Genomic DNA, 72,089 nt, shown 5'->3' with positions numbered 1-72,089 from the left:
ATACTAAGGTGGTCACATACTTGGGTGGGGCCTCTTTCGTACATAAGAGATCAAGGTATAGGGATGTTATTCTCCTCGAAGAATATACTAAAGATATCACAACACCACTTCGGTATAAAAGGTAACTAAGAGGCCACCTCTTTGGACCACCTCCGACAACGGATAAGACTGCTAATTCATTGTCTCAGATTAAAGAGGAACAATTATCCCTAACTCTTCTTTTAGTTCTATCTCCGTCCTTTAGATAGTGTTGTCTTTGTCTATTTGGCAGCCTGTCGGCACGACTTCAGAGAGTTACCATCCTCAATTAGTCGACCCAGATGAAATTGACAAGGATTATAATCTTCCGACCATCACTCCTTCATACCCTCATCATCCCTTCGGTCTTTCCAATGATGTGAAAAGTGATGTTGCCCGTGATAGTGTTATTTCGGATGTACGACTTGGTGGGAAGGTCTTGGAATTTGTCATGGTGACCAACAATACATATGTAATTCTACATATCTCTACCAGCCAACCAAAGAAGGTTATGATACCTGAGGCCCTTATGAGAACTAGCTACCCCTATGGAAACTCCATGAGTGTTCATGTCAAATTTGTCACCGATGTTGTAGGTCTTGGCCTTAGGCAATTATTTGGGGAATCTCTCCCTCATGATGGGCTTCCTGAACATACTCACTCCTCCAACCATGAGTCATACTATGTTGTAAGTACTAGTGGAGTGTCTGCCTCTACTCATAATACTTCCAAGGTCGTTTAAATGGAGGATCCAATTTAGGTTTTCAGGTGGATTTTCGAAAACTCAAAGGTTTTGTCTCCAAACTCGCCAGCTAGTCCAATTGATAATTACAATGAAATGTTCGGACAACTAGAATTCAAACTAGATGACATTGATCTCCTTCAAGATGTTAGGGACAATCCCCTTGTTCTATTTGAAATTTAGGGGTTGTTGTTGAATCTAAGAAAACCTAATGTCCCATGCCCTATTGTTGACATTGTGTTAGATCTCGAACCCTTACTCGATCAAGTTGTACAAGTCTTGAGACAGAAGTAAGATTTCCTTAATAATATCAAACTAAGAATGGCCGTTTTTCACGACCATCATCGTCTGGTTTTTGATTCTCTTACTCTTGTTGCTGGGTTGGAATAAAAAATTAAGACCAAGTTGAAATTGTTCGTTTTAGATTATGACATCTCTCTTGAACCCAACAGATGAACTGACTACGATTGAAATTAGAGGCGACGTAGGGAGAGAGGGCCAAATTGGTAACCCCTGACCTAAGTTCTGTCGAACAAGAGTTGGACGAAGCTTCCAACACTAGTTTGTAACGTTTCTAAGTTGCTAAACACATAGAGGCTGAAGTAGCCAAATTAAAAGCTTTGGACCGAGAGATCGACCGGAAACTCAACCGTACCAAAGATTGCTTTAAGGAGTTGAGAGACAAAATTAATTATGTAATTCAAACTCTAAGTTGAACTTTGTATACATAACAACCATTTCCTTTTAGCCTTGTATTACCTACCCTTTTTGGCATTTTGTAATTTCGCCATTTTGTAATGTCTCCATTTCAGCCAAGTTAATGACATTACAAGTGCTATTTTCCTTTTGTGATATTTATTTCTTGAAGCACATGCCTATACTGATTTAGATATTTTCCATTCTTTTGTAGTGTTTGATTATCAGAATTTAACTTTTCTATTTCTTACAAGTTGTTGGAAAACACTTGATTGACTCTGAAATGTCCTTCCCAATTGAGTGACCATTTTCCCAAAGTTGTATCCTTCTTGTGGAGAGGAAGTATAACCTTCCAAACATAATCTCCAATAGATAAGACTTAAGGGCTGACCTTTTTATTATAAGTTTCAGATAATCTTCATGGATGATCATACTCCAAAAATGGTCAGATGGGATTTTTTTGCCTTTAGATTCTTACCGACTGCAAGCATATCTCTGCAGGTAGAACTGCATTATGGCCAAGCATGAGTCAAAAGTGTGTAACATTAGTGGCCTCTTTAGACGAAGTTCTAAAATCCCAAAGTTCTTGATTTAGAGTTGTATGCCAACTCCTTGGTTTCTTGCCTATTTGATTTTTTATCAAGTTCACAATGACTTTGTTCGCAACCTCGACTTGGCATTAGCTTGAGCATAGTAGGGAGTCGACATCAAGAATTTAATCCTTGTCTCTACAACAAATTTCACTACCTTTCACCCGACAAAGACTAAACCTTGGTCAGTTGTTATGGTTTTAGGAGTCCCATATCTACACATGATATGACTTTTTATGAAGTCGATCACCGTATCTTGGCCGACATTGGTTAAAAATACCGCCTCGACCCATTTTGTAAAGTTATCAATGCCCACGAGGACATATCTATGGCTTTTAGAGAACGTCGGCTTGAATCTTCTATTATGTCTAACGTCCATCCTCGAAATGGCCATGGCTTGATAATCAAATGTAATTCGCTGGCAGGACATGTTGTATCCCTCCATGCTCTTGGCATTCTTGATATCCTCAAGTGAACCCCATGCAATATTTCAACATAGTGAGCTAGTATACTACCTGTTGACATAACAACTACTTCATTTTATAGACTGCTTTGTGAGCACCACAAGATCCCCTGTAACTGTCAGAGATTGCCAAGTAGGCTTCATTTTCACTAATACATTTGAGCAACACCTCTTGTGGAGTCTTTTTCAACAACTTGTTTCCAATTATGATATACCTTAACACCCTGTATTTTGTTTTTCAATCTATCATTCATGTAGTATTTCTAAGGAACTCAACAATCTCTCTTCGCTAATCATCACTTATTATGTTGTTGATGGCATAAGTTTCAAAAATTTCACAAAATTTTGGTAAACCCTCTGCCCCCACTAGTTTTGGCGTTGACAACTCTGGTCGGATGAGACTGGTTGATACCAGTTTGTATTTTACTTCAATCAAGTTCTTTAGTTTTTTCTTAGCCACCTTGTAACCTGAAGCTACTTGGGCCAAATTGTTGGCCTCTTAGTTGCGTATTCCCGACACGTGTTCAATATCTACTATTTCGAATCATTTAAAAATTAAATTTTCCTTGACAAAGTATATTAAAAAATTGTCTTTAATACATTGGTATTCCTTTGTTAATTTCTTGATTACCAATTCAGAGTCACCTTTGATCTCGAGTCTGGTTGCCCCAAAGTCTAATAGTATGGTAAGACCTGTAATAAAGGTTTCATATTCAGTCTCGTTGTTGGAACAATAACCATAGATTATGAACTTATATTTAGTAGGGATTCCTTTTGGGGACATGATGAAAATCCACATGCCAGTTCCTTTAGAATGGGTGGAACCATCAAAATATAGTTTCCATGTCGGGAACTCGACATAGTTTTGTGTTATTTCCATTATTGTATGATCTATTATGAAATCAGCAACAATTTGGCCTTTCATGGCCTTTGCAAACTTGACGTTTTCTTGCATTTGAAGCCACCATGATGATAGAATAAACATCCCTTGATGAAAACTTGATTAGGGCTTGAGTGATCTTGAAGATAACTTGGAGATTGGGTGATGTGGCATGGAAATGAACACATGTACCACCTTTGAATCAACATGAAGAAAACTTGCATTTCCTTTGACCAAAAGACCTTTGCCTTGCCTTGATTTGGAGCATGATCACCTACATGAGTAACAAGAACAACCAAGTACCATGTCTCAATGAAGTTAGGGTTAGTTGTTAAGTAAAACAACATGAGACCTTAATGTTAGAATACAAATTACAAAGTGGCCATGCTTGTGATCCTATGACCAAATGCAATGGTGATGCATGATACAATTTGATGTATGCAAATGAATTAGGAAAAAGAGGAGGGTAAATTTTGGGGTATGACAGTTATACACCCCTTTCTTGGTTTTGATACCATTTCCTGTTTTTTCTCCCATACCATGTGAGACCCAGTGCTTTGGTAAGATCCTTGTCATGTGAGTCTTGGTGCTTTGACAAGTTCCTGCTTTCCTTACTTACCATGTCATTCCCAGTGCTTTGGTAAGCCTTTTATTTTCCTTTGGTTTAAACACCACCCTTTTTTTCTCTTTGGTTTAAACACCATTCCCTTACCATGTCAGTCCCCGTGCTTTGATAAGCCTTTTCTTTTCCTTTGGTTTAAACACCACCCTTTTGTTTCTCTTTGGTTTAAACACCATTCCTTTACCATTTCAGTCCCCGTGCTTTGGTAATCCTTTTCTCTTTGGTTTAAACACCACCCTCAATGATCATCTTTTTCAGTCTTTGTCTTCTGAACTACAGAGCTCATATTTACTTATTGCACTATAAGGATATGTAGGCACGAGGATGCGAATCATTGGCGAGCACTTTCTCCGATTTCACTTTCTTACCCTTCTTTTCTTTTTCCTCTCCGGTTACACGAACTATGAGGCTCTGACTTTCTCATTGCACAATGAGAATACATAGGCATGAGGGTCACAATCCTCCTCGAGCACACTTTTCCTAACCCTTTTTCTATTTTGCATGTACATGAAGATAACAACACTCATCCAAGCAAGAGCATTCAAAACGGCTCCCATGGGGATACCATGGATGTGAGGGGTGCTAATACATTCCTTTTGTATAACCGACTTCCTTACCTGTTTCTCTGTTCCCCTTGGGATTTATCGATATTTTCCCTTCCCTTTTTTGGGATAAGTAAAGTTCGGTGGCGACTCTATTATATCTTCGAGTATGTGATGTGTTCGGTGCATATTTTGCATAGCTTCACCTACAATTAAAGGAGGATCCCATTGGGTACAATGGATGTGAGGGGTGCCTAACACCTTCCCTTCACTTAACTGACTCCCGAACCCTAACGGCTCACCTTAACTTTAGGTTTTATCATTATTTTCCAGTTCCTTAGGAACAAATAGAGGATGATGGTGACTCTGTAAATTTTCCAGCCGTGACAACTAGCGACTATGTTGAAGACATCTGCTTCCCTAAAGAGAGTCCATCCTAACCTTTAATTTTAGGGTTTTGTGTGTTTTCTTTCTCTATTTATTTGTTTATTTATTTATTTATTTATTTATTTATTTATTTATTTATTTTATCTCCTTCTCAGTTATTTATTTTCTTTTCCTTTCTTTATTTTATGCTTTTTATTATTTTAGTTTATATTATTACCCGATCATATCATTGGTTGGGATTAATAATATGTGAGAAGCTGAAAACCCAGGCTTGAGAAAAACCCTAAGTTAAGAAGTAGAGCTGAAATGTTTTCTATGAGATGCCACATATCAAAGATACATGGAAGCTACACTCAGAATAGACCCTCAAATATATCTCATTAGTATGGCTAGTCCTTAATATGTTGATTATTTGGATGTGGTCCATGACTCTGAGAACCATTATCTAGAACCAATTCCATTCATGGTGACCTTATGTTATCAACCCCCAAGGGTTGTTACTAGGATCCTGCCTAGATGAGACTAATCCCGAAGGATTACCATAGGAAAGCTTGTTCCTTCTCATGGTAAAACAAGGGTATGGTCCATAACTCTAGGGCTATCATCTTAAAATTTAGATCCTACAAGTAATGGGATTGGGTAGTCTAAAACCTAGAACTAGCTTATCATAAGGAGACTCCCTTAACTAGGTCATGCTTGCATATTACCTTACTTATCCCTAAACCCGTTTTGGTTTCCCATATCGATCATTATCCTTATCGATAAGGATCTTCTTAAACAAGGTGTCCTTATATTCGACATTATCCTTAAATCCATATGTGAGTATATCCATCACTATCCTAAACCCATAGAGGTTTTCTTGTGTCGTCACAATCCCTAAACCTATAAGGGTTCCTTTTGTTTGTCATAATTGTAGCGGTGTATTCGTCACTTTATGATTTATTGATTAAATCAAAAGCAAAGCATACAAAGAATCGAGTCGCCACCGCACTTTTATTTATCCAAAGGAATGGCTAAAAAGCGAACAAAAGCCTAAGAAGTTTTATACATAGAAAACTAATGAAAAGATCAGAGATCTGGGTAAGGGGTTAATTACGCAATGGGAAGGTGTTAGGCACCCAAAACGTCCTAGGTACTCCTAGGGAGCCCTTTTCACAACTTGTTGTATGAATGTTATTTGTTTATGAAATATTTATTGTGCAAACAGGATTGAAGGGATGAGAAAAGAATATATAAGTTATTATTTTTGTGTTTGAACGGATGAACCCGTTGCCTACGTACCTTTCCATGGAAGGTAAGGATCAAAACGCCGTAGTTCGGCTAAAAGATTTCCAAAAGTAAGTGAGTGAATTGATTTTAAACAAAAGCCCTAAGGTCTTTCATTATCCACGGGAGAAAACTCAACCTATATCGGCAACAAGTCCACCATGTGAGAATAGCTTTGACATACTAGAGGGGTTAACCCTGTTTTCAGTATGGAAGTCTTACGATTCGATCACTAAGGTCAAAAGGCGAGATTCACATAAACCACTAAGATAATTGAGATCTATGGCTAATGTATGAAAACTTGATTAAAAAATGGACTTGGGCCACAAAAGCAATTGAGTGAGTGAGATTAACCAGTTTGGAGTATTCACAAAAATGAAGTCAAAGTATGATCAGAATTCAATTCAAAAGAAGTATTATGAAAATGATGTTTGAAAATCAGAGGCTTAGGGCCTAGGTTTCTAGTTTGAAAAACAGATGAAAATGTTTGCACAATAGTTTTATGGTTTTGGGTTAACATGCAAATGGAGGTTTAAAGAAACAAACAGGCGGGAGGGTGAGGAAGTAAAACTTCTTAGGTGTTCACCTCTTGAGATCATATGTAGATGATTCAAGTGATTCCTTTGGAATAGGCAACACAAAGCAATAAGCAAATAGAACAAGATGGATACCAGATGCCAATCTATGGACTTATACTAGTCTCACAAAAACAAAGAAACAAGGATACCAGATGCCAATCAATGGACTTATACTAGTCTCCTACCATATCACAGGAAACAACTGCCAATCAATGGACTTATGCTTGACTCCTCAATGGACAAAACAAAATGTTACAAAGTAATGAACAATGTTTATGAAATGATATACAAGTAATGATGATAAATGCGCAAAGGCACACTCAAGCAAATATGTACAGATGGACAAGTAAGCAAACACACAAGTCAATTAGCACACACTATACACAATCAATAGGCTCAAGCAGGGTTAGGCTTTACAGCCAACTGGAATGGGGTGTTTTGAGCTCTTAACCCTAACATTGAGAGTTAGGATGAAGCAGATGAAATGGAGATGAGGGGTGTGCCTCATAGCTCTTATCCCTGGTCAGGGAGAGCTTTGATCAATGGAAAGTGTGGGAGTTCAGAAAGTAGGAACTCTTCTCCACAAATGATTGACTCTATAAGATCTTGGGTTCTTATTCACAATGCATCAACACATGGTGTGAGCAAGGTGAATGACACACTGAGTAGTAGGAGATGGATTACACATCTCTTTTATCTGCCAATTGCCTCTTAAGAGGACTTTACCTGCTTGGCACAAAATTAAACAAGCACAAACATTGCCTCTTAAGGAGGGCTTCAGACAGGTGCCTGTCAAAGTAACATGACAGGTCTTCCAGACTACATGAAGATTAGGGATTATACCTAAGTGGTTAAGCAACCAAGCAAAGCAAAGTTCAAATGAACTTAAAGCAACTTAGGTACCTGTGGAAACAGTTAAACAAATCAGTACAATACTCAAACAAACAGACAACAGTCAATAAGCAACAGACAATCCCAATGTACAAAATGTGAAGCCATAAGGCAAACTCAATTGAGTTAGCATCAACCTACAAAACACAAATGTTAGCAATCAATTACAAACATCAATATTCACATGATGAAGCATCATCAACTATGGAACTTGGATGCTTAAACCTGAAATCAAAGCTCACATGTAAGCAACAAACCACTAGGTCAAAGCCTAGGGTCAAAGATGAAGAAAAAATCCAAAACAGGGACTGAAATTCAACACATTGCAACTTCAAACACATATTGACATATCCTAAAAAGGCTCACATCAAAATCATTAAGCAAAAGCATTTCATGATCAAGTGAAGTCAAAGACAATTTCAAAGCTCATATGTGATCATCATGAATGAAAAATTCAAATCAAAACAGAAATGATTCAAATAAATCTGGAAATATTCATGAACATTCAAGACATCTAACATGATTGACATACAAAAAATCAGAAGCATCAAAGATCATTTGGCATGGAAATTAAATTGCACAAGGTTGGACAATCAAAGGTATGACACAAATTGTCACACCAAGTTAACACAAGCATAAAACAGAAATGGTAATTGAGAAAAATTTCAAACTAAAACCAAAATGTCCATCAATGTGTCTAGAATCAACATGCAAAATGTCAAGTTCATTGGTCAAAAAACAAGCTTTTAACAACAAGATAAGCAAGGCAAGGTCACAAATGGATACATGATCACATAACCTAGCACCAAATAAAATCCAGCCATGCACAATTTTGGAAATCGTGATCATTAAAAAATAGACAAACCAAGGAACAATTAGCAAAAAGTTGGAGATGAATTGATGCATTTTTCAATTTATTATGATTTTTCTAAGTTGATGGAAAAAATAAAAATCAAAAGAAAGCATGGTATGTAGAAAATGGAGGTAAGGCATAAAAAATGAAACAAATTTGAATAAGATCCTTCGCTGGGAATCGAACTCGGTGTGAGTTCAAAAGTGGCGGGCGTTTGACATGAAACGCACCGTTTCATTAAACGGCGTGGCATGTCAACGCTGATGTGGCTCGGTCAGCACAAATGTGAGCCAATGAATAAGCCAACAATGCAAATGCGTGGACCAATCCCAGCCAAACCCTAAGCCAGCGTGTAAATAACCAGGAAACCGTCGCTATACATGAAAAACCGTGGCCAATGCATGAACTTCCTCTTCTTCATGAGGAAGAAGATGAACAGTAGCAATCTTCATGCGTTTTTCCAGAAAATTTTCCAGAAATATGAAATGCATACACCAAACTAATCCTCATGCAACATAGGTCATGGATCAAGCAAAAGCTAAGCATAATTCTTCATATCAAGAGAGAATCGAGCAAGAGAAAGTTCATGCATAAAACTTGAATCAACCATAACTCAGTCAATAGCGCATCAAATCACATGATTCTTTCACCAAAATTACCAGGAGAACAAGATCTACAATAATATATACATGGATTTCAAAATTAAAAGGTTCGAATTATGACCTCTTGAAGAGCAGAACCTTTGAATTCACACGATCCACAGCTTTGAAGTATCCAAATCCACTCTACAATGCTTGAAATGGAGTTTGATGAAGCAATTGAAGCTTAAATGATGCTGGATCTAGCTCAAAACAGAAACTCCATTTTTAACTTCATGAACTTCCACCACTTGATTCTTGCACGAATTCACCAATTCAACACTTGATCTGCACAGAATCAAAGCTAGGCAACAAGTATATGAAGTAAAATTGCAAGGTTCTTTGGAAAAAATTTGAAATATGAATGAGAGAAAAATTTTGAGTGAGAGAGAATTTTGGATCTTGAAATGTGAAAAAATGATTAACCTCCTTCAATTCTGTTAGGATTAGAGTATATATATGCCTTCTTAATCAACTTGCTAATCCATAATTAATTTGGTTAAGTGAAATAAGGTGTTTTGCAAAATTCTCAAAACGCATGGTGCATGGGCTAATTGCACGTGAACAGTGCCATCTCCTTGATCATTCTCACTTAAAATCATCTTTTAAACCCAATGGCAATGGTAAAAAGTCCATACAATGCACCATTTTTGAATTTTGCAATTTCCCTCCAAAAAAGACATGGAATAGCAAGTGATCATGTGATGAGATTTTATGTAATGTTATGCATGATTTGGAAATTAGAGGTCAAGAGGAGAATATTGCAAAAAGAACCACTCATTTTGGAGCTTTGAATCAAAAGATATGGCCATTTGAAGTCCCATGCATACTTGGCAATGATTGGATCATATCTCCTCAACCACACATCATATGCTCATGATCTTGGACATTTTGGAAATAGGAGAGAAAGATATACAACTTTCATGTTTAACAAAATTTCATTTGAAGCTTTTTTTATGATGTAAAATTGAGTTGAAGTTGGTCCAAAACCCTTCCATTTTTGGAAATTTCAAATTATGGGTCACTTTCTATTTTGGGAAATTTTTGACTGGACCTCAAATTCTTCAATGTGAGTGTTTAAAATGTCAAATGAGACTTGTTTGAACATGAATGAAGTATTTCCAATCATTTCCCACCTCCAAACCCACAGTTGACTTTGCAGTTGACTTTCTAGGTCTTCAGTTGACTTGGAAATGTTCTGATGAAATTCAAGCCTCTACCATTTGGGATTTTGCTTCAAAAATGACATCATAACTCATATGAACTCTTGTGACTGATTGTGGGGTCCAAATCTCAAGAATGACCACCATCTATTACTCAATGAATGCCTTTAATTGCCTTGACCTGTTATTGCTTCATCTGCAAGACAAAGGTTAGATGACATATTTTTGTACTTTTGGCTAGAGATTAAAAGAAAAGCAATGACATACAAATGCAAGTAGTGCTTGGTGATCAAGAATCACTCTCAAAAAGATAACCCACCCACAGGGAAGGAAGCAAGGTGTCCAATGATCCTTGAGGCAATGCAATGATATGATATGATGCCATGAGGGATCTTAGGGACAAAATTGGGGTCTTACAATAATCCCTAAACCTGTAAGAATTTCCTTTTGTCTATCACAATCCTTAAACATGTAAGGGTTTCCATATGTCTGTCTTTATCCTAACCTTGCATTACATGCGTCTCCATGAAAAAAAACTTATAGCATACCTAAGAAATGAAGGACAAATATTTTTGCATACCCATGCATTTGCACACATACGCATACATTTGCATACCCTTTCCACTTTCGACCTTCCTCCAACTATCTAGCTAGCAAACTTCTTGATACTCACAAATGAACTTTCCATATGTCCCAAGAAATTATGGATGGACTCAAGAGGGGCGAGTACCATTGAAGAGAGAGGGAAACCATTTTCCATGGAAGCCACATGCCTATCTAATGCTTCAAATACAACAACCCTGGATGATGCCTCCATAACTAAATTTATAGTCGTATCCTCACATGCTTCATTAATTACGACAAAGGAAGCTTGGAAGGAAATAATATCACATACTAATGTCTATCAGAAGTGACCTAGTGGAAATACAACCACATGACCCCCCCTCCTCATCCATACCCTACAAGTCATGATGAGAATGCCCAATGTGAGCACAAAGTATAAGACATACAGTCGAATTTTGAAGAGGAGTCCCATTGGTGAACGGTCACCCTTTATCTTTACAAGTGCAAGAACTTCAAGAAGTATCTCCTATAGTCAGTGGATCAACAAGGGAGCTCACCCCTAGGATCAATAGACTTTATCATTTCCAGTTGTAATTTATTCTTTTGCTAAATATTATTTGTATTTAAAAGTTATACTCTTTGAGAAATAATTTTAATAAAACAAGCATGCATATTTTTGGAATCAATCCATTCATTTTCCTCATTCTTATGTCATCATAAAAATCATAAAATAAAATAAAAATCAATCAATGCCTTTTTGTTTCGTTTTTCACCTACTAACAAACTTAGGAGGAGAGTGATGTAAATAAAATAACTGAATTTGCTGACGTATGCTTTTAATAGTAAGACATGGCTGATGATGTAAGGAATTGTTCCACTTCCCAAACACTAGAGAAATAAGTAGATAATTCGTAGTCAACCCCCTCGAGCCAGAAGTCGGTGTTTCTTTTTCAATTTATAAAAACCCTTAATATTAACAAGGGGCGGGGTAGTTTTGCAATTAAATCAATGATGCATTCTAATCTAAAGAGAATTATTCCATCTAATCACAAGGATAATAGGTTCAAGCACATCTTCTTCCTCGCATACATCACCCAACATCGAGGAAGCTGAGAAAATACAAAGATCACGATAGCTAACATAGCAGTCGCAACTTTTGAAATCAAAATTAAATATCACAAGAGTTATTGAAAAATAAAGAGGCCCGCTAAGTAAAAAAGAAAACCTAAAAATTTGACTTAGGCAAAAGTTAGGGCATCATGTTTCAAAAAGAGTCCGCTAAGTCAAAAATTGAAAAGGAGATGACTTAGGAAAAAGTTAGGGCATCTCGATGGACCACAAACTCAAAAGAATTAGTCCAGGCAAAAATAGGGATTAAAAAGCAAAAAAAAAAAAGAAACAAGTTTGTAAGTGAAAGTAGGTGACTGCCACCTCAATAATTTCATGAGTGCTTAAAATATTACATCTACCACCATCATTATCTATCCAAATTCTCTTGCAGACTAAATCCATTTATTTAATTAATTGGATTTAGGAATGAAGATCATCAAGAAGAATGTGTAGGTCTTAATCAAAATTTGAGCCTTATAACCCTTTTGTTTCCTAAACTGTGAACCAGACGACATTATAACCTTTAAAAGTCCTAATTAATTCTAGGTTCACTATGAAAGCATACTCGTAAAAATCGTTGTTAAACTGACTCCAAATGTTTATTACTAGCCATCTTGTTCTATCACATCTTCATTTGTACCAACCTCGTGACCAGGTATCATATGTATACACCATAGTAACTAATTCATCCATCATTATGCTCCAATAATGGTCAAATGGGATCTCACTTTGTATTTTAATTCTTACTGATTGTAAGTGTATCTCAGTAGGCAACACTTCATCATGTTCAAATGTTAGTCGAAAAGGTGTAGAGTTAGTTACCTCCTTATGGGACGTTCGAAAATCCCAAAGTGGTTTATATGAAGTCTTATGTCAATTATTTGGTTTGTGGTCTACATGTTTTTTTATTAGGTTGATTATATTTTTTTGGCAGCTTCGACTTAACCCTTTGCTTAGGTGTAAGGAAGAGGTCAGAAATTTGATTCCTGATTCTAAGAAAAACTCAACCATCTTTCAACCAGTGAAGAATGACCCTTGGTATGTGGTTATGGTCTCAAGAACCCCAAACCTTCATATGATGTGACTTTGTATAAAACTGATCACAACATCTTGGTTGACATTCACTAAAGGCACTAATTCGACCCATTTGGTAAAATATTCGATGCCTACCAAAATATGCTTATGAATTTTAGATGATGTAGGTCTAATCTCACCTCTAAAATCTAATGCACATCCTCTAAATGCCCAAGTTTTGACAATCGAGTGTAGCTCACTAGCAGGGACATGCTGGATCCCTGCATGCTTCTGGATTTCTTGGAACCCTTTGGAAAATTCTATGAAGTCCTTCAACATTGTAGGCCAGTATACCCCTTGTCGAAAAAACAATCGATTCATCTTATGGCCAACTTGATAAGTGTAACATGATCCACTATGAGCACTGAATATTGCCAAGTAAGTTTCGCATTCGCTAAGACACTTAAGTAAAACACCTTATAGCATATTTTTAAACAACTCGTTTCCAACGATGACATAACTTAAAGCGTTGTATTTGATATTTTGATATGTTGTTGATGTTAGTTTTTTAGGAACTTTATAACAGATTTTTCCAATCATCATTTGACAAATTGTCAATGGCAAAATTTTCATTTTTTTTTGGATTTAGGTCTCCCAACTCTTCTACTCCCACCAATTTTTACCCTGACAAGTCTTGGGAAAGTACACTAGTTGAGATCAATTTATCTTTGAATTAGATTAGCTCCTCAAATTTTTCTTTGGAGACTTTGTATCTTGAAGTTATCTAGGCCAAGTCATTGGCCTCCTGATTCTCAATCTCCGGTACATGTTTAATGGCGACTATGTTGAATCTTCTCAACAATGAATTTTCCTTAACAAAATACATCACTAATTTCTCGTTGATGCACTTGTATTCTTTTTACCACTAGCTCTGAGTCCCCTTTGATCTTGACCCTTGTTCTCCCCAGGCATAACAAGATTTTAAGGCATGTTATTAAAGCTTCATACTTAGCCTCGTTGTTTGAGCAACAACCATTGATTTTGAATTTATACTTAGTTTGGATTCCTTGGGGGAAATAATCAGAATTCCAACACCGGACCCTTTAGCGTGACTAGAACCATCAAAGTACAACTTCCATGTTGATTTCTCGACATAGTTTTGCGCTACTTCCGTTATTGCGTGATCTACTATAAAATCAGCAATGGTTTGTCCTTTCGTGGCCTTTAACGACGTGTAAGTCTTAGAATTCTATGTTAAGGACATAACCCATTTTCCTATCCTACTATGCAAAATTGGTTTTGACAGCATATGATTGTTAATATAACATATGTTGATTTGATATAATATTTTAACTTCATACAAGAGAAATACAAATAAAGGCACAACTTCTATATTAAGTTATACCTAGTTTCTGCATCATTCAACAGTCAGATGAGATAATATATGGCCCTTTAAACATCATAATCATCTTCCTAGGCTAGCATACTGCCTATTGTCGAATTTGTTGCAGAAACACACAATTTCATACTTTTGTCTCTCATGGGAGGTAACAATATATGAGGCTTCGAAAATATACCTTGATGTCATCAAATGTCTTTTGATGTTCTGGCTCCCATCTAAAGCCTTCCTCCTTCTTCAAGCGTAGTGTAAGACCCCAATTTTGTCCCTAAGATCCCTCATGGCATCATATCATAACATTGCATTGCCTCAAGGATCATTGGACACCTTGCTTCCTTCCCTGTGGGTGGGATACATTTCTTTGAGAGTGGTTCTTGATCACCAAGCATTGTTTGCATTTTGTATATTATTGCTTTTCTTTTAATCACTAACCAAAAGTACAAAAATATGTCATCTAACCTTTGTCTTGCAGCTTAAGCAATTGCAGGTCAAGCACATCAAAGGCATTAACTGAGCAATAGATGGTGGTTGTTCTTGCGATTTGGACCCCATGATCATTTACAAGAGTTCATATGAATTATGATGTCATTTTGAAGCAAAATCCCAAGTGGTAGAGGCTTAAATTTCATCAGGACATTTCCAGGTCAACTGAAGACCCAGAAAGTCAACTGTGTAGTCAACTGTGGATTTGGAGGTGGGAAGTGATTAGAAATACTTCATTCATGTTCAAACAAGTCTCATTTGACATTTCAAACACTCACATTGAAGAAATTAAGGTCAAGTCAAAAGTTTCCCAAAATGGAAAATGACCTATAATTTCAAGTTTCCAAAAATGGAAGGGTTTTGGACCAACTTCAACTCAATATTACATCATCAAAAAAGCTTCAAATGAAATTTTGTTGAACATGAAAGTTGTAGATCCTTCTCTCCCATTTCCAAAATGTCCAAGGTCATGAGCATCTGATGTGTGGTTGAAGAGATATGATCCAATCATTGCCAAGTGTGCATGGAACTTCAAATGGCCATATCTTTTGATCCATAACTCCAAATTTGGTGGTTCTTTTTGCATTTTGCTTCTCATGACATGAGCTTTTCAAAACATTCATCACATTGCATGAATTGTCATCACATGATCACTTGGTAATCCATGCCTTTTTTGGAGGGAAATTGCAAAATTCAAAAATGGTGCATTGTATGGACTTTCTACCATTGCCATTGTGTTTAAAAGATGATTTTAAGTGACTTTGATGAAGGAAGTGGTACTGTTCACATGGGTTTACTACATGCACCATGCATTTTTGAGATTTTGCAAAACACCTTATTTTAATTAACCAAGTTAAGCATGGATTAACAAGGTGATTAAGAGAGCATATAAATACCTAAATCTAACAGAATTTTCAGGAGGTTAATCATTTTTTCACATTTCAAGATCCAAATTCTCTCTCCCTCCAAAATTTTCTCTCAATCATAATTCAAATTTTCTTCAAATAACATTGCAATTTTATGTCATATTCTTGTTCTCTGGTGTGAATTGAGTGCAAATCAAGTGTTAGATTGTTGAATTCGAGCAAGAGTTGTGCATAGCAAGCTCATGAAGGTGAAGATGGAAATTCTGTTTTGAGCTAGATCCAGCACCTGTCAAGCTTCCTTTTCTTCATCAAACATCATCACAAGCATTATAGAGTGGATTTGGATCATTCAAGGCCTGGAATCGTGCACTGCAAAGAATCTGCTCTTCAAGAGGTTCAGTTTTCGAATCTTTTAATTTTCAAATCCATGCATATATTCTTGTAGATCTCATGTTGCTGATGATTCTGAGCTAAAAATCGTGTGAATTGATGCATTATTGACTGAGTTATGTGTGATTCAAGTTTTGCATCCAAAAATGTTTCTCATCGATTCTCTTCGCTCATGTGGAATTAAGCTTAGATGTTAATTGATCTGTAATCTCCTTGGCAATAGCTTTCGAATGGCATAATTTTTGTTGAATTCTGGAAAAATTCTGGAAAATGTTTGAAGCTCATGCACTGTTCATCTTCATCTTCGTGAAGAAGATGAAGATCTTCATCCATGCGTCAACCTAGCGACGGTCTTGCGTCGACTCTGGGTTTTGGCTAGGGTTTTTGCGAAACGGTGTCGTTTTGTACTTAGCGCGCACTCATTTTTGAAATGCTACATGGATCGATTCCTGGCGAGCGCATATTTTCAAATGTTCATTCATTTTATTGCTTTCCCTCCATTTGCCATGCTATGTGTCCACTTTGATTTCAATTATTTTTCTAACTTAGAAAATGCATAACAAATTGAAAAATGACTCAAATAATTCCAAATTTTTTGTAGCATGATCCTCTGTTTGTCTAGTTTTTTATGACGATAATTGCTGAAGTTGTGTATGGCTGGATTTTGATTGGCGTTAGAATATGTGAACACGTGTACATGTGTGACCTTGCCTTGCTCTTTCTATTGTGAAATGCTTGATTTTAATCCAATGGACGTGAAATTTTACATGATGATTCTTGACACATTGATGGATGTTTTAGGCTTGGTTTGGTATTTTTCCCATCTTCCATTTCTGTTTTATGCACATGTTTGCATGGTGTGACAATTTGTGTCACACATTTGGTTGATCAACTTGTGCAATTTAATTTCCATGCCAAATTACCTTTGTCGATTCTGATTTTTTGTATGTTAATCATGTTGGATGTGTTGAATGCTCATGAATTTTTCCAGAATTATTTGAATCATTTCTGTTTTGATTTAGAATTTTCATTCACAATGTCCAAATATGAGCTTTGAAATTGCCTTTGACTTCCTTTGCACATGAAATGCTTTTGCTTGATGATTTTGTTCTGATCCTTTTTAGGATACGTTAATATGTGTTTGAAGTTGCATTGTGTTGAATTTCAGCTCTTGTTTTGAATTTTTTTCTTCACCTTTGACCCTAGGCTTTGACCTAGTGGTTTGTACTTACATGTGAGCTTTGAATTTCAGGTTCAAGCATCCAAATTCCATGGTTAATGTTGCTTCATCATTTGGATGTTGATATTTTCTTTTGATTGCTAACATTTTCTGTTTTGTAGGTTGATGATAATTCACTTGAGTTTGCCTTATGGCTTACATTTTTTATATTGGGATTGTCTGTTCGTTATTGACAGTTGTCTGTTTGTCTGAGTATTGTACTGATTTGTTTAGTTGTTTACACAGGTACCTAAGTTGCTTTAAGTTCATTTGAACTTTGCTTTGCTTTTGCTTGTGGTTGGCAAACCACTTAGGTATAATCCCTAATCTTCATGTAGTCTGGAAGACCTGCTGTTATTGGTAGGCACCTGTCTGAAGCCCTCCTTAAGAGGCCATGTTTTTGTTTGTTTAATTTTGTGCCAAGCAGGTAAAGTCCTCTTAAGAGGAAATTGGCAGATAAAAGGGATGTGTAATCCATCCCCTGCTATTCAGTTGTGTCATTCACTTTGCTCACACCATGTGTTGATGCATTGTGAATAAGAACCCAAGATCTTATAGAGTCAACCATATGTGGAGAAGAGTTCCCTCATTCTGAACTCCCACACATTCTATTGGTTAAAGCTCTCCCAGGCCAGGGATAAGAGCTATGAGGCATAACCCTCATCTCCATTTCATCTGCTTCACCCTAACTCTCAATGTTAGGGTTAAGAGCTCAAATCACCCCATTCCAGTTGGCTTGTTTAAAGCCTAACCTTGCTTGAGCCCATTGATTGTGTATAGTGTGTGCTAATTGGTTGCTTGTTGTTTGTTTGCCTATATGTGCATAATTGTTTGTGTGTGCCTCTGTGCATTGCTTTCATCTGCGAACATTAATTGTATATCATTCCATGATCATTATTCATACTTTGTGACATTTTGTTTTGTCCATTGAGGAGTCAATTGTAAGTCCATTTATTGGCAGTTGTTTCCTGTGATCTGGTAGGAGTTCGGACTAAGACCATTGATTGGCATCCCATTTCCTTGGAGTCGAGTGTAAGACCATTTATTGGCAACTTGTTTCCTTTTGCTTATTGCATTTGTTTTCTTTGTTTTGTGAGACTAGTATAAGTCCATTGATTGGCATCTGGTTTCCATGTTTTCTCTGTTTTTGTGAGATTGGTGTAAGTCCATTGATTGGCATCTGGTATCTATGTTTTGTTTTGTGAGATTGGTGTAAGTCCATTGATTGGCATCCGGTATCCATTTACATTGCTTATCTACTTTGCTTGTTGCCTTTTCCAAAGGAATCACTTGGATCATCTACATATGATCTCAAGAGGTGAACTCCTAAGAAATTTTACACCCCTTAACCTCCCACCTTTTGTTCTTAAACCTCCATTTGCATGTTAACCCAAACCAGAAAACTTTGTGCAAACATTTTCACTTCTTTTCAAAACTAGAAACCTAGGCCTTAAGCCTTTGATTTTCAAACTTCATTTTTCACAATACTTCTTCTGAATTGAATCTAATGTCAACTTTGACCATCTTTGTGAATACTCATATTTGGTTAATTTCACTCACTCAATTGCTTTGGTGGCCCAAGTCCACTTCTTAATCAAGTTTTCATACATTAGCCATAGATCTCAATTATCTTAGTGATTGATGTGAATCTCACCTTTTGTCCTTAGTGATCGAACTGTAAGACTTCCATACTGAAAACAAGGTTAACCGCTCTAGTATGTCGAAGCTATTCTCACATGGTGGACTTGTGGTTGTTCAGGTTGAGTTTTCTCCCTTTGATAATGAAAGACCTTAAGGCTCTTGTTTAAAATCAATCCACTCACTTTTTGGAAATCTTTTAGCCGAACTACGGCGTTTTGGTCCTTACCTTGCATGGAAAGGTACGTAGGCAACGGGTTCATCCGTTCAAACACAAAAATAACTAACTTGTATATTCTTTTCTCATCTCTACAATCAATGTTTGCACAATAAATATTTTCATAAACAATATTTTTTGCAACAAGTTGTGAAAAGGGTTCCCTAGGAGTACCTAGGATGCTTTGGGTGCCTAACACCTTCCCTTTGCATAATTACCCCCTTACCCAGATCTCTGACCTTTCATTAGTTTTCTATGTGTAAAACTTCTTAGGCCTTTGTTCGCTTTTTAGCCATTCCTTTGGATAAATAAAAGTGCGGTGGCGACTCTATCTTTGTATGCTTTGCTTTTGATTTAGTCAATAAATCATAAAGTGACGAATACACCGCTACAGAAAAGTGGCGACTCTGCTGGGGATTTCCTAGTGGGTTTGCCAACTTTTCACACTTGTTGTGATATATTGTTTATGACATATTTTTGTACAATTTGGGATTACTGTATTGATTGTAATGCTTGAATTGCTTGATACACATTGCTTGCTTGCTTTGGTGATCTCTATGAGATGAGTTCTATACCTGAACTCGAGTGCACCCTATGATAGGAGAATGGCATAGTCTCGTCGACTTGTGTGGAGTTATTCCTTAGCAAGTTGACTTGCGAGTCCATTCACTTGGTGGAGGTCATGTTGGATTAATAATGTCACACAAGTTATTTGTGGTTAGGCATTGTTCTTCCAATATGTGTCGTAGAAGCCAAGGACCTTAGTTTACCAAGCCCATCTTGGCCTATTTTTAGGATGTAGTGCGGAGGTCGTTCAGATGTAAGATCTGATGCGATTGTTACGCGATACTACACTCATAAGAGTCTCTCTTGAGAATATTTTTGGAATATGAGTATTCGTTCCTCCGATAATATTCGAAAGATGGGATGATGACTATGGGAACCTCTGGTAGAACATGTTCGGCAGGTTTAAACCATAGTACACTCCCTTTGGGTGGTTCTTAACCGAGACTCCATGCTCGTGACTCACAACAAACCCGTGATTCATGGTTGAGTCGTTCAGACATCCTTAATATCAATGGAACTTGGGTGTCGTTAAGGTGTAAACCATAATCCACCAAAATGGATGATTGATATTAAGGATGATTGAGCCGGTTCATGTATCGTTAATATCAATGGAACTTGGGTGTTGATAAGGTGAAAACCATAATCCACCAAAATGGATGATTGATATTAAGGATGCTATAAGCTTTCCCATGACCTTTGTCTGGTGTGTTTTGCTTGATCCTTGAGTTTAATTGTTGCATTCATGCATTCATGCATTCATCCGCATCCATATCATCAGATAAAAAGAAAATTTTCAAGGAACTTAAGGGGTTTATTTGCAAAATTTTCAGATATGGAAAGACCAAAAAGGCATACAAAGAAGTACAGCTTTAGACAACCCGATTTGAAAGAGTTAAGGAATCTGACATCTTATGTATTAGATCCCTTGGGTTTCAAAGCTCGTTATGGGAAGCTTCTGCCTCTGCTGACTACTCAGGTCGATGAAGGGTTGATGAGTACTTTGGCGCAGTTCTATGATCCTCTGTATCACTGCTTCTCTTTTCCAGACTTTCTGTTGTTGCCTACCCTTGAGGAGTATGCTCATCTTGTGGGTATTCCTATTCTGGACCAGTTGCCGTTCAGTGGCTTGAAGAGTATTCCTACTTCTCGAGAGATCGCAGGCATGTTGCACATAGATGAATCCTTGGTTAAAGCTCATATGACTACCAAAGGTGGAATTCAAGGTCTCCCTTCTGAGTTCCTCATCGCTCAAGCTACCATTTATGGGAAGGCCATGAGTGAGGATGCCTTTGAGGCCATATTTGTGCTTCTCATCTATGGACTGGTATTGTTCCCCAACATCGACAAATTTGTGGATGTGAATGCTATTAGGATCTTCTCTGTTCTTAATCCCGTTCCAACTCTGTTGGGTGATGCCTATGTCTCTTTGCATCTGAGGAATGCAAAGGGTGGTGGCGCTATTGTGTGCTGTTTGCCTCTGTTATATAAGTGGTTTATTTCTCACTTACCTCAGACGGTTGCTTTCAAGGAGAACAAGGGATGTCTACGGTGGTCTACGAGACTCATGTCTCTCACTAATGATGATATCTCTTGGTATGATCGTGCATATGATGGTGTCCAGATCATTGATTCTTGTGGTGAATTCTCCAATGTGCCTCTTCTTGGTACATATGGTGGGATTAGCTACAACCCTATCTTAGCACGTCGTCAGCTTGGGTTCCCCCTAAAGGATAAACCTAATAACATTCTGTTAGAAGGTGTGTTCTTTCAGGAGGGTAAAGATCCCCAAGGCCTGAAAGCAAGGATGGTCCGTGCTTGGCGCAAGATTCACAAGAAGGGTAGAAGTGAATTGGGTCCGAAGAACTGCATAGCTTTGGAGCCATATACGACTTGGGTAAGGAAGAGAGCATCTGAGTATCTCATGCTATATGACTATCCGAGACCTACACCTTTGGTTGTGGCTGGGCCTTCAACCCTCCCTAACCAAGGCGTAGAGGAGTTGAGAGAAGAAGGCCTTTCACGTGCCTGGATCCGTGAAAGAGAAGAGTTGTTTCAACAGCTTAAGGAGAAGGACGCTCTGATCGAGTTCCTCGAGCATCAGGTGATCGACGATCCGAATGATGCATGGACTTCTCTACTTCCTCAGTCTTCCAAGTTCTGGAAAAGGAGGTATGATAGACTCGCCAAAGATAAGGCGAATATGGAAGCAACTTATGAGAGAGAGATCAAGAGGCTTCGTGCAGCTTATCTTCCGGCATCCCGAGCTTCTATGGCTCCATAGGATGTTTATTTTCCTTCTCTCTTGTAATATAATTGACAATGCTGTACTTCTTTGTTCAAATATATTTGATGAGATATTTTCCATACGCGATTAAAATGCTTAATATTCGAAAATTGCAAATAATACCCTAAAGTTTCTTGAAATAAAATAAAACAAATCATGTGCACGAGCATTGCATGCATCATTTGCATAAGCAGGTGTTGTTCCGGTCTTCTTGTCTGTGGCCTAACTCTGTGCTCTTCATTTATTTTGAAGACAAGCTGACTCATCGGTACTACACCAGAGCCAACTCGGCAAGAGTAATGGATCATCTCGAGTAAGAGAACCGCGAGCTGAAGGATGAAGTTGCCAGACTCACTGCTTTGATGGAGCAATTCTTAGCTGCTCAGAACCAACCGTCTCCACCGCCTGCAACTCCTCCCCAGAGGACGGTTATTTCAGAGATTGTCTCATCAACAGTGCCAGCTGCCAGTGCCCACTTCATGCCAACAGCCATGCCACCCGGGTTTCCGTGGGGGATGCCTCTTGGTTATATGCCTGATATTCCAGCACCGACATTTGCTTCTATGTCGGCATCTAGCCCGGTCCTTGCAATGCCTCTTCCTGTCGTGCATACCGTTCCCAGGGTAGACGACACCATCTATCATTCTGAGCCGTCTGAGGGCCCATATTTTCATGAGAAGATGGATGCAATGAATGACCAATTCCTTGAACTCCGCAAGGAATTGAAGACCCTTCGAGGAAAGGATTTGTTCGGCAAATCTGCGGCAGAACTCTGTTTAGTTCCCGGTGTGAAGATACCTGTCAAATTCAAAGTCCCTGACTTTGAGAAGTACAAGGGGAACACCTGCCCTCTCAGCCACCTGGTTATGTATGCCAGAAAAATGTCTACTCAGACAGATAATGATCAACTGCTGATTCATTATTTTCAGGATAGTTTGTCCGGTGCAACTCTTCGGTGGTATATGAGTCTTGATAGTGCAAACATTCGTTCCTTCAATGATCTTGGCGAAGCCTTCGTCAAGCAGTACAAATATAATGTGGATATGGCTCCCGATCGTGATCAGCTCAGAGCCATGTCCCAGAAGGACAAAGAGACATTTAAGGAATACGCCCAGAGGTGGCGAGAGCTGGCAGCTCAGATTACTCCTCCGCTGGAAGAGAAGGAAATGACCAAAATCTTTTTGAAGACTTTGAGTTCATTTTATTACGAGCGGATGATCGCTAGTGCTCCCTCTGATTTCACCGAAATGGTGAACATGGGGATGCGATTGGAGGAAGGAGTCCGTGAAGGACGGTTATCCAAGGATGAAGGCTCTTCTAGCAAATGATATGGGGTGTTTGCGAAGAAGAAAGATGGGGAGGCACATGCTGTGCAATCCCATGTCAAAACCATAAGACCCTCTGCCAAGAGGAAGCCTGTGCGTCATGCCAGCAATCAGCACCAGGTGGCTGATATAGCACCTGTCTTCCGTGATAATCAGCAATATCAGCATCAGCAGCACAATAATCAACAATCGCAGCAGCAGTATCAGCAACAACATCGTCCTCAACAGCAGGCCTACCAGCCTCGCAACAGTAATCAGGCTAATTCGAGTTATGAAAGGAAGAAGATAACTTTCGATCCTATTCATGTATCATACGCAGAGCTGTATCCCTCTTTGATAGAGCGGAAACTGATTACTCCGAGAGACCCTCCAACTATACCAGTCAACCCGCAGTGGTGGTATAAGCCTGATCAACATTGTCTTTATCACTCGGGTGCTCCCGGTCATGATGTAGAGAACTGCTTTCAGTTGAAGACTAAGGTTCAAGACCTTATGAGATGCGGTATTCTGAGCTTTGAGGACTCAGGCCCTAATGTTAAGAAGAACCCATTGCCCGAGCATGGGAAGTCAGTTAACATGGTCCAGGGTTGCCCTGGCAAATATAAGGTCAAATATGTAAGCCATATTCGACAGTCATTGGTTGAGTTGCATCGTCTATTGTGTGATTACAATCATATGGAGCACGACCATGACAAATGTCGTATCTGCTCTGTCAATAGATTGGGATGCCGCCAAGTGCGTAGAGAGCTGCAAGAATTGATTAGATGATGGGACTATTGAGATTCTTCAGAACAGAAATGTTGATGAAGACGAACCAGAGGTGAATGTGATTTCTTCTGTGTTCAAGATACCTGAGTCTGTTGTCGTTCGTTATGATGGTAGCAAGCAGAAGGTTTCTCCTTCCCTGATCATCAAGCCTGCTGGCCCTGTGCCTTATGCTTCAGATAAAGCAGTTCCCTTCCGCTATAATCCTGTTGCTGTGGAAGATGGGAAAGAAGTGCCTTTGCCTTCTCCATCTGTTGTGAGCATAACTGATGTCAGTGGGTTGACCCGTAGCGGTCATGTGTTTTCACCTCCGAAGCCTCAGGTTGTTGCTGACTCTGTTGTGCGTCCGGTTGAGAATGCTGTGAATTCTCCGAACCCGGCACTTATTGCTAAACCCTCCTCTGTACAAAAGACTCCTACTTCTTTTGTTGGCCCTAGTGGCATTATGAATGAAGACTGTGATGAGATGCTAAGGCTCATCAAGAAGAGTGAGTACAACGTTGTAGACCAACTTCTACAAACGCCGTCCAAAATATCTGTGTTATCATTGCTTCTGAATTCAGAACCCCATAGGGAGGCTCTGCAGAAAGTTCTGGACGTAGCTTATGTTGTTCATGATATCACTATTGAACAGTTTGACAGTATTGTTGCAAACATCACTGCTTGCAACACTTTGAGTTTCTGTGACGCTGATCTCCCTGAGGAGGGAAGAGACCACAACATGGCTTTACATATATCCATGAATTACAAGAGCGACGCCATTTCCAACGTACTGGTGAACACTGGGTCATCTTTGAATGTATTGCCGAAGACCACTCTTTCTAGATTGTCATATCAAGGGCCTCCCATGAGGCAGAGTGGTGTTGTTGTGAAAGCTTTCGATGGGTCGCGTAAGACCGTGATTGGGGAAGTTGATCTCCCAATCAATATTGGACCAAGTGATTTCCAGATCACCTTTCAGGTTATGGATATCCACCCATCTTATAGATGTCTCCTTGGTAGACCATGGATTCACGAGGTTGGCGCCGTGACATCCACCCTACACCAAAAGCTGAAATTCGTCAAGAACAAGAAACTGGTTGTGGTAGGGGGAGAAAAGGCTCTCCTGGTTAGCCACCTGTCTTATTTCTCATACATTGATGCTGAGGATGAAGTTGGAACGCCTTTCCAAGCTTTGTCTATTGCTGAGCCGATTGAGAAGAAGTCTCCTTCATTTGCTTCCTATCGAGATGCGAAACTGGCCATCGAATGTGGTGCAGTTGCTGGTTTAGGAAAAATGATTGAGCTTGAAGATAACAAATCCCGGGCTGGCATTGGCTATTCTTCTGGAGTCTTCAACGACAAAGGGCTGTTCAAGAGTGGAGGATTCATCCACGCCGATCAAGCTGAGGAAGCTGCTGCTATTCTGGAAGAGGATGCAGAGGATACTGACAATTTTGTCATCCTTGGCGGGATATGCCATAATTGGGTCGATGTAGATGTTCCTACAGTCATTTATAGATCAAAGTAAAGCTTCACTTTGTTTAAAAACCCTTCTCCCATGCCAAAAGGAGAAGTGATGACACTATTGGCATCATATATACAATGATATTTTCATTCAATAAATGCATGTTAAACATTTGTTTTTCCAATTGTTTTCACTTTTTGCTTTTTGCATGAAATCGGTGATCACAAAAAACCCTAAAAACAAGAATAAAAGCAATCTTTTCATCTGCATAATGATTTGTTTGTTTAAATTTTAAAGTTTTTCATTATCCAAAATCATTATGCAGGTTGATTCTAAAACCCATTGAACATAATGATCCAACGCCATCTCCCAATTTTGAATTCCCTGTATTCGAAGCAGAGGAAGATGATGTTGAAGAGATTCCTGATGAGATTACCCGTCTTCTTGAGCACGAAGAGAAGGTCATTCAGCCACACCTTGAGAATCTGGAAACAGTCAACTTGGGGTCTGAAGATTGTGTTCGAATGGTGAAGATTGGGGCACTCCTTGAAGAGTCTGTCAAGAAGGGGTTGATCAGTTTGCTACGAGAATATTCCGATATCTTTGCTTGGTCGTATGAAGATATGTCGGGTCTAGATACAGATATTGTGCAACATTTCCTGCCTTTGAAGCCTGAGTGCGTGCCTGTGAAGCAGAAGCTCAGAAGAACTCATCCAGATATGGCAGTGAAGATCAAAGAGGAAGTTCAGAAGAAAATTAATGCGGGGTTTCTGGTGACTTCTACATATCCTCTATGGGTGGCCAACGTTGTGCCTGTGCCTAAGAAAGACGGAAAAGTCCGTATGTGTGTTGATTACAGAGATTTGAATAAAGCTAGTCCGAAAGATGATTTCCCTCTACCACACATTGATATGTTGGTAGACAATACAGCTAAATTCAAAGTCTTCTCGTTTATGGACGGATTTTCCGGATATAATCAAATCAAGATGGCACCCGAGGATATGGAGAAGACAACATTTATCACACCTTGGGGAACATTCTGTTATCGAGTGATGCCCTTCGGTTTGAAGAACGCCGGAGCCACGTATCAACGTGCTATGACTACCTTGTTTCATGATATGATGCCCAAGGAGATAGAGGTCTATGTCGATGACATGATTGCTAAGTCACGAACGGAAGTGGAACAATGTGAGCATTTGTTGAAGCTTTTTCTGCATTTGAGGAAGTTTAGACTTCGCCTGAATCCGAACAAATGTACATTTGGAGTCCGTTCCGGCAAGTTATTGGGTTTTGTTGTCAGCGAAAGAGGTATTGAGGTTGATCCTGCAAAGGTCAAAGCAATACAAGAGATGCCTGCGCCCAAAACTGAAAAGCAAGTCCGAGGTTTTCTTGGCCGCTTGAACTATATTTCCAGATTTATATCCCACGTGACTGCCACATGTGCGCCGATATTCAAGCTCCTCCGGAAAGATCAATCCCACGATTGGACCGAGGATTGCCAGAAAGCTTTCGACAGTATCAAAGAGTATCTGTCTGAACCTCCGATCTTGTTTCTGCCTGTAGAAGGAAGACCTTTAATCATGTATCTGACTGTTCTTGAAGACTCGATGGGTTGTGTACTCGGTCAGCAAGACGAATCAGGAAAGAAAGAATCTGCTATCTACTACCTGAGTAAAAAGTTCACTGATTGTGAGTCTCGATACTCAATGCTTGAGAAGACGTGTTGTGATTTGGCTTGGGCCGCTAAGCGTCTACGCCAGTACATGATAAATCATACAACTTGGTTGATATCCAGAATGGATCCAATCAAGTATATCTTCGAGAAGCCTGCTTTAACCGGGAGGATTTCCCGTTGGCAGATGTTGTTGTCTGAGTATGATATCGAGTATCATGCTCAGAAAGCTATCAAAGGTAGTATCTTGGCTGACCATTTGGCACATCAGCCGATCGAAGATCATCAGTCTATTCAGAACGACTTCCCAGACGAGGAGATTCTGTATTTGAAAATGAAAGATTGTGATGAGCCTACACTTGATGAAGGTCCAGAACCTGGTTCCAGATGGACGATGGTGTTTGATGGCGCTGTAAATCAGTACGGAAATGGTATTGGGGCAGTAATCATTACTCCTCAGGGCACACATATTCCGTTTACAGCAAGGCTAACTTTCAAATGCACGAATAATATGGCTGAGTACGAAGCCTGCATTATGGGATTGGAAGAGTGCATTGATCTAAGGATCAAGCACCTCAACGTTTATGGTGATTCGGCCTTGGTTGTCAATCAAATCAAGGGTGAGTGGGAAACGAATCAACCCAGTCTCATTCCATACAGAGATTATGCGAGGAGGATTTCAACGTTCTTTACAGAAGTTGACTTTCATCATATTCCTCGAGAAGATAATCGAATGGCAGATGCTCTTTCTACGCTTGCTTTAATGATTGTGGTCAAATATTTGAATGAAGTTCCCAATATCACCGTGATGCGCTTGGATAGACCAGCTTACGTGTTTGCAGTTGAAGAAGTACAAGATGACAAGCCTTGGTATTTTGATATCAAGAATTTCCTCCAGAACCAGGTCTACCCGCCTGGGGCATTTGTGAAAGACAGGAAAACTTTGAGAAGGTTGTCAGGCAGTTTCTACCTCAGTGGTGAAGTGCTGTATAAGAGAAATTTTGACATGGTCTTGCTCAGATGCGTGGATAGACACGAAGCAGACCTGTTAATGACTGAGGTCCATGAGGGTTCATTTGGTACTCATTCCAATGGACATGCCATGGCTAGAAAGATGCTGAGAGCAGGCTACTATTGGCTGACGATGGAGTCTGACTGCTGCAAATATGTGAAGAAATGCCACAAGTGTCAGATTTACGCGGATAAGATTCATATTCCTCCGACACTTCTGAATGTGATTTCATCACCATGGCCTTTCTCTATGCGGGGAATCGACATGATCGGCATGATTGAACCGAAAGCGTCCAACGGACACAGGTTTATTCTCGTAGCAATTGACTACTTCACCAAATGGGTTGAAAACGCTTCGTATGCTAATGTGACTAGGCAGGTGGTCATGAAGTTTGTCAAGAATCAGCTGATATGTCGTTATGGTGTGCCTGATAAGATCATTACTGATAATGGATCTAACTTGAACAACAAGATGATGGAAGAGTTGTGCGCTGAGTTCAAGATTGAAATTCTAGTTAACAGACTTTCGATGTCACACGGGTTGTTATGACATCCAATTCTGCGCAGACAAGGATTATGCAGAAAAATGTAAGTGCAGTAAATAACACAAGTAATTGTTTACCCAGTTCGGTCCAACATGACCTACGTCTAGGGGCTACCAAGCCAGGGAGGAAATCCATTATTAGTAGTATTAATTCAGACCTTAAACCAACTGTTTAACCCTATCACTTAATACCTACCCAATACAATTTCAATCTTACACGAAGATCAGAGTTCCTACTCACTCCCCCTCAATCACCTCAGTGATTACTACCTTTAATCAATATTAAAGACAATTTTGAAGTCACACTTCAAACAACTCTTGATTGTGCTTAACAGCTTTAATCAAGATACACAGCACTCACGCTTAAAAGCTTAGAGTGACACAACACTTACAACTCAATGAACACCCTATACCAATGCAATCATCTACGTGATAATAGCTTGGCTTACAAGATATGTCTAATACAAGACTCAAAAAAATACAGCAGTGAAGTATGATGGACACTCTAAATCTTCACGCCTCAAAATCCCCAGTTCTGAATGAAGGAATGACTTCCTTTTATATTGCAGCACTTGGGCCCTGTACTTGTATTCTCCTGAATTTAAGGTCACGCGAGTTCTCCTAAATTCCACATCTAGGTTACTAACAAATACGCTATTTGTTAGGTTCATTAAATGTAGCTTGGTTGTTGGTTTCCTGGATTTTCTCTCAGCTGTTGAATCCCTGAAGAATAGCCTGAGAAAAATGCTGAAACAGAAAAACTAAACAACCTACAATTTAGCATATGCTGTCAGGAATGAATGTCACAACATTCAGCTTGACATCAAGGCCATATGCTAAGTCTGTTTTTCCTGAAAACAGACTGTACAAATTTGCTGAACTGTACAGGACCAATTTGTCCATTCTACAGTAACAACTTATATTAATAAATGTCAAAGCATCCAATTTGACATTGACACATTTATCCTTAAGTCAGTTCTGTTATCCTCTTGAAGAACAGACTGAGAAACATACTGAAGTGTAGCAGAATACCACTCTGTCTATTGTTCAGTATATGCTGTCAATGATGAATGTCATAACATCCAGTTTGACATTCAGACAGTAGGCCTTATGCCAGGTCTGGTATTTCCTTGATAACCAGACTGAAAATAAATACTGAGTTCTAACAGAACACCAACTGTTCTATTTCTCAGTATCTGTTGACAGGGATGAATGTCATAACATCCAGTTTGACATTCAATACATCCTGTATTAGCTAATCCTGCAGTAAACTACTCAAGTATGTCATGACATCAGTCAAGACATCAAAGTACAGCTAGATATTCTAACCTACAATGCAGTCACACAAGCACCTCCACAGCATGTCATGACATCAGTCAAGATATTAGAATCCAGCTAGTGTTTTACCATACAATGCAGCCAATTAAACACCTACAAACTCCCCCTTTGGCAAATTTTTGGCTAAAACACTTTGGTCTCAAAACAGAGTCCATAGCAGCGGAAATCTCACATCTAGCAGGAAATTAACCTAGCTAATACACTCAGAGTGGCAACACACTCACACACATGGAAGTTAAATAAAAACTCCACAAATCAGCACACATACAGAAGTTGAATAAAAACTTCTAGTTGCAGCACACATACAAAAGTTAAATAAAAACTTCTAATTGCAGCACACTCATACATACTCACACTCATAGAAGTGGAACATCAGCTGCATAATAGGGGAGGGAATCTTGAATCTGTCACGAATATCTGTTTTAACAAAATAATCTGTTGTCCTGGGGTATCACCTGTTACTCCCCCTTTTTGTCAAAAATGTTGCCAAAGCAACACTTTAAAGTACAGAGCTACATAAAATAAACAGAATTACACACAAATGACAGAATTTCAGTCTTGGTTTTACTTCACAGTTTCAACCAAGTCAACACCCACTTGATCTTGTTTCTCAGCTTTGATCAAGTAGTCACACACTTTAGCTTTACAGTAGGTACCACCATATCAGATGCCATGACTTTGTGTCTGACATCCAGAACCACTCCTGCATGAGCAGTGTTCTTGAACTCCTGCAGGTGCATAGGCTTCCTCAAGTTAGGATATCTCCTTAACCTCTCGATTCCACACTTGTTGCAAGTGGCATAGCTATGATTTGTTGACCAATCGGAGCACACTTCCAATTTTTTAATAGGCAGAGATATTAAACAATACATCCCAAACATCATTGGTTGCTATAAGTTCTCAGAGAGACATATTCCCAGTTTTCCCCTTAAGTTTTCAAACTGAGTAGCATCCATAGCCTTTGTAAATATGTCAGCCAGTTGGAGTTCAGTGGCTACATGTTCCAAGGTAATCACTTTGTCTTCCACCAGATCTCTGATGAAGTGATGTATAATGTCAATATGTTTGGTCCTGCTGTGTTGGATGGGATTCTTGGAAATATTGATGGCACTAAGATTATCACAGAACAATGTCATGACATTTCGAGAGATATTGTACTCAGTGAGCATCTATTTCATCCAAATCAGTTGGGAACAACTGCTTCCAGCAGCTATGTATTCAGCCTCTACAGTGGACAGAGATACACAATTCTGCTTCTTGCTGAACCATGATATGAGATTGTCTCCCAAGAAGAAACATCCTCCTGATGTGCTTTTTCTGTCATCAGCACTCCCAGCCCAGTCAGCATCACAGTACCCAGATAGGACAGGCGCAAAACCATGTGAGTACAACATCCCATAATCACAAGTCCCATTGATGTACTTGAGAATCCTCTTGACTTGATTCAAGTGGCTCACTTTGGGCTCTGCTTGGTATCTAGCACACACTCCAACTGCATAGGAAATGTCAGGTCTACTTGCAGTTAGGTATAGAAGACTGCCTATCATGCTTCTATACAAACATTGATCAACACTGGGCCCTCCATCATCTTTGGTTAACTTTAGATGAGTAGGAGCAGGAGTTCTCTTGTGCCTAGCATTATCCATACCAAACTTCTTAACTATGTTTTTGGCATACTTGCTTTGGGAGAGAAACATAGAGTCCTCCATTTGGTTGACTTGCATTCCAAGAAAATAAATCAGTTCCCCAACCAGACTCATTTCAAACTCAGATTGCATTTGGTGAACAAAATGTTTTACCATTTGCTCTGACATTCCACCAAAAACTATATCATCCACATAGATTTGAGCAATCATGATTTTGCCGTCTTCATCCTTCACAAACAAGGTCTTATCTATCCCACCTTTTCTGTATCCATTTGAGGTCAGAAATTCAGTCAACCTTTCATACCACGCTCTAGGTGCTTGCTTCAACCCATACAAGGCTTTCCTCAACTTGTACACATGCTTAGGTTGGTTAGGATCACAGAACCCTTTAGGTTGTTCCACATAGACTTCTTCATTTAAGTAGCCGTTCAAGAATGCACTCTTCACATCCATTTGGAACAGTTTAAACTTCAGAATGCATGCTACACCTAACAACAATCTGATGGACTCAAGCCTAGCAACGGGTGCAAACGTCTCATCAAAATCAACCCCTTCAACTTGAGTATATCCTTGAGCTACTAGTCTTGCTTTATTCCTAATAATTACTCCTTTCTCATCAGACTTATTTTTGTAGATCCACTTGGTACGTGTCGCATCTCAAAAAATACGAGTCCTCGCGATGGTCGCGGAAAAATTATGTTCGAACAGAGTCGCCACCCAACTTTATTTATCCCAATGAAGGAATAGGAAAATATCGATAAAACCTTTTAGAAAATAGAATAATGGTCGTCGCAACCATATTCGGGTTCGGGAGTCGATTACGCAAGGGGAAGGTATTAGCACCCCTCACGTCCGTTGTACTCAACGGGAACCTTTTAGTCCAATTTGCTATTTGAATGTTAATTACATGTTATTTGCTTTTCTTCGGGTAATTAGAATTGATGATAGATATGGGTGAAGACCTCAAGGGGGAAAAGGGAGGTTTTTCAATTGACCAATTCATAGTCATTAGATACCTTTCCCTCTAATCCATAGGGTTAGGAAGCAGTCTTGATTTGGGTCAGCATTGACGAATGGTTAAGTTCTTCTCTGATTGCTTCTTTGAAGTTCCTTGATGTCAAGCGCTTACTTGCAGTTAAAATTGTTTATTTAATCAATGGTAATCTTAATGCGACATTCATGCAGGTTTGAAAAATTATTTATTAAGGTGATGTGATAGTGTGTGACGAATGAACCATTAGTTCAAGCACATTGCTGATTTAGCTAGTGTGTGAAAGATACAGCGAGAATATGATACCAATACAGGTGATTAACAAATATTTAGGAGTCAGTTTACTCAACCTTGTTGTAGTATGCTTTCACAATAAACCCTACCTCAATTAGGTCTTTTAAGGGTTGTAACGTGGTCTGGTTCACGGTTTTTGAACAAAAGGATATAAGGCTCAAATTTTGTTTTAACCCACCCCTTCTTCATGATGATCTCCAATCCTACATTCAATTAAGTCAACACACACATTCAACTTTTAAGAGAGTTTGGAAGTGTAAGATCTCTTGAAATGGCAGTCATCTTATTTTGCTCTTCATGGATGTTGGTGACCCTTTGATTTTGGTATGATGGTCACCGAATCTTGTTTTGTTTTGTTGAGGGTTTTCGTGACCTCTTTTGATCTTTGTTTTGATCCCTAACTTTTGCCTGTACCACTTTTTTAAACTTTGGTCCACCGGGATTGCCCCTATTTTTGCCTAAATCGCCTCTTTGGGTGTTCGACTTAGGGGACTCTTTCTTTGTTTTTTTTTTTTAAATTTGTGACTGCCAAGTCCTTGGTCATTGAAGAATAACCGACATAAGATTTGGATTTGTATGGTTCCTTCGACACTTCATAATGTGTGCGAAGAACATCATGTGATTGGTCCTTGTACGAGATATTTTATCTTGTAATTTGAATGCGTAGTCAAATTAACTGAACACTACCTTGCCCAAGGTTAAATGCAAGGGTTTGTAAATCCGAAAGAAACTCCTACTTCTAGGCTCGAAGTGGTTGACTAGGGATTAACTCCTTATCTCTCCAGTGTTTAGGGATTTGAAACAATGCCTGTACATCATCTGCAAGGTTTTATCCGAAAGCATACAATCAACAATTATGAGTATCTCATTTTCGTCATTCTCCCTTCAATCTTTGCTAAAACAACAGTTTGATAAGTGAATGGGAGAAATATTTTTCATATCAATGGAAAAGATGAGTGAATATGAAAGGATTCGTTCAAAACATGCATAATCATTTCATTAATATTACCATTAAAGGACATCAACAAATGCTTGAGAGCAGATAAATACTTTAACATGCAAAGAACAAAACAAATGAAATGCTAGAAATAGCCAAATGATTGCCAGTGCAGGGGAAGCTCTCTCGTGTCTGGTTCACTACTGGGCTAGCTTTCTTCATAGTAGCAGTAGTTATGCTCATTGAGACCAATATGATAATCATCTTCAGACCTATTCTCAGAAATCTCTTCCACAGTTTGGACTGATGGACCCTCATAGCTAGGCAAAAAAGTATTATTGATTTGCAAGCTTCGAGGCGCAAGTGAGAACATCTTGGAATCAAGCAGATTTTGTACCTTGCTTTTGAGCACCTTACAGTCTTCAGTTGAATGCCCTTATGCCCCAGCATGGAAGTCACATCGGGAGTTGACGTCAAAACTTGGCGGATATGGAGGACTTACTGGTTTTATCTCTTTTGGCACTATCAGTCCTCTCTTGATCAAATATGGAAGTAATTGACTGTATGGCATTGGAAGCGGATCGATGTGTCTCTCTGGCTTCCTTGGCCTTTGTTGAGCATGATGGCGTTGCTGATGTGGAGTGTTATGTAGTTTGTATGGTTGCTGAGGTGGAATCCATCGTTGATATTGAGGAGGTCCTTGAGTTGTAGGATACGGACCATAAGGAGAGGATGGTCTCTGATATGGAGCTTGTGGGATTTCCCAGACTGCATTAACTTCAACCTCTTCTTCCTTTGGGGAACTGGCAATAGATTCACTCTCAATGCTCTGGCTATTTGAGACGCATTGGATTCTTCCACTTTTGAGGCTGCACTCGATACGTTCTCCGATTGACACCAAGTGAGCGAAGTCTGATGCTGCACTGCTAATCATCCTTTCAAAGTAAGGACTTTGCAAGGTATTCCTGAATAATTCCATAACTTCTTTGTCTAAGAGTGGTGGTTCAACGCGACCTGCTAATTCTCTCCATCTTTGGGCATACCCTCTGAAGGATTCGTTGTTTTCTTGAGACAAGGCCCTCAGCTGCATGCGATCGGGAGCCATGTCCAAATTGTATTTGTACTGCTTCAAAAAGGCATTAGCTAGGTCTATCCATGACTGAACATGATTCCTTTCTAACTTCATATACCAACTCAACGATGCCCCAGTCAAACTGTCCTGAAAACAGTGAATCATTAGCTTATCATTGTGGGCATGAGAGGTCATTTTACGGCAAAACATCACCAAATGGTGCTTTGGACAGCTATCCCCTTTGTACTTCTCAAATTCCGGTACTTTGAATTTTGGGGGTATAACTAGGCCAGGTACCAAACACATGTCTAAGGCACTCTGCTCAATAGTATCTTGTCCTTCTATGGCCTTGAGTCTTTTCTCTAGCACGCAACATCTTTTAGCAATCTCATCATCTTGTGATTATTCAGTATTAACCACAAGGCTTGTCCCATGGGAATCTGGCACAGAGAATGCAAAACTATGATACTCAACATCATCATGATATGAGGAACCCTTATTTCGAACAATATGACGTTCTTGTACAGCCGAGTTATTAACTGGGGTTTGCACATGCTGAGGTTGGATGAGACCATTTACTGGAGCTAGAATAACATTTTCGATAACTGCAGCTTGCTGAATGTTGTCCTCCCTCTTTTCCAAAGCCATCATAGCCTCTACAAGTTGGTCTATCTGATTTTTCATCGAGTCAACATCTCCTCTTAATGCAATATGGATTTGCTCCAACGGATCCATAATCTTTCCAGAACTACTTCAAGTCTGATACGAATGTCGGGAATTCAACTTCGGGTTATGGACAAAGGATGGGATGAGTTTTTTTTTGTTTATGGAAATGATATGCAATTCATGCTGATGAGATGAGAATGCGTGAAATTTCGTATTTAGGTAAAGGAAATGTAATTCAGGTATAGTTAGGATCCAGGATAACACGAGTATCATATGGTACACCCTATACGGAGGTTTTATGTTCTTTACCCCACACACAAAGGATGGCTCCTAAGGTTGTTCCTTTCCAAGACAGAACTTAGAGTCATGGATTGTGTTCAGCATCCCATCGCAATAATGGGCTAGCCACATCGTGATGAAAGGTCTGAATCAATCTATTCTAAGTGGGATCTTCGTATTGTTCGAACGGGGTGTAGACCACTCGGTTCAATACTACACAATCGCCAGTCATGAAGAAGGACTTCAGTTTAAGACGAGGTTCCCAGAGTCATGGACCATGTTCAACGTTTCCTCGTAATAATGGGCTAGCCATATTATGATGGAAATTTCGAACAGATCTACTCTAGGTGGAGTTCTCGTATTGTCCCAATGAGGTGTACACCCCTCGGTTCAATACTACACAACTCCGGGTTCTAAGTTCTTCTCAAAGCTCGGGTACGGAGCTTATCTCACAACATGTGTCAAACACCAAACATCACCCAATATAATAGCATAATAAATCACATAGCATAAGTAATACATCAAGCTATAAAGAAGTAATAAGGAAGAAAACAATATTTTAACATTCATAGCAATTTGAACTAAATTAGGCTTGACTATCTCTAGCTTGGAGCTATGTCCCCAGCAGAGTCGCCATCTGTCGCATCTCAAAAAATACGAGTCCTCGCGATGGTCGCGGAAAAATTATGTTCGAACAGAGTCGCCACCGAACTTTATTTATCCCAATGAAGGAATAGGAAAATATCGATAAAACCTTTTAGAAAATAGAATAATGGTCGTCGCAACCATATTCGGGTTCGGGAGTCGATTACGCAAGGGGAAGGTATTAGCACCCCTCACGTCCGTTGTACTCAACGGGAACCTTTTAGTCCAATTTGCTATTTGAATGTTAATTACATGTTATTTGCTTTTCTTCGGGTAATTAGAATTGATGATAGATATGGGTGAAGACCTCAAGGGGGAAAAGGGAGGTTTTTTATTAGTGTGCTCGCGAAGATACAACAATCTCCTGCCTACGTATCCTTACAGTGCAATAAGAAAATCAGAGCATTCGTAGTTCGGGCTACTACGAATATTTGGTGTGTTTTGTTTTGATGAACGACTGTGTAAGTCGGCGTTCTAACGGCTAAACGCTGGCTTGTCTACTCTCGGCGGAGGCTTAAGCACTGGTTTGTTGTGCGCATTAGAAAGGATTAAACAGTGTTCTTTCTGAAAAGGGTTTCGGTCACACGGGGGTGACAAGTTGAATTGATGTGTTGGATGTTTTGTTTGGTTTGTTTCGATCGCTCGGGGGCGAGAAGTTAGTTTGATTTGTTTTGAGATGTTTATATTTGAAGAACGACGAAAGATTGAGCAATATGGTGTTCACCAATCGTCCAATTCTTTCGAGGAGTAATAAGGCGTCCGCCTTCTATTCCTTTTTCATTCAGATTATTTTGAAAGTTTGTTTGTGGATGTTGAATATGCACGGTAGTGAGGCGTACGCCCCCCTACTTGCTTATTCAAGGAATAATGAGGCATACGCCCCTTATTCCTTTATCCAAGTTTATTTAACGTGTTTTAGTCGGAAGTCGATAATTTGTGCAATATGGCGTTCGCCAATTATTCAAATAATCGAGAGATGGCGAGGCGTACGCCTCTCATATTTTATCATCCAAAATTTAAATTGTAAAAGATATGTTTGGATTTTGGACTGGTAAGTTTTGATCGAAAGATGATTTGAGTTTATTCGATTGTGGTTTTGAATTGATGACGAAGATTCGAGCAATGTGGCGTACGCCAATTATTCGAATAATCGAGGGATAATGAAGCGGATGCTCACTATTCTCCTTTTCATCTGAAATGTGGAATTAAAAGGATTTGGAATTTGTAGAAATGATTTGAAATTGTATGATTATGGTTTAAATTGAATGACGAAGATCCGAGCAATATGGCGTACGCCAATTATTCGAATAATCGAGAGATAATGAAGCGGATGCTCACTATTCTCCTTTTCATTCAAAGATTAATTATTACAAGGTTTTAAGGAGTGTATTGATTGAAAGGGTTTGATTTGAATGACGAAAATCCGAGCAATATGGTGTACGCCAATTATTCAAATAGTCGAGAGATAGTGAAGCGGAAGCTTACTATTCTCCTTTTCATCCAAAATATGGAATTAAAAGGATTTGGAATTTGTAGAAATGATTTGAAACATTATGATTTGAAGTGTTTGATTAAGGTTTGATCGGGTGACAAGAACTCGTGCAATATGGCGTACGCCAATTATTCGAGTAATTGAGAAATAGCGAAGCGTACGCTTCCTATCTCCTTTTCATCCCAAGTTTATATTTAAAAGAAAATTCCTTTTTTAGAAGTTGAATGGTTTCGAAAATGGTTTGAATTTGGGTTATAAATGAAATGAATTTATTTTAGTGTATTATTTCATCTACTCGATTAATCAATAATCAAATAGGTTTCATTGTAAGGAAGCCCAAGAGTAAGCTATGTGAGGTTGATGGCGATGCGAAGAGCAATCGACTTACAAGGGTGTTTTAAAATGGGCTCGATATTAAATCGAGAATTGTATGATTTGTGCTTTTTGAAATTTGTTTGTGTTGGATGATGAATTGAAATTGAATTTATTTTTATAAAATATGGTGGAAAAGAAACCTAATCAAAATTTGTTTAACAAAATCATTTAAACTTTTGATTTAATCATTTCAATCAAACTTAATAATTATCATAATTATCTATTTAAAGTTAATACAACCAAATAATTAAATTGATTAAAAAATGATTAAAGCTATATTATAAAAAAAAACATTAATTAATCAATTAATCTTGATTTGGAATGTAAAACTTGGGGTAATTGACCAAAATGAGTACAAAATAATCAAATCCAATAAGTCGCAATGTGCTCGAAACCGGTTTATACATATCGACCATCAAAACGTCGTATGCGAAGGTGAAAACACGGTGAAATATTCGATTACTTTATTGAACCGTTGGTGGCATGGCGACATAAGTCGTTGAATCCATTAATTAAATCGGGCAAGCATGGGATGGAATAATAATATAAAACTCTATTGCCATATTTACACAACGATCAAGCAGCTTATCCATAATATATTGATTTAAAATGAGCGTCACAATGATAGCACATAAGATTGTATACAGGACGCAGGACGCATTCACCAGTATATGCAGTAGCAAAATAATCCCAAGCGGTATAGGCATTAGCAACGTGCATTTTCCAGAAATTTAATAAGTTGGACTCAAGAAATCCAACAGTAATAAAATAACAACAACTCTAATCCAAAATTTCAACAAAATCACGTTTTAAACACACACTTAAACATACATTCAAATCAGATCCGCAACCTAGCATACGCACAACAAAGATTGAAATGATCATAAACAACACAGCAGGTAATCAACATATTAGTTTTAACCCAACGATTACATCATGAAATAAAAAAATGAAATTGTCACAACAGCACACAACAACGATAGATTGGAAGAAACTTGAAGTTGTTACCGAAACGTGACTCTTCGAAACTTGGAGTTGTTTGAGTTTGTTGTTGTTATCTGGACGTGTTGGTGATGTCGCTGTAATTACTTCAGTCCCAAATTCCAAGTCTGGCTTAAAAAGCGAAGATACCGACGATGAGAAAACACAAGCTCTTGGGTGTTGTTACTGTGCTGTGATCCATGTTTCCCATAGCTCGCCACTCATCCGCATCGCTGATTGTGGGTTCATTTTCCTGTCAACAATAACATCCAAATTCCACAAACCCAGTTCAGAAAAAAGAACTTAGAAGTGGGTTTCTTCTCAAGTTAACACCCATACTATGGTTTACCGAAACCGAAATCAGTCATTTTCCAGATTTTCATTTGCGTTTTTTGGTGATTTGTGTGATGTTTAGGGTTTAGCGGCGGTAGAGAGGCGATTTGGGGGTTTTGATGAAGGTGTTGAAGGGTTTGACGGTGGTTTTGTGATGGCAGCGGAGTGAGCGATTTGGGTTTCGTGAGAGGAGGCGGAGGTTGTGATGGGTTTTGGATGGTGGTGTTGGCGGTAGACGGCGGCGTGAAGTGGTGAGTGAGGGACGATTTTGAGGGTAGTGATGAGGGTTTGTTGGTGATGAAGAAAAGGTGGGTTTGGGTGATGGAGTGAGGCGAGCGGAGATTGAAGGTGGATGGCGAAAGGGATTTTGACGGTGGATTTGGGTGATGGAGTGAAGCGAGCGGCGATTGAAGGTGATGAAGATGGATGTTGAGCGATTGAGGGTTTTAGGGAGTGAAGGGATTTTTTCTTTTTTCTCAGTGAGAGAGAAGAGAGGTTGAGTGATTTGTGGGTTGCGGCGAGGGTTTCGTGAGAGGAGGCGGAGGTTTTGACGGTGGTTTTCACGGTGAAGGAGCAGAGGTGGATTTGTTCTGGGTGAGTGAAGGGTAGTGATGTGAGACGTGTGCCAGCCTTTTTGTACAGAATGGAGAGAGGGTTTTGTGAGGTAAAAAGGGAGTGTGAGGTGTTGTGAATGAGCAAACCGTTGGGAGTGGATTGTGAGTGGAATTAGAATTTGTTTTTAGTGGATTGGAGGATCCAATGTAAAATATATATATTTCATAATTATTATTTATTTAAATAACAAATCTTAAAAAAGACTAATTAATATTTAATTTAAATACATTATAATTACTTTAAGTTAAATAACTAACCCAAAATATTGACCAATTAAAAATAGAAATTGAGTATAATTTATTCGGAAAATTGAACCGGTCCCACTAAAATTGTCAGGACAAAATGATGCCTATTAGAAAAATACAGCCTTTCCTCGAATTCTGAAATAATTTTGCGCCGATTAAAAAAAGCTCAGGCGGTTCAAGATATAACTGAAACAGTCACTGTTGACTTTTCCTGTCTTTGAGAGATGATTCGACTGATTGGTCTGTATTCTCAATAAATTCATTCCAACTGACATTTTAGGTGTTATTCATGATGCAAATGTATGTCATGCTATGCATATGATGCAAAAATGAAAAATGAAAACAACTTAATGAATATTTAAGTATGCCCGGACAAAATTGGGGTATGACAGTACCAATGACGTTGGTCCCTTCAGGTCGTGGAACTAGCTCCCATACTTCATTCCTTTTAAACTTCTCAAGTTCATCTTGCATGGCATTGATCCAATATTCGTCAGTCAGGGCTTCTTTCACATTCTTTGGTTCAACCTTGGATACAAAACAAGAATTTGAGCTAATTCCCTTTGACCTGGTAGTCACACCACTATTGGGATCCCCTATGATAAGATCCTTAGGGTGGTCTTTCTGAATTCTGATAGATGGCATTTTGGTGGGTGCATCTACCTCACATTCAAGAGGAGATTCCTGTACTTCTTCAGACTTGACTGGAGCGTCTGTTGAAGTATCAAGGAATGTTCCAACATCCTCTATGACATTGGTTCCTTCCTCTTTATCATCCACAATAACATTTATGGATTCCATCAGGACATTGGTCCTGTGGTTGAACACTCTGTACGCTCTGCTGTTAGTTGAGTATCCCAGAAATATACTCTCCTCACTTTTGGGGTCCATTTTCCTTCTCTATTCAGGATCTGTGAGAATGTAGCATTTACTTCCAAAGATATGAAAGTACTTTACAGTGGGTTTTCTACCTTTCCATATTTCATACAGAGTGGAGGAGGTTCCTTTTCACAAGGTGACTCTATTGTGAACGTAGCAAGCGGTATTCATAGCTTCAGCCCAAAAGTGCATAGGGAGCTTCTTTGCATGGATCATAACTCTGGCAGATTCTTGAATAGTTCTATTTTTCCATTCAACTATCCCACTTTGCTGAGGAGTTATAGGAGACGAGAACTCATGACTTATTCCTTCAGACGAGCAGAACTCATCAAACTTGGAATTTTTGAACTCCGTACCATGATCACTCCTAATTCGGACAACACAACTGTCCTTTTCCCGTTGAAGTCTGATGCACAGGTCTTTGAATACATCAAATGTATCTGACTTCTCTCTGATGAAGCTTATCCACGTGTATCTGGAATGGTCATCAACCACCACGTATGCATATCTCTTTCCACCCACACTTTCAACCTGCGTAGGCCCCATTAAGTCCATGTGCAACAGTTCCAGAACTCTCGAAGTTGTAGGATGTCCCAGCTTCGGATGTGACATCTTGGTTTGCTTGCCCACCTGGAATTCTCCACAGACTTTTCCTTCATCAATAAGCAGCTTTGGAATTCCTCTGACTGCTTCCTTGGATATGATCTTCTTCATTCCCCGTAAGTGGAGATGTCCAAGGCGTCTATGCCACAGCTTCACCTCATGTTCTTCCTTGGCTGATGAGCAGATTGTGGAGAAGTTTGAGACTTTAGGTTCCCACAGATAACAGTTATCTTTGGATCTGGATCCTCTCATAACTTCCTGATTGTCTCCATTTGTCACAATACATAGCTCCTTAGTAAACTGAACATAGAACCCTTGATCACACAACTGGCTTATGCTGATGAGGTTTGTAGTTAGTCCTCTTACTAACAGCACATTATTCAGTTCTGGAACTCCAGGGCAGTCCAGCTTACCCACACCTTTTATTTTTCCTTTAGCACCATCACCAAAGGTCACATAGCTGGTAGTGTGAGGTTGTATATCCACCAATAGATTCTTCATACCAGTCATATGTTTTGAGCAGCCACTGTCAAAGTACCAGTCTTCTCTGGTAGAAGCCCTTAGAGCTGTGTGAGCTAACCTAGCATACCATTGTCGCTTCTTGATGGGGACATTGTGCCTATAAGTCTTATGCTTAGGTCTGTCATGAGGGGCTTGGTTAGGGTAACCATGAAGCCTGTAGCAGAAGGATTTTATGTGGCCAAGCCTACCACAGTGGTGACATCTCCATTGCTGGAATTTCCTCTTCTGATGATTACTCATCCTGGTTCCCTGATGTTGAGACATTGGGTGTGACCTTCGCTTGAATTTCTGAACTTTTGCCTTTGAGCGTTTGAGTTCAGCTGAGGATTTTTTCACAAAGCCTAAACCAGTCATGGTTCCAGACTTATGTCCCACCTTTAGGATCTCTTCCAAGGTGTCAGTTCCTTTATTCAACATTCTGATGGATTTAGTCATTTGCTCTAGCTTAGATGTCAGCACAGATATCTCACCATTCAGACCATCTATGACTTTCAGCTGCTTTTTATTATCAGCTTCCAGCTCCTTGATGCGTTTCTTCTGCTTTTCACCTTGTACACGGACTTCTGCACTGGTGACACATAGCTCCTTATATGATGTAGCAAGTTCATCAAGGGTCAGATCATCTGCACTTGAATCATCATTAGTGACACAAACACTAGTTAGTGCAGTGACATGTTTAGTATATTCTCCTTCAGATTCACTCTCAGAATCTCCCTCAGACCATGTGACAGCTAGCCCCTTCTTTTGCATCTTGAGGTAGGTAGGGCATTTAACCCTCACATCCATGACACTGGATTCCCTTGCCTTGGTTGAACTTTTCTTCAGAAGTTGATTTTTTCCTTATGTCAGACGGGATGTTCTTGACATTTGGTCTACCTCTTTGATCAATCTTCTTCACGAACTTGTTGAACTGTCTCCCAAGCATGGCTATGGCTTCTGATATGCTTTCACCACCTCCAGTATATCCTGCTTCTGACTCCTCTTCAGAATTTGATACAAAAGCTGCGCTTTTGCTCTTCTTTTCAACATTCTCGCACATCCCCGTTTCAAAGGTTTGGAGAGAACCAATGAGCTCATCCACCTTCATGTTGCAGATATCTTGAGCCTCTTCTATTGCAGTGACCTTCATGGAAAATCTCTTAGGTAATGACCTGAGAATCTTTCTTACAAGTTTCTCTTCAGCCATTTTCTCCCCTAAGCCACCAGAGGTGTTTGCAATCTCAAGAATATTCATGTGAAAGTCATGAATAGTCTCATCCTCTTTCATCCTCAGATTTTCAAACTTGGTGGTCAACATCTGAAGTTTGGACATCTTCACTTTGGAGGTGCCTTCATGAGTTACCTTGAGGGTATCCCACACATCCTTGCCCAGCTCACAGTGGTGCACTAGTCTGAAGATGTTCTTACTTATTCCATTGAACAATGTATTCAAGGCTTTAGAATTTCAAAGGGCTAATGCCTCTGGCTCCTTGTCCCATTATTCTTCAGGGATCTGCACACTGACTCCATCCTCACCTGTCTTCGTTGGATGTTCCCATCCTTTGTTGACAGCTCTCCAGACTTTGCTATCTAGAGACCTTAAGAAGGCTATCATACGAGGCTTCCAGTCATCATAGTTAGAACCATCCAGCATGGGTGGTCTATTTGAGTGTCCTACATCCTTGTCCATGGTACTAGAAAGTAACTTCCCTAGATCTCACCCAGAACTTAACAGGCGGGGTGCCTGCTCTGATGCCAATTGAAATTCTAGTTAACAGACTTTCAATGTCACACGGGTTGTTATGACATCCAATTCTGCGCAGACAAGGATTATGCAGAAAAATGTAAGTGCAGTAAATAACATGAGTAATTGTTTACCCAGTTCGGTCCAACATGACCTACGTCTGGGGGCTACCAAGCCAGGGAGGAAATCCACTATTAGTAGTATTAATTCAGACCTTAAACCAACTGTTTAACCCTATCACTTAATACCTACCCAATGCAATTTCAATCTTACACGAAGATCAGAGTTCCTACTCACTCCCCCTCAATCACCTCAGTGATTACTACCTTTAATCAATATTAAAGACAATTTTGAAGTCACACTTCAAACACTTCTTGATTGTGCTTAACAGCTTTAATCAAGATACATAGCACTCACGCTTAAAAGCTTAGAGTGACACAACACTTACAACTCAATGAACACCCTACACCAATGCAATCATCTACGTGATAATAACTTGGCTTACAAGATATGTCTAATACAAGACTCACAAAAATACAGCAGTGAAGTATGATGGACACTCTAAATCTTCACACCTCAAAATCCCCAGTTCTGAATGAAGGAATGACTTCCTTTTATATTGCAGCACTTGGGCCTTGTACTTGTATTCTCCTTAATTTAAGGTCACGCGAGTTCCCCTAAATTCCTCATCTAGGTTACTCACAAATACGCTATTTGTTAGGTTCATTAAATGTAGCTTGGTTGTTGGTTTCCTGGATTTTCTCTCAGCTGTTGAATCCCTGAAGAATAGCCTGAGAAAAATGCTGAAACAGAAAAACTAAACAACCTACAATTTAGCATATGCTGTCAGGAATGAATGTCACAACATTCAGCTTGACATCAAGGACCATATGCTAAGTCTGTTTTTCCTGAAAACAGACTGTCCAAATTTGCTGAACTGTACAGGACCAATTTGTCCATTCTACAGTAACAACTTACATTAATAAATGTCAAAGCATCCAATTTGACATTTACACATTTATCCTTAAGTCAGTTCTGTTATCCTCTTGAAGAACAGACTGAGAAACATACTGAAGTGTAGCAGAACACCACTCTGTCTATTGTTCAGTATATGTTGTCAATGATGAATGTCATAACATCCAGTTTGACATTCAGACAGTAGTCCTTATGCCAGGTCTGGTATTTCCTTGATAACCAGACTGGAAATAAATACTGAGTTCTAACAGAACACCAACTGTTCTATTCCTCAGTATCTGCTGACAGGGATGAATGTCATAACATCCAGTTTGACATTCAATACATCATGTATTAGCTAATCCTGCAGTAAACTACTCAAGTATGTCATGACATCAGTCAAGACATCAGAGTACAGCTAGATATTCTAACCTACAATGCAGTCACACAAACACCTCCACAGCATGTCATGACATCAGTCAAGACATTAGAATCCAGCTAGTGTTTTACCATACAATGCAGCCAATTAAACACCTACAAAGATTGCACACCATAATTCCTCTCCTTACAGACCCAAAATGAATGGGGTTGTTGAAGCTGCTAACAAAAATATCAAGAAGATTATCCAGAAGATGACAGTCACGTACAAAGATTGGCATGAGATGCTGCCATTTGCTTTGCATGGATATCGTACGTTTGTCCGCACTTCAACATGGGCAACCCCTTTTTCTCTTGTTTACGGCATGGAGGTTGTTCTCCCAGTAGAGGTGGAGATCCCATCAATGAGAGTCTTGATGGAAGCCAAGTTGACTGATGCTGAATGGATTCAGAGTCGTTACGACCAACTGAATTTGATCGAAGAGAAAAGATTGACTGCCATGTGTCATGGTCAGTTATATCAGCAGAGAATGAAGAAAGCATTTGATAAGAAGGTCAAGCCTCGTGTATTCCGAGAAGGTGACCTCGTGCTCAAGAAAGTTTTGTCTTTCGCGCCCGATTCCAGGGGAAAGTGGACTCCAAACTACGAAGGTCCATATGTTGTCAAGAGAGCCTTTTCAGGCGGTGCTTTGATGCTCACAACTATGGATGGGGAGGATTTCACTCGTCCTGTGAATTCAGATGCAGTCAAGAAATACTTTGCCTAAAAGAAAAACAGAATAGCTCGCTAAGTTGAAAATCTGAAAGGGCGGCTTAGGCAAAAATGAGCGTCTCGGTGGATAACCCGAAAGGGTGATCCAGGCAAAAATCAGAGACTTGAAAAAAAATGAATTTGCATCCCTCTAGATTGAGTACCTCACCCTGGGGAAATCTAGGAAAAAATAAGGGATTTGGCAAGTAACTGCATCCTGACAAGACTTTCTGTTTCACAACTGTCTTTTCGTCAGAGATTCTCGCTCAGTCATCATCAACTGAAGCCTCAAATACATCGGATTCAAATTGGTAGAGAAATGGTCATTATGTTCAATGTAGCCCTCTTCCAATATATATCATCGATTTCAAATTTGTACAGATCTATGGAGTCTTGCCATTTGCAGACTACCATTTTATCAAATCAATTTGAGCTTTTATCCAATTATTTGCACTCTTATTTGTTTCAATTCAACAAATGTTTTGCATGTTTTAATTGATAAAAATGTCATTGTTTTCAAAATAAACAAATTTTTCACAAAAACAACTTTTAAACAAAGTGAGCATTCACAATGATCAAAGGATACTCAAGAAACTCTCAGTGCTCTCCCAAGGGTGGTATGATTTCCAATAGGGTAAGACATTTATTCATATCTCCAACATAACTGTATCTTTGTTCCTGTAGAACCTTTTATGGTTTCTCCTCAGCGAGGTTGCTCAGTGCTGTGTTGGTTGAAGTTGTTCAGCTTCATTTCCCCGGCAGTACATCATTCTTCCTCCTAGCCTCTACTAGCCCCATGGTGGTTTTCATCCCCAGTGGAGTGTTGTTCTAGCCCTATGGTGGTTTTCATCCCAAGTAGGTTGTTGTTTGAACATTTTTGTGGGCCAGTCCCGAGCAGAGTGTTTGTTGAAGACTTCAACTTGCCTTTCCAACATTATTCTCTCCCCGGCATGGGTGCTTTTCTTTGGAAGATTCGGTATTTGGTGGGTTGACATTCCAGTACTTCGTCATTTCCTCGGATATATCCTCAGCGGAGTTGTTGGTATGATGAACTTCATCTATACCGTCTATCCCCATCAGAGATCTAGTTGCTCCCTGGCATCTTTGATCCCTAGGATGAGTTGTTGTTGTGGCATTTCTTTCTGTGCATTGAACTCGTTGCTCCGGTGGTGACTGACGATCCCTCCGGAAACTTCTTGAGGCCTTCCTCCCCTGAAGAGCTTTGGTGATTGCCTGATATCTCTGATCCCCAGTAGAGTGGCTTGTGTGGCAGAATCTACTTGTGTGATCGTTTCTCCCTCAGTGGGTTTTCCCCCAGTGGATTTGTTTGGAGTTGCTTTTGTGGCAGTTCTTGCTTGTGCAGCGAACTCTCTTTCCCAGTTGAGACTGATGTTCCCCATGCAGAAATCTCGTGATTTCTCCACTTCCCCAACAGAGTTGCTTTCGTGGCAGTTTCTGCCTGCTGTGAACTTCTGATTCCCAGTTGGGTTGATTGATGATCCATCGCTCAGAGATTTGGTGATTTCTTGATATCTCTGGTTTTTTCCCAGCAGATCTTTGCTTTTTAGCATCCAGATCTCCAGCAGATTGGCTTTCCAGTTGGACTTCTTGGATTTTTCCTCTGGAAGTGTAGTACCGGGCGTTTACTTCCTGGGCCTGTTTGTGTTAGAAATGTCTGTTTTGTCAGCATTCATCAAACATAAATCACGCATATTCATGCATAATCATAACATTCAGATATTCATACTGCATTCTTTTGCCATATATCTTTTGTTTGTTGTCTCCCGCTAATTGGTGATATAGATCTCCCCAGTAGATCTCCCCAAGCAGATGTCGGGTGTCTAATCTCTCAATATAGAGTCAGCCCCTTAAGCAGAAAGTGTCTGTCATTCCTTCTGTAGTTCCCCACTGAGTTATATCCTCGTGGATGACGGTTGTTTCCGTTTCCTCCCAACACATATAGTGGGATGGGTTTTCCCTTTTGAGTTCTTTCCTCATTAGGACGAGTCTTGATTCAATTTTCCTTTTAGTTCGATCCTAAATTGGCCCTTTTTTTCAACTGTCTCTTGTGCTTCCCTGTGGTATAAATGAATAGTTGCTTACTAACCGGCACTCATTCATATTATCCTCAGTGGAACTCGTGGCCTTCTACCTACAAACCGGTATTCGTAAGTCCTATCTGTGTGGTTTTCTACCTACTAACCGGCAGTTATAAATCCTACTTATGTCCCCTAGCAGAGGTAACCTTTGTGGTTCATTCTGGTTGATGGCGGATTTTGTGGTTTTCTACCCACTATTCGGTAGTTATAAATCCTATCCTTTGATCCTCAAATGAGTCTTTGGTCTTCTACCTACTAACCGGTGGTTGTAAATCCTATTTTCTCGCTTTGTTCCTCAGCGGAATCTTTGGTTTTCTACCCATCATCTTGGTAGTTGTAAACCCTATTTTTTTCTCTCCTTGCAGAGTTAACCTTAGTGTTCATCCCAACCGATGACGGTTACTTTTCAGTGGTTTTCTGCCTACTAACCGGTAGATGTAATCCCCTGTTTGCGGTTATCATTACCCAGGTGGCGGTATTGATTTCCCTCTCCCCTTTTGGATATTTGCTCTGATTAAGCAATTTTATCTTCGGCGGGTTTTCCCCTTCCTTGTGGGTATTTGCTCCGAGTAAGCATTTTTATCCTCAGTGGGTCCTCTTTCATTCACCGTTTGCCGGTAATGTTTGTTGTCCCTTTTGAATGGTCATCATTATCATACCTAGCTGGGTATTCCGATGCCTTTCTTTTCGGTTGATTTATCCTTTAACAACCTACAACCCGATTATGGATAATCTTCCATGCGAGTATACTATCTACGTTTTGACGGCTATAGATAATGTATCTCATGCACTCTTCGGTCGAAGCCTTTCGTGTTTCCCCAGTCGAGTAAGATTCGTTGTCCCTTTGCGGAGTCGAATATTCTACACCTTTTGTTTGGATAGTTGTCGTATGCTTGCAATTTATCCCCAGTGAGTCATCTCTCGTCTATCCTTTTGTTGTTTGTAACGATTGTTTCTCTTTTCGGTTGATTTATCCTTTACCAACCTACAACCCGGTTATGGATAATCTTCCATTCAAGTATATTATCTACGTTTTGACGGCTATAGATAATATATCCCATACACTCTTTGGGTCAAATCTTTTGATTATTTCTCCAGCAGAGTAAGATTCGTATTCCTTTTGTGGAGTCGAATGTCCATCCTATAAACAAGTTTGCTTTCGCTCTCTTCAGGATGATGAGTGTTTTGGAACACAAACCAATTCACGTTTTCGGTCGATTTTATCCTTTAACAACCTACAACCCGGTTATGGATAATCTTCCATGCGAGTATATTATCTACGTTTTGACGGCTATAGATAATATATCTCATGCACTCTTTGGTTGAATCCTTTGTTTGTTTCCCCAATTGAGTATGATTCGCATTCTTTACAGAATCTAATGTCCATCCTATAAACAAGTTTGCTTTTCCAGCTTTCTTCAGGATGATGAGTGTCTTGGAACACACACCAATTCACGCTTTGGTCGGTCACCTGTTATATGCCTACAACCCGGTATCTTTGGTGTTCCTTCCTTTCTGCTCCCTATTATGACTTTGGTCCCATGTGGAGTCAGATTTTCCTGAGTGATATACCTTTTTCAGGTCTTCCTCAGATGTTTTGGTCGATTGATATCTCTCACCCGTATACATGTCTTAGATATTCATTCTTCCTGAGCTTGTTACTCACTAACCGGTAACACCTCATCCTTTGCTTCCCCTGGAGAGTCTTTGTTAGACATTCCCCAGCGGAGTTTCTGTTGTGATTTTACCCTTTTGCTGTATTGGCATAACTCCCCAATATATGCAGTTTTCCCCGGCAGGGAGGTTCTGTGTGCATCTTTCCCCAGCCTGAGTCCGGATTTTCATCCGAAGTATCCTTTATGGATAGTTTTGCGGTGTTGGCATTTTCTCCAATACACGCATTTTTGAGTCAGCTTGAGTCCTTCCATTGGATTTGTCTTCCTGTGAAACTCTTTCCCCCAGTTGGAGTCCTTTACTCCCCAGTAAGGTCTCCAGTCGAGTCGTGTTCTGCTCACGTAGTATCAAGATCTTGTTTTCCCTAATTTAGAGTCGTGTCCTGCTCACGCATTCTTTCCTTTTTCTTATCCCCATGAGAGTCCCATTAGAGTCTCTGTTCCTGGTGAGTGTATTACTCCGATGGATCGTCTTTTCCTTTTTGTGGACCCATATTCCCCATAGAGTTTGTTTCTTTTGCATTCATACATTTGCATCATGAGGTCTCTTAGGGACCAAAATTTGTCTCATTATTGTTATTTAAGCCCATTCTACCGCGTCGAGATGAAGATTTTAACCTTCACTTCTCCGGCTAGAATGACCTTAAATAGGGGCATCTGTAAGACCCCAATTTTGTCCCTAAGATCCCTCATGGCATCATATCATAACATTGCATTGCCTCAAGGATCATTGGACACCTTGCTTCCTTCCCTGTGGGTGGGATACATTTCTTTGAGAGTGGTTCTTGATCACCAAGCATTATTTGCATTTTGTATATTATTTCTTTTCTTTTAATCACTAACCAAAAGTACAAAAATATGTCATCTAACCTTTGTCTTGCAGCTTAAGCAATTGCAGGTCAAGCACATCAAAGGCATTAACTGGGCAATAGATGGTGATTGTTCTTGAGATTTGGACCCCATGATCATTTACAAGAGTTCATATGAATTATGATGTCATTTTGAAGCAAAATCCCAAGTGGTAGAGGCTTAAATTTCATCAGGACATTTCCAGGTCAACTGAAGACCCAGAAAGTCAATTGTGCAGTCAACTGTGGATTTGGAGGTGAGAAGTGATTAGAAATACTTCATTCATGTTCAAACAAGTCTCATTTGACATTTCAAACACTCACATTGAAGAAATTAAGGTCAAGTCAAAAGTTTCCCAAAATGGAAAATGACCTATAATTTCAAGTTTCCAAAAATGGAAGGGTTTTGGACCAACTTCAACTCAATATTACATCATCAAAAAAGCTTCAAATGAAGTTTTGTTGAACATTAAAGTTGTAGATCTTTCTCTCCCATATTCAAAATGTCCAAGATCATGAGCATCTGATGTGTGGTTGAAGAGATATGATCCAATCATTGCCAAGTGTGCATGGAACTTCAAATGGCCATATCTTTTGATCCATAACTCCAAATTTGGTGGTTCTTTTTGCATTTTGCTTCTCATGACATGAGCTTTTCAAAACATTCATCACATTGCATGAATTGTCATCACATGATCACTTGTTAATCCATGCCTTTTTTGGAGGGAAATTGCAAAATTCAAAATGGTGCATTGTATGGACTTTCTACCATTGCCATTGTGTTTAAAAGATGATTTTAAGTGATTTTGATGAAGGAAGTGGTACTATTCACGTGGGTTTACTACATGCACCATGCATTTTTGAGATTTTGCAAAACACCTTATTTTAATTAACCAAGTTAAGCATGGATTAGCAAGGTGATTAAGAGAGCATATAAATACCTAAATCTAACAGAATTTTCAGGAGGTTAATCATTTTTTCATATTTCAAGATCCAAATTCTCTCTCCCTCCAAAATTTTCTCTCAATCATAATTCAAATTTTCTTCAAATAACATTGCAATTTTATGTCATATTCTTGTTCTCTGGTGTGAATTAAGTGGAGATCAAGTGTTAGATTGTTGAATTCGAGCAAGAGTTATGCATAGCAAGCTCATGAAGGTGAAGATGGAAATTCTGTTTTGAGCTAGATCCAGCACCTGTCAAGCTTCCTTTTCTTCATCATACATCATCACAAGCATTATAGAGAGGATTTGGATCATTCAAGGCCTGGAATCGTGCACTGCAAAGAATCTAATCTTCAAGAGGTTCAGTTTTTGAATCTTTTAATTTTAAAATCCATGCATATATTCTTGTAGATCTCATGTTGCTGATGATTCTGAGCTAAAAATCGTGTGAATTGATGCATTATTGACTGAGTTATGTGTGATTCAAGTTTTGCATCCAAAAATGTTTCTCATCGATTCTCTTTGCTCATGTGGAATTAAGCTTAGATGTTAATTGATCTGTAATATCCTTGGCAATAGCTTTCGAATGGCATAATTTTTGTTGAATTCTGGAAAAATTCTGGAAAATGTTTGAAGCTCATGCATTGTTCATCTTCATCTTCGTGAAGAAGATGAAGATCTTCATCCATGCGTCGACCTAGCGACGGTCTTGCGTCGACTCTGGGTTCTGGCTAGGGTTTTTGCGAAACGGTGTCGTTTTGTACTTAGCGCGCTCTTATTTTTGAAATGCTACATGGATCGATTCCTGGCGAGCGCATATTTTCAAATGTTCGTTCATTTTATTGCTTTCCCTCCATTTGCCATGCTATGTGTCCACTTTGATTTCAATTATTTTTTCCAACTTAGAAAATGCATAACAAATTGAAAAATGACTCAAATAATTCCAAATTTTTTGTAGCATGATCCTTTGTTTGTCTAGTTTTTTATGATGATAATTGGTGAAGTTGTGCATGGCTGTATTTTGATTGGCGTTAGAATATGTGAACATGTGTACATGTGTGACCTTTCCTTGATCTTTCTATTGTGAAATGCTTGATTTTAATCTAATGGACATGAAATTTTACATGATGATTCTTGACACATTGATGGATGTTTTAGGCTTGGTTTGGTATTTTTCCCATTTGCCATTTCTGTTTTATGCACATGCTTGCATGGTTTGACAATTTGTGTCACACATTTGGTTGATCAACTTGTGCAATTTAATTTCCATGCCAAATGACCTTTGTCGATTCTGATTTTTTGTATGTTGATCATGTTGGATGTGTTGAATGCTCATGAATGTTTCCAGAATTATTTGAATCATTTCTGTTTTGATTTAGAATTTTCATTCACAATGTCCAAATATGAGCTTTGAAATTGCCTTTGACTTCCTTTGCACATGAAATGCTTTTGCTTGATGATTTTGTTCTGATCCTTTTTAGGATATGTTAATATGTGTTTGAAGTTGCATTATGTTGAATTTCAGCTCCTGTTTTGAATTTTTTCTTCACCTTTGACCCTAGGCTTTGACCTAGTGGTTTGTACTTACATGTGAGCTTTGAATTTCAGGTTCAAGAATCCAATTTCCATGGTTAATGTTGCTTCATCATTTGGATGTTGATATTTGCTTTTGATTGCTAACATTTGCTGTTTTGTAGGTTGATGATAATTCACTTGAGTTTGCCTTATGGCTTACATTTTGTACATTGGGATTGTCTGTTCGTTATTGACAGTTGTCTGTTTGTCTGAGTATTGTACTGATTTGTTTAGTTGTTTACACAGGTACCTAAGTTGCTTTAAGTTCATTTGAACTTTGCTTTGCTTTTGCTTGTGGTTGGCATACCACTTAGGTATAATGCCTAATCTTCATGTAGTCTGGAAGACCTGCTGTTATTGGTAGGCACCTGTCTGAAGCCCTCCTTAAGAGGCCATGTTTTTGTTTGTTTAATTTTGTGCCAAGCAGGTAAAGTCCTCTTAAGAGGCAATTGGCAGATAAAAGGGATGTGTAATCCATCCCATGCTATTCATTTGTGTCATTCAATTTGCTCACACCATGTGTTGATGCATTGTGAATAAGAACCCAAGATCTTATAGAGTCAACCATATGTGGAGAAGAGTTCCCTCATTCTGAACTCCCACACTTTCTATTGTTTAAAGCTCTCCTAGGCAAGGGATAAGAGCTATGAGGCATAACCCTCATCTCCATTTCATCTGCTTCACCCTAACTCTCAATGTTAAGGTTAAAAGCTCAAAACACCCCATTCCAGTTGGCTTGTTTAAAGCCTAACCTTGCTTGAGCCCATTGATTGTGTATAGTGTGTGCTAATTGGTTGCTTGTTGTTTGTTTGCCTATATGTGCATAATTGTTTGTGTGTGCCTCTGTGCATTGCTTTCATCTGCGAACATTAATTGTATATCATTTCATGATCATTGTTCATACTTTGTGACATTTTGTTTTGTCCATTGAGGAGTCAATTGTAAGTCCATTTATTGGCAGTTGTTTCCTGTGATCTGGTAGGAGTTGGGACTAAGACCATTGATTGGCATCCCATTTCCTTGGAGTCGAGTGTAAGACCATTTATTGGCAACTTGTTTCCTTTTGCTTATTTAATTTGTTTTCTTTGTTTTGTGAGACTAGTATAAGTCCATTAATTAGCATCTGGTTTCCATGTTTTCTCTGTTTTTGTGAGATTGGTGTAAGTCCATTGATTGGCATCTGGTATCCATGTTTTGTTTTGTGAGATTGGTGTAAGTCCATTGATTGGCATCCGGTATCCATTTACATTGCTTATCTACTTTTCTTGTTGCCTTTTCCAAAGGATTCACTTGGATCATCTACATATGATCTCAAGAGGTGAACTCCTAAGAAGTTTTACACCCCTTAACCTCCCACCTTTTGTTCTTAAACCTCCATTTGCATGTTAACCCAAACCAGAAAACTTTGTGCAAACATTTTCACTTCTTTTCAAAACTAGAAACCTAGGCCTTAAGCCTTTGATTTTCAAACTTCATTTTTCACAATACTTCTTCTGAATTGAATCTAATGTCAACTTTGACCATCTTTGTGAATACTCATATTTGGTTAATTTCACTCACTCAATTGCTTTTGTGGCACAAGTCCACTTCTTAATCAAGTTTTCATACATTAGCCATAGATCTCAATTATCTTAGTGGTTGATGTGAATCTCACCTTTTGTCCTTAGTGATCGAACTGTAAGACTTCCATACTGAAAACAGGGTTAACCCCTCTAGTATGTCAAAGTTATTCTCACATGGTGGACTTGTGGTTGTTCAGGTTGAGTTTTCTCCCTCTGATAATGAAAGACCTTAAGGCTCTTGTTTAAAATCAATCCACTCACTTTTTGGAAATCTTTTAGCCGAACTACGGCGTTTTGATCCTTACCTTCCATGGAAAGGTACGTAGGCAACGGGTTCATCCGTTCAAACACAAAAATAACTAACTTGTATATTCTTTTCTCATCTCTACAATCAATGTTTGCAAAATAAATATTTTCATAAACAATATCTTTTGCAACAAGTTGTGAAAAGGGTTCCCTAGGAGTACATAGGATGCTTTGGGTGCCTAACACCTTCCCTTTGCATAATTACCCCCTTACCCAGATCGCTGGCTTGTCTACTCTCGGCGGAGGCTTAAGCACTGGTTTGTTGTGCGCATTAGAAAGGATTAAACAGTGTTCTTTCTGAAAAGGGTTTCGGTCACACGGGGGTGACAAGTTGAATTGATGTGTTGGATGTTTTGTTTGGTTTGTTTCGATCGCTCGGGGGCGAGAAGTTAGTTTGATTTGTTTTGAGATGTTTATATTTGAAGAACGACGAAAGATTGAGCAATATGGTGTTCACCAATCGTCCAATTCTTTCGAGGAGTAATAAGGCGTCCGCCTTCTATTCCTTTTTCATTCAGATTATTTTGAAAGTTTGTTTGTGGATGTTGAATATGCACGGTAGTGAGGCGTACGCCCCCCTACTTGCTTATTCAAGGAATAATGAGGCATACGCCCCTTATTCCTTTATCCAAGTTTATTTAACGTGTTTTAGTCGGAAGTCGATAATTTGTGCAATATGGCGTTCGCCAATTATTCAAATAATCGAGAGATGGCGAGGCGTACGCCTCTCATATTTTATCATCCAAAATTTAAATTGTAAAAGATATGTTTGGATTTTGGACTGGTAAGTTTTGATCGAAAGATGATTTGAGTTTATTCGATTGTGGTTTTGAATTGATGACGAAGATTCGAGCAATGTGGCGTACGCCAATTATTCGAATAATCGAGGGATAATGAAGCGGATGCTCACTATTCTCCTTTTCATCTGAAATGTGGAATTAAAAGGATTTGGAATTTGTAGAAATGATTTGAAATTGTATGATTATGGTTTAAATTGAATGACGAAGATCCGAGCAATATGGCGTACGCCAATTATTCGAATAATCGAGAGATAATGAAGCGGATGCTCACTATTCTCCTTTTCATTCAAAGATTAATTATTACAAGGTTTTAAGGAGTGTATTGATTGAAAGGGTTTGATTTGAATGACGAAAATCCGAGCAATATGGTGTACGCCAATTATTCAAATAGTCGAGAGATAGTGAAGCGGAAGCTTACTATTCTCCTTTTCATCCAAAATATGGAATTAAAAGGATTTGGAATTTGTAGAAATGATTTGAAACATTATGATTTGAAGTGTTTGATTAAGGTTTGATCGGGTGACAAGAACTCGTGCAATATGGCGTACGCCAATTATTCGAGTAATTGAGAAATAGCGAAGCGTACGCTTCCTATCTCCTTTTCATCCCAAGTTTATATTTAAAAGAAAATTCCTTTTTTAGAAGTTGAATGGTTTCGAAAATGGTTTGAATTTGGGTTATAAATGAAATGAATTTATTTTAGTGTATTATTTCATCTACTCGATTAATCAATAATCAAATAGGTTTCATTGTAAGGAAGCCCAAGAGTAAGCTATGTGAGGTTGATGGCGATGCGAAGAGCAATCGACTTACAAGGGTGTTTTAAAATGGGCTCGATATTAAATCGAGAATTGTATGATTTGTGCTTTTTGAAATTTGTTTGTGTTGGATGATGAATTGAAATTGAATTTATTTTTATAAAATATGGTGGAAAAGAAACCTAATCAAAATTTGTTTAACAAAATCATTTAAACTTTTGATTTAATCATTTCAATCAAACTTAATAATTATCATAATTATCTATTTAAAGTTAATACAACCAAATAATTAAATTGATTAAAAAATGATTAAAGCTATATTATAAAAAAAACATTAATTAATCAATTAATCTTGATTTGGAATGTAAAACTTGGGGTAATTGACCAAAATGAGTACAAAATAATCAAATCCAATAAGTCGCAATGTGCTCGAAACCGGTTTATACATATCGACCATCAAAACTTCGTATGCGAAGGTGAAAACACGGTGAAATATTCAATTACTTTATTGAACCGTTGGTGGCATGGCGACATAAGTCGTTGAATCCATTAATTAAATCGGGCAAGCATGGGATGGAATAATAATATAAAACTCTATTGCCATATTTACACAACGATCAAGCAGCTTATCCATAATATATTGATTTAAAATGAGCGTCACAATGATAGCACATAAGATTGTATACAGGACGCAGGACGCATTCACCAGTATATGCAGTAGCAAAATAATCCCAAGCGGTATAGGCATTAGCAACGTGCATTTTCCAGAAATTTAATAAGTTGGACTCAAGAAATCCAACAGTAATAAAATAACAACAACTCTAATCCAAAATTTCAACAAAATCACGTTTTAAACACACACTTAAACATACATTCAAATCAGATCCGCAACCTAGCATACGCACAACAAAGATTGAAATGATCATAAACAACACAGCCGTAATCAACATATTAGTTTTAACCCAACGATTACATCATGAAATAAAAAAATGAAATTGTCACAACAGCACACAACAACGATAGATTGGAAGAAACTTGAAGTTGTTACCGAAACGTGACTCTTCGAAACTTGGAGTTGTTTGAGTTTGTTGTTGTTATCTGGACGTGTTGGTGATGTCGCTGTAATTACTTCAGTCCCAAATTCCAAGTCTGGCTTAAAAAGCGAAGATACCGACGATGAGAAAACACAAGCTCTTGGGTGTTGTTACTGTGCTGTGATCCATGTTTCCCATAGCTCGCCACTCATCCGCATCGCTGATTGTGGGTTCATTTTCCTGTCAACAATAACATCCAAATTCCACAAACCCAATTCAGAAAAAAGAACTTAGAAGTGGGTTTCTTCTCAAGTTAACACCCATACTATGGTTTACCGAAACCGAAATCAGTCATTTTCCAGATTTTCATTTGCGTTTTTTGGTGATTTGTGTGATGTTTAGGGTTTAGCGGCGGTAGAGAGGCGATTTGGGGGTTTTGATGAAGGTGTTGAAGGGTTTGACGGTGGTTTTGTGATGGCAGCGGAGTGAGCGATTTGGGTTTCGTGAGAGGAGGCGGAGGTTGTGATGGGTTTTGGATGGTGGTGTTGGCGGTAGACGGCGGCGTGAAGTGGTGAGTGAGGGACGATTTTGAGGGTAGTGATGAGGGTTTGTTGGTGATGAAGAAAAGATGGGTTTGGGTGATGGAGTGAGGCGAGCGGAGATTGAAGGTGGATGGCGAAAGGGATTTTGACGGTGGATTTGGGTGATGGAGTGAAGCGAGCGGCGATTGAAGGTGATGAAGATGGATGTTGAGCGATTGAGGGTTTTAGGGAGTGAAGGGATTTTTTCTTTTTTCTCAGTGAGAGAGAAGAGAGGTTGAGTGATTTGTGGGTTGCGGCGAGGGTTTCGTGAGAGGAGGCGGAGGTTTTGACGGTGGTTTTCACGGTGAAGGAGCAGAGGTGGATTTGTTCTGGGTGAGTGAAGGGTAGTGATGTGAGACGTGTGCCAGCCTTTTTGTACAGAATGGAGAGAGGGTTTTGTGAGGTAAAAAGGGAGTGTGAGGTGTTGTGAATGAGCAAACCGTTGGGAGTGGATTGTGAGTGGAATTAGAATTTGTTTTTAGTGGATTGGAGGATCCAATGTAAAATATATATATTTCATAATTATTATTTATTTAAATAACAAATCTTAAAAAAGACTAATTAATATTTAATTTAAATACATTATAATTACTTTAATTTAAATAACTAACCCAAAATATTGACCAATTAAAAATAGAAATTGAGTATAATTTATTCGGAAAATTGAACCGGTCCCACTAAAATTGTCAGGACAAAATGATGCCTATTAGAAAAATACAGCCTTTCCTCGAATTCTGAAATAATTTTGCGCCGATTAAAAAAAGCTCAGGCGGTTCAAGATATAACTGAAACAGTCACTGTTGACTTTTCCTGTCTTTGAGAGATGATTCGACTGATTGGTCTGTATTCTCAATAAATTCATTCCAACTGACATTTTAGGTGTTATTCATGATGCAAATGTATGTCATGCTATGCATATGATGCAAAAATGAAAAATGAAAACAACTTAATGAATATTTAAGTATGCCCGGACAAAATTGGGGTATGACAGTACCAATGACGTTGGTCCCTTCAGGTCGTGGAACTAGCTCCCATACTTCATTCCTTTTAAACTTCTCAAGTTCATCTTGCATGGCATTGATCCAATATTCGTCAGTCAGGGCTTCTTTCACATTCTTTGGTTCAACCTTGGATACAAAACAAGAATTTGAGCTAATTCCCTTTGACCTGGTAGTCACACCACTATTGGGATCCCCTATGATAAGATCCTTAGGGTGGTCTTTCTGAATTCTGATAGATGGCATTTTGGTGGGTGCATCTACCTCACATTCAAGAGGAGATTCCTGTACTTCTTCAGACTTGACTGGAGCGTCTGTTGAAGTATCAAGGAATGTTCCAACATCCTCTATGACATTGGTTCCTTCCTCTTTATCATCCACAATAACATTTATGGATTCCATCAGGACATTGGTCCTGTGGTTGAACACTCTGTACGCTCTGCTGTTAGTTGAGTATCCCAGAAATATACTCTCCTCACTTTTGGGGTCCATTTTCCTTCTCTATTCAGGATCTGTGAGAATGTAGCATTTACTTCCAAAGATATGAAAGTACTTTACAGTGGGTTTTCTACCTTTCCATATTTCATACAGAGTGGAGGAGGTTCCTTTTCACAAGGTGACTCTATTGTGAACGTAGCAAGCGGTATTCATAGCTTCAGCCCAAAAGTGCATAGGGAGCTTCTTTGCATGGATCATAACTCTGGCAGATTCTTGAATAGTTCTATTTTTCCATTCAACTATCCCACTCTGCTGAGGAGTTATAGGAGACGAGAACTCACGACTTATTCCTTCAGACGAGCAGAACTCATCAAACTTGGAATTTTTGAACTCCGTACCATGATCACTCCTAATTCGGACAACACAACTGTCCTTTTCCCGTTGAAGTCTGATGCACAGGTCTTTGAATACATCAAATGTATCTGACTTCTCTCTGATGAAGCTTATCCACGTGTATCTGGAATGGTCATCAACCACCACGTATGCATATCTCTTTCCACCCAGACTTTCAACCTGCGTAGGCCCCATTAAGTCCATGTGCAACAGTTCCAGAACTCTCGAAGTTGTAGGATGTCCCAGCTTCGGATGTGACATCTTGGTTTGCTTGCCCACCTGGAATTCTCCACAGACTTTTCCTTCATCAATAAGCAGCTTTGGAATTCCTCTGACTGCTTCCTTGGATATGATCTTCTTCATTCCCCGTAAGTGGAGATGTCCAAGGCGTCTATGCCACAGCTTCACCTCATGTTCTTCCTTGGCTGAGGAGCAGATTGTGGAGAAGTTTGAGACTTTAGGTTCCCACAGATAACAGTTATCTTTGGATCTGGATCCTCTCATAACTTCCTGATTGTCTCCATTTGTCACAATACATAGCTCCTTAGTAAACTGAACATAGAACCCTTGATCACACAACTGGCTTATGCTGATGAGGTTTGTAGTTAGTCCTCTTACTAACAACACATTATTCAGTTCTGGAACTCCAGGGCAGTCCAGCTTACCCACACCTTTTATTTTTCCTTTAGCACCATCACCAAAGGTCACATAGCTGGTAGTGTGAGGTTGTATATCCACCAATAGATTCTTCATACCAGTCATATGTTTTGAGCAGCCACTGTCAAAGTACCAGTCTTCTCTGGTAGAAGCCCTTAGAGCTGTGTGAGCTAACCTAGCATACCATTGTCGCTTCTTGATGGGGACATTGTGCCTATAAGTCTTATGCTTAGGTCTGTCATGAGGGGCTTGGTTAGGGTAACCATGAAGCCTGTAGCAGAAGGATTTTATGTGGCCAAGCCTACCACAGTGGTGACATCTCCATTGCTGGAATTTCCTCTTCTGATGATTACTCATCCTGGTTCCCTGATGTTGAGACATTGGGTGTGACCTTCGCTTGAATTTCTGAACTTTTGCCTTTGAGCGTTTGAGTTCAGCTGAGGATTTTTTCACAAAGCCTAAACCAGTCATGGTTCCAGACTTATGTCCCACCTTCAGGATCTCTTCCAAGGTGTCAGTTCCTTTATTCAACATTCTGATGGATTTAGTCATCTGCTCTAGCTTAGATGTCAGCACAGATATCTCACCATTCAGACCATCTATGACTTTCAGCTGCTTTTTATTATCAGCTTCCAGCTCCTTGATGCGTTTCTTCTGCTTTTCACCTTGTACACGGACTTCTGCACTGGTGACACATAGCTCCTTATATGATGTAGCAAGTTCATCAAGGGTCAGATCATCTGCACTTGAATCATCATTAGTGACACAAACACTAGTTAGTGCAGTGACATGTTTAGTATATTCTCCTTCAGATTCACTCTCAGAATCTCCCTCAGACCATGTGACAGCTAGCCCCTTCTTTTGCATCTTGAGGTAGGTAGGGCATTTAACCCTCACATCCATGACACTGGATTCCCTTGCCTTGGTTGAACTTTTCTTCAGAAGTTGATTTTTTCCTTATGTCAGACGGGATGTTCTTGACATTTGGTCTACCTCTTTGATCAATCTTCTTCACGAACTTGTTGAACTGTCTCCCAAGCATGGCTATGGCTTCTGATATGCTTTCACCACCTCCAGTATATCCTGCTTCTGACTCCTCTTCAGAATTTGATACAAAAGCTGCGCTTTTGCTCTTCTTTTCAACATTCTCGCACATCCCCGTTTCAAAGGTTTGGAGAGAACCAATGAGCTCATCCACCTTCATGTTGCAGATATCTTGAGCCTCTTCTATTGCAGTGACCTTCATGGAAAATCTCTTAGGTAATGACCTGAGAATCTTTCTTACAAGTTTCTCTTCAGCCATTTTCTCCCCTAAGCCACCAGAGGTGTTTGCAATCTCAAGAATATTCATGTGAAAGTCATGAATAGTCTCATCCTCTTTCATCCTCAGATTTTCAAACTTGGTGGTCAACATCTGAAGTTTGGACATCTTCACTTTGGAGGTGCCTTCATGAGTTACCTTGAGGGTATCCCACACATCCTTGCCCAGCTCACAGTGGTGCACTAGTCTGAAGATGTTCTTACTTATTCCATTGAACAATGTATTCAAGGCTTTAGAATTTCAAAGGGCTAATGCCTCTGGCTCCTTGTCCCATTATTCTTCAGGGATCTGCACACTGACTCCATCCTCACCTATCTTCGTTGGATGTTCCCATCCTTTGTTGACAGCTCTCCAGACTTTGCTATCTAGAGACCTTAAGAAGGCTATCATACGAGGCTTCCAGTCATCATAGTTAGAACCATCCAGCATGGGTGGTCTATTTGAGTGTCCTACATCCTTGTCCATGGTACTAGAAAGTAACTTCCCTAGATCTCACCCAGAACTTAACAGGCGGGGTGCCTGCTCTGATGCCAATTGAAATTCTAGTTAACAGACTTTCAATGTCACACGGGTTGTTATGACATCCAATTCTGCGCAGACAAGGATTATGCAGAAAAATGTAAGTGCAGTAAATAACATGAGTAATTGTTTACCCAGTTCGGTCCAACATGACCTACGTCTGGGGGCTACCAAGCCAGGGAGGAAATCCACTATTAGTAGTATTAATTCAGACCTTAAACCAACTATTTAACCCTATCACTTAATACCTACCCAATGCAATTTCAATCTTACACGAAGATCAGAGTTCCTACTCACTCCCCCTCAATCACCTCAGTGATTACTACCTTTAATCAATATTAAAGACAATTTTGAAGTCACACTTCAAACAACTCTTGATTGTGCTTAACAGCTTTAATCAAGATACATAGCACTCACGCTTAAAAGCTTAGAGTGACACAACACTTACAACTCAATGAACACCCTACACCAATGCAATCATCTACGTGATAATAACTTGGCTTACAAGATATGTCTAATACAAGACTCACAAAAATACAGCAGTGAAGTATGATGGACACTCTAAATCTTCACACCTCAAAATCCCCAGTTCTGAATGAAGGAATGACTTCCTTTTATATTGCAGCACTTGGGCCTTGTACTTGTATTCTCCTTAATTTAAGGTCACGCGAGTTCCCCTAAATTCCTCATCTAGGTTACTCACAAATACGCTATTTGTTAGGTTCATTAAATGTAGCTTGGTTGTTGGTTTCCTGGATTTTCTCTCAGCTGTTGAATCCCTGAAGAATAGCCTGAGAAAAATGCTGAAACAGAAAAACTAAACAACCTACAATTTAGCATATGCTGTCAGGAATGAATGTCACAACATTCAGCTTGACATCAAGGACCATATGCTAAGTCTGTTTTTCCTGAAAACAGACTGTCCAAATTTGCTGAACTGTACAGGACCAATTTGTCCATTCTACAGTAACAACTTACATTAATAAATGTCAAAGCATCCAATTTGACATTTACACATTTATCCTTAAGTCAGTTCTGTTATCCTCTTGAAGAACAGACTGAGAAACATACTGAAGTGTAGCAGAACACCACTCTGTCTATTGTTCAGTATATGTTGTCAATGATGAATGTCATAACATCCAGTTTGACATTCAGACAGTAGTCCTTATGCCAGGTCTGGTATTTCCTTGATAACCAGACTGGAAATAAATACTGAGTTCTAACAGAACACCAACTGTTCTATTCCTCAGTATCTGCTGACAGGGATGAATGTCATAACATCCAGTTTGACATTCAATACATCATGTATTAGCTAATCCTGCAGTAAACTACTCAAGTATGTCATGACATCAGTCAAGACATCAGAGTACAGCTAGATATTCTAACCTACAATGCAGTCACACAAACACCTCCACAGCATGTCATGACATCAGTCAAGACATTAGAATCCAGCTAGTGTTTTACCATACAATGCAGCCAATTAAACACCTACAAAGATTGCACACCATAATTCCTCTCCTTACAGACCCAAAATGAATGGGGTTGTTGAAGCTGCTAACAAAAATATCAAGAAGATTATCCAGAAGATGACAGTCACGTACAAAGATTGGCATGAGATGCTGCCATTTGCTTTGCATGGATATCGTACGTTTGTCCGCACTTCAACATGGGCAACCCCTTTTTCTCTTGTTTACGGCATGGAGGTTGTTCTCCCAGTAGAGGTGGAGATCCCATCAATGAGAGTCTTGATGGAAGCCAAGTTGACTGATGCTGAATGGATTCAGATTCGTTACGACCAACTGAATTTGATCGAAGAGAAAAGATTGACTGCCATGTGTCATGGTCAGTTATATCAGCAGAGAATGAAGAAAGCATTCGATAAGAAGGTCAAGCCTCGTGTATTCCGAGAAGGTGACCTCGTGCTCAAGAAAGTTTTGTCTTTCGCGCCCGATTCCAGGGGAAAGTGGACTCCAAACTACGAAGGTCCATATGTTGTCAAGAGAGCCTTTTCAGGCGGTGCTTTGATGCTCACAACTATGGATGGGGAGGATTTCACTCGTCCTGTGAATTCAGATGCAGTCAAGAAATACTTTGCCTAAAAGAAAAACAGAATAGCTCGCTAAGTTGAAAATCTGAAAGGGCGGCTTAGGCAAAAATGAGCGTCTCGGTGGATAACCCGAAAGGGTGATCCAGGCAAAAATCAGAGACTTGAAAAAAAATGAATTTGCATCCCTCTAGATTGAGTACCTCTCCCTGGGGAAATCTAGGCAAAAATAAGGGATTTGGCAAGTAACTGCATCCTGACAAGACTTTCTGTTTCACAACTGTCTTTTCGTCAGAGATTCTCGCTCAGTCATCATTAACTGAAGCCTCAAATACATCGGATTCAAATTGGTAGAGAAATGGTCATTATGTTCAATGTAGCCCTCTTCCAATATATATCATCGATTTCAAATTTGTACAGATCTATGGAGTCTTGCCATTTGCAGACTACCATTTTATCAAATCAATTTGAGCTTTTATCTAATTATTTGCACTCTTATTTGTTTCAATTCAACAAATGTTTTGCATGTTTTAATTGATAAAAATGTCATTGTTTTCAAAATAAACAAATTTTTCACAAAAACAACTTTTAAACAAAGTGAGCATTCACAATGATCAAAGGATACTCAAGAAACTCTCAGTGCTCTCCCAAGGGTGGTATGATTTCCAATAGGGTAAGACATTTATTCATATCTCCAACATAACTGTATCTTTGTTCCTGTAGAACCTTTTATGGTTTCTCCTCAGCGAGGTTGCTCAGTGCTGTGTTGGTTGAAGTTGTTCAGCTTCATTTCCCCGGCAGTACATCATTCTTCCTCCTAGCCTCTACTAGCCCCATGGTGGTTTTCATCCCCAGTGGAGTGCTGTTCTAGCCCTATGGTGGTTTTCATCCCAAGTAGGTTGTTGTTTGAACATTTTTGTGGGCCAGTCCCGAGCAGAGTGTTTGTTGAAGACTTCAACTTGCCTTTCCAACATTATTCTCTCCCCGGCATGGGTGCTTTTCTTTGGAAGATTCGGTATTTGGTGGGTTGACATTCCAGTACTTCGTCATTTCCTCGGATATATCCTCAGCGGAGTTGTTGGTATGATGAACTTCATCTATACCGTCTATCCCCATCAGAGATCTAGTTGCTCCCTGGCATCTTTGATCCCTAGCATGAGTTGTTGTTGTGGCATTTCTTTCTGTGCATTGAACTCGTTGCTCCGGTGGTGACTTACGATCCCTCCGGAAACTTCTTGAGGCCTTCCTCCCCTGAAGAGCTTTGGTGATTGCCTGATATCTCTGATCCCCAGTAGAGTGGCTTGTGTGGCAGAATCTACTTGTGTGATCGTTTCTCCCTCAGTGGGTTTTCCCCCAGTGGATTTGTTTGGAGTTGCTTTTGTGGCAGTTCTTGCTTGTGCAGCGAACTCTCTTTCCCAGTTGAGACTGATGTTCCCCATGCAGAAATCTCGTGATTTCTCCACTTCCCCAACAGAGTTGCTTTCGTGGCAGTTTCTGCCTGCTGTGAACTTCTGATTCCCAGTTGGGTTGATTGATGATCCATCGCTCAGAGATTTGGTGATTTCTTGATATCTCTGGTTTTTTCCCAGCAGATCTTTGCTTTTTAGCATCCAGATCTCCAGCAGATTGGCTTTCCAGTTGGACTTCTTGGATTTTTCCTCTGGAAGTGTAGTACCGGGCGTTTACTTCCTGGGCCTGTTTGTGTTAGAAATGTCTGTTTTGTCAGCATTCATCAAACATAAATCACGCATATTCATGCATAATCATAACATTCAGATATTCATACTGCATTCTTTTGCCATATATCTTTTGTTTGTTGTCTCCCGCTAATTGGTGATATAGATCTCCCCAGTAGATCTCCCCAAGCAGATGTCGGGTGTCTAATCTCTCAATATAGAGTCAGCCCCTTAAGCAGAAAGTGTCTGTCATTCCTTCTGTAGTTCCCCACTGAGTTATATCCTCGTGGATGACGGTTGTTTCCGTTTCCTCCCAACACATATAGTGGGATGGGTTTTCCCTTTTGAGTTCTTTCCTCATTAGGACGAGTCTTGATTCAATTTTCCTTTTAGTTCGATCCTAAATTGGCCCTTTTTTTCAACTGTCTCTTGTGCTTCCCTGTGATATAAATGAATAGTTGCTTACTAACCGGCACTCATTCATATTATCCTCAGTGGAACCCGTGGCCTTCTACCTACAAACCGGTATTCGTAAGTCCTATCTGTGTGGTTTTCTACCTACTAACCGGCAGTTATAAATCCTACTTATGTCCCCTAGCAGAGGTAACCTTTGTGGTTCATTCTGGTTGATGGCGGATTTTGTGGTTTTCTACCCACTATTCGGTAGTTATAAATCCTATCCTTTGATCCTCAAATGAGTCTTTGGTCTTCTACCTACTAACCGGTGGTTGTAAATCCTATTTTCTCGCTTTGTTCCTCAGCGGAATCTTTGGTTTTCTACCCATCATCTTGGTAGTTGTAAACCCTATTTTTTTCTCTCCTTGCAGAGTTAACCTTAGTGTTCATCCCAACCGATGACGGTTACTTTTCAGTGGTTTTCTGCCTACTAACCGGTAGATGTAATCCCCTGTTTGCGGTTATCATTACCCAGGTGGCGGTATTGATTTCCCTCTCCCCTTTTGGATATTTGCTCTGATTAAGCAATTTTATCTTCGGCGGGTTTTCCCCTTCCTTGTGGGTATTTACTCCGAGTAAGCATTTTTATCCTCAGTGGGTCCTCTTTCATTCACCGTTTGCCGGTATTGTTTGTTGTCCCTTTTGAATGGTCATCATTATCATACCTAGCTGGGTATTCCGATGCCTTTCTTTTCGGTTGATTTATCCTTTAACAACCTACAACCCGATTATGGATAATCTTCCATGCGAGTATACTATCTACGTTTTGACGGCTATAGATAATGTATCTCATGCACTCTTCGGTCGAAGCCTTTCGTGTTTCCCCAGTCGAGTAAGATTCGTTGTCCCTTTGCGGAGTCGAATATTCTACACCTTTTGTTTGGATAGTTGTCGTATGCTTGCAATTTATCCCCAGTGAGTCATCTCTCGTCTATCCTTTTGTTGTTGGTAACGATTGTTTCTCTTTTCGGTTGATTTATCCTTTACCAACCTACAACCCGGTTATGGATAATCTTCCATTCAAGTATATTATCTACGTTTTGACGGCTATAGATAATATATCCCATACACTCTTTGGGTCAAATCTTTTGATTATTTCTCCAGCAGAGTAAGATTCGTATTCCTTTTGTGGAGTCGAATGTCCATCCTATAAACAAGTTTGCTTTCGCTCTCTTCAGGATGATGAGTGTTTTGGAACACAAACCAATTCACGTTTTCGGTCGATTTTATCCTTTAACAACCTACAACCCGGTTATGGATAATCTTCCATGCGAGTATATTATCTACGTTTTGACGGCTATAGATAATATATCTCATGCACTCTTTGGTTGAATCCTTTGTTTGTTTCCCCAATTGAGTATGATTCGCATTCTTTACAGAATCTAATGTCCATCCTATAAACAAGTTTGCTTTTCCAGCTTTCTTCAGGATGATGAGTGTCTTGGAACACACACCAATTCACGCTTTGGTCGGTCACCTGTTATATGCCTACAACCCGGTATCTTTGGTGTTCCTTCCTTTCTGCTCCCTATTATGACTTTGGTCCCATGTGGAGTCAGATTTTCCTGAGTGATATACCTTTTTCAGGTCTTCCTCAGATGTTTTGGTCGATTGATATCTCTCACCCGTATACATGTCTTAGATATTCATTCTTCCTGAGCTTGTTACTCACTAACCGGTAACACCTCATCCTTTGCTTCCCCTGGAGAGTCTTTGTTAGACATTCCCCAGCGGAGTTTCTGTTGTGATTTTACCCTTTTGCTGTATTGGCATAACTCCCCAATATATGCAGTTTTCCCCGGCAGGGAGGTTCTGTGTGCATCTTTCCCCAGCCTGAGTCCGGATTTTCATCCGAAGTATCCTTTATGGATAGTTTTGCGGTGTTGGCATTTTCTCCAATACACGCATTTTTGAGTCAGCTTGAGTCCTTCCATTGGATTTGTCTTCCTGTGAAACTCTTTCCCCCAGTTGGAGTCCTTTACTCCCCAGTAAGGTCTCCAGTCGAGTCGTGTTCTGCTCACGTAGTATCAAGATCTTGTTTTCCCTAATTTAGAGTCGTGTCCTGCTCACGCATTCTTTCCTTTTTCTTATCCCCATGAGAGTCCCATTAGAGTCTCTGTTCCTGGTGAGTGTATTACTCCGATGGATCGTCTTTTCCTCTTTGTGGACCCATATTCCCCATAGAGTTTGTTTCTTTTGCATTCATACATTTGCATCATGAGGTCTCTTAGGGACCAAAATTTGTCTCATTATTGTTATTTAAGCCCATTCTACCGCGTCGAGATGAAGATTTTAACCTTCACTTCTCCGGCTAGAATGACCTTAAATAGGGGCATCTGTAAGACCCCAATTTTGTCCCTAAGATCCCTCATGGCATCATATCATAACATTGCATTGCCTCAAGGATCATTGGACACCTTGCTTCCTTCCCTGTGGGTGGGATACATTTCTTTGAGAGTGGTTCTTGATCACCAAGCATTATTTGCATTTTGTATATTATTTCTTTTCTTTTAATCACTAACCAAAAGTACAAAAATATGTCATCTAACCTTTGTCTTGCAGCTTAAGCAATTGCAGGTCAAGCACATCAAAGGCATTAACTGGGCAATAGATGGTGATTGTTCTTGAGATTTGGACCCCATGATCATTTACAAGAGTTCATATGAATTATGATGTCATTTTGAAGCAAAATCCCAAGTGGTAGAGGCTTAAATTTCATCAGGACATTTCCAGGTCAACTGAAGACCCAGAAAGTCAATTGTGCAGTCAACTGTGGATTTGGAGGTGAGAAGTGATTAGAAATACTTCATTCATGTTCAAACAAGTCTCATTTGACATTTCAAACACTCACATTGAAGAAATTAAGGTCAAGTCAAAAGTTTCCCAAAATGGAAAATGACCTATAATTTCAAGTTTCCAAAAATGGAAGGGTTTTGGACCAACTTCAACTCAATATTACATCATCAAAAAAGCTTCAAATGAAGTTTTGTTGAACATTAAAGTTGTAGATCTTTCTCTCCCATATTCAAAATGTCCAAGATCATGAGCATCTGATGTGTGGTTGAAGAGATATGATCCAATCATTGCCAAGTGTGCATGGAACTTCAAATGGCCATATCTTTTGATCCATAACTCCAAATTTGGTGGTTCTTTTTGCATTTTGCTTCTCATGACATGAGCTTTTCAAAACATTCATCACATTGCATGAATTGTCATCACATGATCACTTGTTAATCCATGCCTTTTTTGGAGGGAAATTGCAAAATTCAAAAATGGTGCATTGTATGGACTTTCTACCATTGCCATTGTGTTTAAAAGATGATTTTAAGTGATTTTGATGAAGGAAGTGGTACTATTCACGTGGGTTTACTACATGCACCATGCATTTTTGAGATTTTGCAAAACACCTTATTTTAATTAACCAAGTTAAGCATGGATTAGCAAGGTGATTAAGAGAGCATATAAATACCTAAATCTAACAGAATTTTCAGGAGGTTAATCATTTTTTCATATTTCAAGATCCAAATTCTCTCTCCCTCCAAAATTTTCTCTCAATCATAATTCAAATTTTCTTCAAATAACATTGCAATTTTATGTCATATTCTTGTTCTCTGGTGTGAATTAAGTGGAGATCAAGTGTTAGATTGTTGAATTCGAGCAAGAGTTATGCATAGCAAGCTCATGAAGGTGAAGATGGAAATTCTGTTTTGAGCTAGATCCAGCACCTGTCAAGCTTCCTTTTCTTCATCATACATCATCACAAGCATTATAGAGAGGATTTGGATCATTCAAGGCCTGGAATCGTGCACTGCAAAGAATCTAATCTTCAAGAGGTTCAGTTTTTGAATCTTTTAATTTTAAAATCCATGCATATATTCTTGTAGATCTCATGTTGCTGATGATTCTGAGCTAAAAATCGTGTGAATTGATGCATTATTGACTGAGTTATGTGTGATTCAAGTTTTGCATCCAAAAATGTTTCTCATCGATTCTCTTTGCTCATGTGGAATTAAGCTTAGATGTTAATTGATCTGTAATATCCTTGGCAATAGCTTTCGAATGGCATAATTTTTGTTGAATTCTGGAAAAATTCTGGAAAATGTTTGAAGCTCATGCATTGTTCATCTTCATCTTCGTGAAGAAGATGAAGATCTTCATCCATGCGTCGACCTAGCGACGGTCTTGCGTCGACTCTGGGTTCTGGCTAGGGTTTTTGCGAAACGGTGTCGTTTTGTACTTAGCGCGCTCTTATTTTTGAAATGCTACATGGATTGATTCCTGGCGAGCGCATATTTTCAAATGTTCATTCATTTTATTGCTTTCCCTCCATTTGCCATGCTATGTGTCCACTTTGATTTCAATTATTTTTTCCAACTTAGAAAATGCATAACAAATTGAAAAATGACTCAAATAATTCCAAATTTTTTGTAGCATGATCCTTTGTTTGTCTAGTTTTTTATGATGATAATTGGTGAAGTTGTGCATGGCTGTATTTTGATTGGCGTTAGAATATGTGAACATGTGTACATGTGTGACCTTTCCTTGATCTTTCTATTGTGAAATGCTTGATTTTAATCTAATGGACATGAAATTTTACATGATGATTCTTGACACATTGATGGATGTTTTAGGCTTGGTTTGGTATTTTTCCCATTTGCCATTTCTGTTTTATGCACATGTTTGCATGGTGTGACAATTTGTGTCACACATTTGGTTGATCAACTTGTGCAATTTAATTTCCATGCCAAATGACCTTTGTCGATTCTGATTTTTTGTATGTTGATCATGTTGGATGTGTTGAATGCTCATGAATGTTTCCAGAATTATTTGAATCATTTCTGTT

The sequence above is a fragment of the Lathyrus oleraceus genome, chromosome 4 (genome assembly GCF_024323335.1).
Source record: "Lathyrus oleraceus cultivar Zhongwan6 chromosome 4, CAAS_Psat_ZW6_1.0, whole genome shotgun sequence".
Taxonomy (NCBI): Eukaryota; Viridiplantae; Streptophyta; class Magnoliopsida; order Fabales; family Fabaceae; genus Lathyrus; species Lathyrus oleraceus.
Note: the sequence above shows the minus strand (reverse complement) of the source record.